The sequence below is a fragment of the Fukomys damarensis genome, unplaced genomic scaffold (genome assembly GCF_012274545.1).
Source record: "Fukomys damarensis isolate Sample0158 unplaced genomic scaffold, DMR_v1.0_HiC HiC_scaffold_5, whole genome shotgun sequence".
NCBI lineage: Eukaryota > Metazoa > Chordata > Mammalia > Rodentia > Bathyergidae > Fukomys > Fukomys damarensis.
Genome location: NW_022900917.1, coordinates 18,592,504 through 18,654,345, shown reverse-complemented (window position 1 = coordinate 18,654,345; position 61,842 = coordinate 18,592,504). Strand labels below are relative to the sequence as shown.

At 45.8% G+C, this 61,842-nt stretch overlaps 1 protein-coding gene across 1 annotated transcript; it reads left to right on the top strand.

The window, feature by feature from the left end:
• Window positions 1-11,026: 11,026 nt before the first annotated feature.
• Window positions 11,027-49,170, top strand: Ptdss1 (phosphatidylserine synthase 1). Its single transcript, XM_033760032.1, has 12 exons — window positions 11,027-11,172; window positions 15,702-15,746; window positions 18,845-18,969; window positions 24,295-24,453; window positions 26,167-26,318; window positions 27,749-27,890; window positions 29,867-29,979; window positions 32,765-32,830; window positions 39,593-39,692; window positions 45,841-45,909; window positions 46,505-46,574; window positions 48,093-49,170. The coding sequence occupies exons 1-12, from the start codon at window positions 11,085-11,087 to the stop codon at window positions 48,200-48,202; spliced, it is 1,239 nt and encodes a 412-aa protein (XP_033615923.1). The 5' UTR covers window positions 11,027-11,084; the 3' UTR covers window positions 48,203-49,170.
• Window positions 49,171-61,842: the final 12,672 nt, after the last annotated feature.

Genomic DNA, 61,842 nt, shown 5'->3' with positions numbered 1-61,842 from the left:
TATATATATATATATTTTTTTTAAAATTTTTAAATTTTTTTAATTTTTTGGTATCAGGGATCAAACTTAGGACCTTGTGCTTGCAAGGCAAGCAGCAGAATCACTAAGCTAAATCTCCAGCCCAAGAATGATAAATTCTTGAAATCTCAGTTATTGCTTGAAATCTCAGGTTTTTCAAAGAATATGCAGTGAACAGTCTCCTCATTTCTCCTCTTTGTAGAAAATCATAGGTAGATTCCCAGAGATGTTCTATGTTTGAATTATAACATATTCCCATATCTATATATGCACAAATGGTTGCATATTATACTTACTGTTATGGAGTTTTATTTCATTCATACTACCTGAAGCTATTCTAAAACAATTCATTTTTAAAAAGCTTTCATTCTTTTTTATAGCAGCCTAGTTTTCCACTGTGAGACTGGACCATAGTTTAATCAGTCTTCTTTTGGTGAGTGTTTAGCTTGTTTCTAGTCTTTTGTGAATATGAACAGTTTCACAATGGACAAGTTGGTACCTGTGTCATTTTTGTGCTGTGTCATTTATGCTGAAGCATAAATTCCCAGAGATAGACTTGATAAGTCATAGGGTGTATGCATTTATAACTCTAATATTATATTGCTAAATTGCCCTCCGTAAGAGGTTCGAATTTGTTACTACCACCAGCAATGTGGAAGGGTGTCCATTTGTCTTCGTGTCCTTCCGCACCAGCTGGGTCATTAAATTTGAGTCTTTGGAGAGGACTCAGATTTCTTCCTCAAATTACCCACTTATTCCCTAATCTTTAGCTGGAGAAGTTTGATCTGCCTGTACTGTATATTTTCAGTTAATCAAAAGACCTCATTGTTCATAGTTGATTTTTTTTTTTGTTGGACTCTTTAGAATTGTTTCATCACCCTTTTTCTTTCCTGAAACTAGACCACAATGGACTTTGTAAATTTACCTTTGTAAATTACCTACTAGTCAAAACACCTGAAAACGTAAATCAATTTACAGCTTACCTTTGTAAATAAGGGACATAAGAAGAAAGTTTCTTGGTGGTATTTTAATCTGTCCTCTTTGAAAGTGACTATCTTCTCATTTGATTTCCCACCATGTGAATAGTCAGTCATTTTGTATCCTTTGGTGTGAGGTGCAAATTGTTTCTGAGTTTATCGTTTTTCCTTTCAGTTATGTTACTGTTCTTTTTTGTCATGTAGATGAATGTTTGTTTCCTTATAAATTTTGGGTTTTGAACCATACTTGAGAAAATTTTTCTCCACTCGGAGACTGTTGACTTTTATTTAATTCTCCCATTGATTCTTCTAGTTTTGTTGATGTTTGATTCTTCCAATCATCCAGAGTATATTTTGGTGTAAAATATGAATTATGGAATCCTCCTTTTCCCACACTCTGGTTATTTATTTTATTGCTTTTAGTTTGCAACTTATGCATGGTGTCTTGTCAAAGTCTCTCCTACCAATCCTTTGCCTTTGACATGACTCAAATTGCGTTCAAATGACAGGTGATCTTCTCACTTGGCAGCTTAGCCCCAAGGCAAGATCATCATCCCCAGGATCTAGCAGACCTGGTTTTGAAATGCCAGCTCTGCAGTTTCTTAACATGTACAGACTTCGGCATCTTACTTCACCCTTCTGGGCTGTTGTTTCATTTTTAAAATGAAATTTTAGCAGTTGGTTGTGACAAAGGTGACATTGATTGCCTTTTAGGTGCCTGGTACATAGTAGATTCTGCTAAACAGGAGCTGTTGTTACTGTCATCATCACTACTGGTACCAGGAATGTGATGCTGGTCTGAGTGAAGACTTTATGTTCCTTTCTTGTGCAGCCATTCTTCAAAGCTAATGTCTCTGGAAATTGGATGTGGAGCTTCCCTGCTTAGGCCAAAGGGCATCTTAGGTGCCCAGATAATTAATGGGGTGTGTCCATGACCTCTGGGCTGATGGGCTGTTCATTAGGGTACACGTTAAAATAAAATTGAAGACAAAGTCTGATTCTGTAGTTCAGTTTTGAAATCTGACCTATCAGGGTAACAGCATTTGCTTGCTAGTGCTATTTTATGGGTATATGATGATCTAAGAAATGTGTCATGGTCTCTTATTTTAGAATCCATGTTCAAGCCTATCATAGCTCTGGAAATTAACCTGGATGCAGAAACTTAGCTGCCAAAATAGAATCTGATATCTAAACCCACTTCTGTTTGTAAGCCAGTGTCCTTGAACTTAGTTCTTTATAAGGTAATCATTATTTTAATGCCTCTTTATTATATATTTTGAAGATCTAGATTTGCTTGACCTAGATTCCCACTCCCAGTCCTAGGGGTTGAATCCAGGACCTTTGCACTGAGCTAAATCTCCAGCTGCTGTTTTTCCTTTCTTTCATTCTTTCCTTCCCTAACCCTTCCCTTCCTTTTGCTTTCTTCCTTTCCCTCTCCTCCCCTTCCCTTCCCTTCCCCTTTCCTTCTTGCTAAGTTACTAAATTGCCCAGGCTGGGATCCAAATTGGTTGTGGTTTTGATTTTTCAAAACGGTCTTGCTGTGTAGTCTGGGATGGCCTTGAACTCATAGTGATCCTCTGGCCTCACCCTCTGGAATACTGAGATTAGGGGCTCCTACCACTCATGGTGCCAGGTTTAGATTTGCCTTTTTTTATAGAAATAGGATTGCTTTGTGGGTTTGGTTTGGTTTGGTTTGGTTGATTTAGAGAGGGTCTGGGGAGGGGAGGGGAAGAGTGACCAGACATGAGAATAAAGATGCTCATCTCCTTTCTTTACAGTTCTTTGGTTTGTGGTTTGATTTTAAATCTTGTATTTTTTCCTCTTGATTTTCTTTAACTCTTTTTCTTACTGGTGCTTTCATATTACCCAATACATTCTTCCCCTTTGTGCTACCCTTCTGTACCCATCTGCCCATTTTTAAGAATAGATTGTGTGATCTCATTGCACTGCCGGTTTTTTAATAATCTTAAGCTTCCTCTCTGATTTCTGAAAATTTTCTTTGCCATATCCTGTATTGTGAAGGTCATCTTTTGTTATTCTTAAAACCAAAGCCATTTTTCAAAAATATAAACCTTATGTTTTGACATCCTGGGGTTTTGTTTTTGTTTTAAAGAGCAGTTATTCTCAAGTGCTTCTCAGAGTAGAATAGTGTTGGTATGTATGGTTGCTAAGTGCACTTTCTTTTCTCTCTTTCCCTTCCTCCCTCCCTCTCTTCCTTTCTCTGTTTTTGTGCTGAGGTTTGAACCCAGGGCCTCCTGCACACATTCACCAAACTAGGAGCCATACCCACCCAATAATTTTTCTTTTAAGAACTGAACTTTATGAGTTTTATGATTATAGTTAATGAGTAGTGAATGATGTGTGTGATGACTTTTGCAACAAAATAAAGTTAACGGCCTCTCCCAGGTTTTAGAACAGGAAAGATGTACTCCTTTTAAGTTTACTGTTTAAACTTGAAAATGAATTCTCAGTGTTCTTTTTCTCTTTCCAGGGATGACTCTGTTCCAGAGGACAACATCTGGAGAGGCATCCTCTCTGTTGTTTTCTTCTTTCTTATCATCAGTGTGTTAGCTTTCCCCAATGGTAAGTGATGTCATGATTACTGTATTTCTGCTGTGCATCATTTATTTCTGACATTTTTGAGATGCAAGTCATCGAGAAGGTGAAACTAGAAGATGGTATAAAAAATAATCTTGAGTTTTGTGTAGTATCCAGAGCACAGGCTCTTGAAGCGGACTGCCTATTCTGTACTTCTTGGTCATGGAATGGAGATAGCAGGAGGTATAGTTGTGAGGGTTAGCTGAACTACTTCATATTAAACACTGTGTATTAGTTTGTTCTCCACTGCTATCACAAAACACCCGAGGATATATGCTTTATAACAAAAAGAGATTTGTGTTCCTCACAGTTTTGGAAGCTGAAAGTCCAAACAGTATGGAGCTGTCTGTCAAGTGCACCTTTGGCTTCACCTCATGGATGGTAGCACTGTGTGATGGGCAGCGTTGTGGTGGGGATGCATGCCAGTGGGAAGGATCACAGGGCGGGACAGGAAGTCCAATGGGACGGACCAGATTTGTTCTCACCAGGATCCCAAGAGAAGCATATTGATTGTTGTTGAGGGCAGCACACATGGTGACCTACCCTGAGGCCCTACTTGTTAATGGTTCTGCCACCTCTTCACGTCACCACGCTGAGGACCAAGCTCCCAGTGCCTGAGCCCTCGGAGGACCAGCCACATCCAAGGCATAGCTTGCTGTGAACAGTGACTGACTGACTAAGCTCTCAACAAATGTCACCTGTTGTTTTTGTTGCTGTTTTCATTATCGTCAGTTGAGTTGGTCCTTTTAGCTAACAATGGGGTCAGTGCCGTAATGAATAGTACCTAAATAATTTGTTGTACCAAATGACCTTTCACCAGAATTAACTTTGCTGTTTATGCATTTGGGATATGAATTCTTATCTTGAGGAAAAAATAGTACTGTGCATTTTAACCCCCACCTCTGGTCATGATTACAGACAGAATGAAGCGAAGCCTGTGTTTAAAAACAAATTTGATATTCCTATTTCCAATTGATTCATGCCTTTTCTCTAAATTGTAACTTATAAATTTGCTTTATTTTTCTTAGTCCCTTTCTATGCCTGCTCTCTAGACTATTGTATACTTGCTCTCTGAAGCAATTTCTAAATGCTCACTCTTATGATTTATATCTTACTTTCTTACACCTCTAATAATTTGAAGTTATTGTTTTTTTTTAATGGGTTGTGCTCCATGGTCCTATTTATGCTTAAAGATTTTTTTTTTAATGTCCTATGCTTTCCAGGAGACTGTAATATGTAATAGAGGAAGCTCATTATGCCTGTCACAGAACGCCACCTGGAAATGTCTCAGGGCAAGTTCTTAAGGTTTCCCAAGATGGTGGCAGGGGAATTTTGTTCTGCAGTTTTGCTTCTTTTATGTAGCACTATGTTTATGAGAACACAGTGGTTTTTGCTGGTAGCATAGTAATTGAGCCCAGCCTGGGTTTCTAAAAGAATGAATTGTTCTGGATGGCCATGTTTTGGGGGAGCTGAGTTTAACTTTCCAACCACTCAAGCTTTTAAATTTTACTTTTAATGAAAACCTTTCACTGTGTGAAAGTCTATGTCCCTGATGTAGATATGACAGTATGGGTTTGGCTTTTCCACGATGATTGATGTTTCTGGTAATGCACAATTACTGGGATACGGAGACAAGATGTGCACTGTTGCCCTTGCTGTAGAATTCGCTAAGTATATCCTCACTGTCAAAAGCTCCTCGGCAATTCGCCAGCTTTCTTTTCCCTCCCATCTCTAACATAAAGGATCTTAGAATTGTGGGTTTCAGAGGAAATCTTGGACACTGTGCAGCCCCTCCTCTCCTTCAGGGTCACCGTGTTGCAGCGTGGCTTGCTTCCATGGCCACCTGTGAGGGGCTCTCCAAGCCCGAAGCCTTACACCATGAAGGTGGTGTCAGAATACAAGTCCAGGTGAGGACATGGTGAGCGCCACCTCGGGTCAGATGCCAGGTCAACACTAATGACCTCCAAAGCCTCCAGGGCAGCTTTATTTATTTTTTATGCTTTCTTTTTATTTTATTTATTGTTTTTATCAGTGTATGTTTACAGCACATAAAGATCACATTATCGTGGGGAGTTTGTCCGTGTACATAACACATCTTAATTCTTTTATGTCCCTTTCCTCTCTTGGCCCTCTCTGCTCCTTCCAACTCTTACTCCTCTTCCCATTTAAAATGCTGTTTCTGTTTTTTTCTTTAATTATTTTTTACTCCCTTTCCCTTCCTTCCCTTCTCCCCCATGTCATAATCCCCTTTCCATTTGAAACAAAGATCTCTCTGCTTCCTATTATCTATCTTTTATTTTACCCTTTAATTATTCTCATGTAAGAGAAACCATGTAATATTTAAACTTATGTGTCAACTTGTTTCACTTAACACTGTGGTCTCTAGCATCCATTAACCTACAAATGCCTCAAGTTTATTTGTCTTTATGGCAAAGTGGTCCTCCATTGTACATAAATCCACATTTCCTGTCTCCATTCATCTCTCTTTCTCCATACATCAGAATGTATGCTGTTTTCAAGATTTAGCTACTGAAAATTGCTGCTATAAAAATGGGTATGCATTTTGCAACATGATGTCTTTAACTCTTTTGGGACGATTTCTAGAAGAGGAATAAGTATGTCTAGTGGAATTTCTGTTTTTAGTTTTTGGTTTTTTGCTTGTACCGGAGATCAAACTCCGGTCCTTATGCTTGTGAGGCAGGCGGTGGAACCACTGAGCTAAATCCTGGCCCTCTGTTTTTAGTTTTTAGTTTTTAGTTTTTTTGAGGAATCTCCTTACTGATCTCCATAGTGGTTGAACTACTTTACGTTCCCAAGAACAATGTAGGAGGGCTTCTTTTTCCCTTGCAGCCTGACCAGCACTTATTATTACTTATTTCTTAATGATGGCCATTCTTTCTAGAGTGAGGTACTGTCTCAGTGTTGTTTTAATTTACATTTTTCTAATGGCTAGTGATGTTAAAAATGTTTTCATGTATTTATTTACTATCTGTGCTTCTTCTGAGAAGTGTCTATTCATTTCAATGGTCAATTTTTTAATTGGTGTTTTATTTTGGGGAGTCTAATGTTGTTTTACTTCTTTGCATATTCTAGGTGTTCATCTTCTGTCCAAGGAATAGCTGGCAAATTTTTTGCCCATTCTGCGGGTGGTCTCTTCACTCTGTTGGTTGTTTCTTTTGATGTGTGGAAGCTTTTTAATTTGATACAGTGCCATTTGTTGATTCTCTTACGTTATTTCTTATGTCATTGGGGTTCTTGCCTATGCCTTTGTCTTCAAGAGTTTTACCTATTTACCTTCCAGCAGACTGTTTCTGTAGGTCTTTGATTCATTTTGATTTTAGTGTGGTACCTGGTGAGATATGTGAATCTAGACTCAGTTTTTCTGCCTGTAGGTATCCAGTGTTCCCAGCACCATTTATTAAAGAAGCTGTCTTTCCTCCAGTCTATAATTTTAGCCATTTTTGTTGAAGATCAAATAGTTGGATGTGCCTGGGGTTGTTTCTGCCTCCTCTGTTTTGTTCCAGTAATTCATGTTTCTGTGGTTTTGCTAATACCATGCTGTTTTTATCACTGTAGCTTTGTAATATAACTTCACATCTGAACTTGCGATGCCTCCCACTTTGCTTCTGTTACCCAGAATTGCTTTTGCTTTTTTGGGTCTCTTTTGGTTCCATATGAATTTTTGGATTGTTTTTTCCCAGATCTGTGAGGTATGCTGTTGGTATTTTGATTGGAGTTGAACCAAATCTATCAGTTTTAGAAGTACAGCTATTTTGATTATATTGGTTCTGCCTATCCACGAATATGGGATATCTTGCCATTTTCTTACGACTTCTTCAGTCTACTTTTTCAGAGCAATGTAATTTTTATTGTAGAAGTCTTTCACTTCAAAAGTGAATGTAATTTTTCTTGTAGAAGTAGTAATTTTATTGTAGAAGCAATGTAATTTTTATTGTAGAAGTCTTTTCACATTCAAAAACGTGAGCAGGTTACTATTCAGGTATTGGTGAGTTCCCTCCGCCATTCTGCCCTCTGTATCCTGGGAAGACTTGCTTATTTCTACCTGTATCACTTCAGTATTCCTACTGTTTTCATATTTCCTCTGTCTGTCAGTCTGTCAGTCTTGTCTCCATCAAGCTATCAGAGCACAGACCTTTCAAAATTGTTCAGGGAACAGATCAATACAAATCCAGAGATATCAAGTCTGTTGTTTTGGCCTTTGATTTCCTTGGCTGTGTTATCTGTTGCTTACTTCTCAATGGCTTCTTCTGAAGATTTTGTTTTGTTTTTCCTTTGTAAATTTTTTAGTTCTGGGTCTGGATCCAGTTTGGAAAGTTAAGAATTCTAAATGAAAACTCCCTCAATAGCCCTGATTTTACAGCCATCCCTTTAGTGAAACTTCAGCAGAGGTTGAGAAACTTCATTTACAAATATTTTTCTCAAGGTGTGAAAGACACTGAAGGTTAGGAGATTAGATCTCTCTGAAGTAATGGTTTACATGATTTCTGCTGATTTTTCTTCCATTGCCTGATGAAGTCCTGTAATCTTCAAAGCTTTCTTGTTTAATATCTCATCATGGTTTGGTTTTGATCTTGGGCTGATTAAAACTGTACATTTGCCTTATGGTTTTTGTACTGTGCTTGTCCTAGCCATGTGGGCTCTGTGACACATACAAAGAGGGACAAGGAGGGACTCAGAGCTCATCTTGTTCAGCCTGCTCAATTTACACATGAGAGAGCTGAAACCTGTGGCTGCCACTCATCCACTGAGGTCAGCTGGCCATTCGTGTCAGCCTGGTGTTAGGGCCCTGCTCTACATTTTCCTCCCTCAGGGTTGCGTGGTCCTATCTCATTTTGCATGCATTATGAAATGTTTTACCTTTGTCTTCCTCTGTATGTTCCTCTCTCAGTTTCCTTTCTTTTGGCTGCTGTTGGCTTTGCTTGTTCTCCAGAGTGAGGTCCTACTGACCTGTACCTAGCATGCTATCAATGCTGCAGAAGACGAGTGACAGCTCGTTCCATATTGTGTGTTTCCCATGTTGTCTGTGATTGGTGGAAACTAGCAAATCTGTGCTTTCTCACTTTCCCTTTTTCCCCCTCTAGTCCTGCCTTATCCTTACCCCTCACCCACTCATCAGTGGGCAAAACATGTAAAAAAATAAAAGTTTAGAGAGCTATAGCAAAAGGATAATGACAATGCACTATCCTATATGGTAGGAGTTGGGACGTTGTTCAGGTGTCTTAGTCTTTTTGTGTTGCTGTGACAAAACTCCCGTGACCAAGTAATTTACAAGGAAAAGAGATGTGGGGGGTTATAGTTCTGGAGGCTAGAAGTCCACAGTGGGGTAGCCACATCTGTGAGGGCCTGGTGTTGCTGCCTAATGTAAACGTCAGAAGGGCCAGAAGATACATACAGAGAGCACAGAGTGGGAGAGGTGACCCTACTTTGTAGCAGTCCACTCTCCAGTAACCAATCCAGCCCTGAGAGCAAGAGCTCACTCATTCCTGTGATAAGTAAGCGGGCCCTCAAGAGCTGCATTAATGATCCAGACACCTCTTTTTTTATTGCTTTTGTTAGTATATGTTTGCAGTGCAGAGTGATCATGTGGGGTTGATGCATGTACCGAACACATCTTAATTTTTCTATATCCCTTTCTCCTCCCCCTTAAGTGAATTTTTTATCAGTATATGTTTACCGTCCATAATGATTATATTTGTTGTGGGGAGTTGGTATGCTTATATAACACATCTTAATTCTTTTTCTGTCCTGTTCCCTGTTCTTCCCCTCCCTCCCCACCACCTCTCTTTCTTGGTCTCCTTCCCTTTTGTAAAAGTTGTATCTCCCTGTTTCCTCTTATCTATCTTTTATTTTTCTCTTTGTTTATACTCTGGTTTCCCATATAAGAGAAACCACTCAATATTTAAGCTTGTATGATGTGTCTGATTCATTTCACTTAACATTCTGGTCTTGAGGTGCATCCTCAAACACCTCTTTTAGCCCCCCCCACACCACCACAGAGGCAATCAAATTTCATCGTCAGTTTCAAGGGGACAAACTATTCAAACCTTACCTCCAAGCCAGGGAGGACTCAGAGGGATTTTCTTGATGCCAAACATACGTGGTGCCTGGCATGATCAGGCACATGGCTGCAATCCCAGCATTTTGGAGGCTGAAACAGTAAAATTGCTGTGGGTTTGAGGCTATCCTGGGCTACATAGTGAATTCAGGGCCAGCCTGAAGTACATAAGGAGACCCTATCTCAATCCCTTGCCCCCCCGCAAAATGTACATAGCATGCAGATTGTTTACCTAGTTCATTTTCTAAAGATCCATTTATTTGTGTGTTATATAAGATTAGTATTATAGGTTTAGATCTAAAATGTCCCCAAGTCTCATATTTGAAAAGTATTTGGATTATGGAGCACTGTACTCATCTGGGGATTCATCCATTGATGGTTCAGTAGCTAAGTATACTGCAGTGCTGAGGCCTGGGTGGTGGTGGGTCATTGGGATGTGACCTGGAAGGGTACAGTCTTATTCCTAGCTCTTGCCTTCTATTCTTCCTGGCTGCCATGAGTTGAGCAGCCTCCTGTGCCATGCCCTCCCACCATGCCATTTCTGCCTTGGAGCCAGGAAGCCATGGACTGAACCCACTGCTTCCTTGAGTCGTGAGTGTCCAGTATTTTGTCCCAGAGACAGGAAAGTGCCTAAATCAGTTAGTCAAAGTACAAGTTCCTACATAAATGTTGTCAACTGTTTTTACCTTAGGAATAGCTTTGGGAGGGCCCGCAGAGGTCCTGGGTTGCTGGCAGGGCCACTGAGGACAGTGTTCCTAGGCTGTGTGGCTGTGTGGCCAGACTTCTGGCCATTCCAAGAGACGTGATGCTGAATGGCCGCTTCTCCAAGTGGCATACACATGCTGCCTCTTGCTCCAGTCTTGTTACCTTATTTCCCCTTCTCTCCATCTTGGCAAATAGGCCCAAGTTAAGTAATGAAAATGAATGGGGAAAGCAGCCCAGAGCCTGCCTTCTCCTTCAGAGTAGATGGCATGCCCAGAATGATTCTGTCTTGGCAACTTCCAAGGGATTTATCCTTGACCTAGTAAAGGCTGCCCTGCATGTCTGTGTAAAGGCCTAAATTTAATTGTGACTACGTGTCTCTCAGCTCATATGTGTGAGTTCAGATATGCCATCTGTGTGGTAGTGTTGATCAGTTTCATGGGGGCTGGGGGGGACGTACCTGCAGTTCTTTTTAGAGTATAACAAAGAAGGTCCTTGCCTCTCTAAGCATCTACTCAGGATGCTTTTGGCTCCGAGTAATAGGAAAGCCACGTGAAACTGTCTTCAGCAAATGCAGACAGGGTGGCTCCAAGCCTGGCCATTTCAGCAGCTCAGTGGCATTCAGAGACCCAGCCTGTCCCTCTTTCACTTCAGCCATCGTCAGCAGGTGGTCCTGGCCTGGGCTTCTCTGCCCTAATGGTCTTGGCGTGGACATGCAGTGGTGGGCAGTGAGCACTGCAGGGATCACAGGTGTGTGCCACCACAGCCAGTTTCAGTACTTCTTCAAGAGGCCCCTCACAGGTAAAATACCCGTATTTCCTGATTTTCCTGTATTTATCACCCTTTGTATCCTCTATCTCTGACTTCTTTGAGCTAAGATCATGTTAATCACGTTTTCTTGACAGCTGCAAATGATCCAGAAGATCCACCATCTTTTAAAGTAAAAGAATAAAGAAATCCCCTTCTCCCTTCCCATTCTCTTGCCTTCTGCTTCCATACATTGTTTTTTTGAAAGTAATTCTGAACTGAGTCTGGTGGCACACACCTGTAATCTCACACTCGGAGTCTGAGGTGAGGGGTTGGCAAGTTTAAGCCTGGCCTGGGCAATGCAGCAACAAGACCTCGTCTCAAACAGGAGGAGGGAGACTGGGGCTATGTGGCTCAGTGCAAAGGCCTGGGGTCAATCCCCAGTATGGCCGGGGACAGGGGTAATTATGCCTTAGGTTTGAAATTTGCTTAGAGATAATTTCATTCTAGATTTTCCTAAGAGAATTTAAACAACAATCAAGAGAAGCAGTAGCTAAGAGGGATTCTCAGGGGCCCTGTGACCTGAGGAGATATAAATGTGCTGCTGTTAGACGACTTCTGGGCTTTGTTCAAAGAATTATACTTCCCTAAGGTTCTATCTCTTGCACTAATTACTCAGTTCCGACTGTTTCTGGTGAGTAAGCGGTGATCTTATATGATAGTTTCTGAGGTAGCGTCTTAAATGCCAGCTCTCCTCCCAACAAAGACCTTCTGACTATTTCTTTTTTTTCCCCCTTATTTCTTTTGAAATCAAGCTTGCTCTTAATGTCTGATTCAAAATTATGGCTCCTAGATGGAAGGTTTAATAAAGAAAATAGAACATGCAATTTTTAAATATGTCTCTTAAAACTGCAACACAGAAGAGAAACAGTATTGGTTTCTGCGTTGCTGCTTACAGAGCCCAAGGTCTCCATTGGAAGCCCACCAGGAGGGGTGCCGTCTGCAATTCTGGAAACCTGAAGGGCAGGCCGAGGGAGAGTGGACAGAAGGGAAAGCTGTCTTGCAGGCCCGCTGAGCTGCCTGTCTGTAGGTCGGTTGTGTGGGTGAGGCTTGGGGATGAACTCAGTGTTCTCAGGCTGTGATAGCAGTACCCGCGTGCTACCCAGCATGGCTCCTCCATCGCGTACCCCTGGTAGTTGGGATCTTCAGTGGGGACTTGACAGAAATACCTGAGGGTAGATTGGCCCAAGTGAGTAAAGGTATCAGGGTTCACAGTACAGAAAAGTGGCCAATTCCATACTTCACTCTTTTCCTTAACCACTGTTAACTGTCTTTGACAGAAATGGTATTTTAGTGAGTATTTCTATTAGAATGCACTTGAAATACTACATTTAAAAGTCTCAAGGTTGTAGCTAGGTGTGGTGGTACACACCTGTAATCCCAGATACTCAGGAAGCTGAAGGAGGAGGGTTGCTACAAGTTTGAGTTTGAAGCCACTGTGGACTACATATAGTGAGTTCAAGGCCAGCCTGAACTACAAAATAAAATAGGGCCAGGATTTAGCTCAGTGGTACCTCGCACCTACCTGGCAAGTGCAGGGTCCTGCATTTGATCCCCAGTATCAAAAAAGAAAAAAAAAATAATAAAATCAAGGCTTCTTTCCAGAAGTCAACAGACAGTTGTCACAAGCCTCTTAACCCTAAAGGAGGCAGATATGATATGTGAAAAAAAGCCTGGATGGGGTTTGTCATTACCTCCTGGAAGGGCCACCTGTATACCTTCTCTCACCTTTTGTAGGCAAAGACCCCAGGGCAGTAGTGGGTTTGTACCTCTTGAGGTGCTCCTGCCCTTTCCCTGCTCCCCCAAAGGATCCTGATCCTCATTAGAGCAAGGCCATGAGAGGCCCTCCCCACTCCTGCCCTGCAGTGTCACCAGCCTCAGCAGCCCTGCTCCTCTCTGTCCTTTTGCTTGCCGGCCAGTCCAGCTCCAGCCCCAGGACTCCCTGCCTGCTGTCCCTCCTGAGTGACCCAGCTCTGTGGAGCCCTCAGGAGATGCACAGGAGCTCCTTCCCCCAACACACACTGACAGTGTATTCCCTGAGCGCGGAGGGGAAGGGGGGCCAGGAGCTGCATGACCCTGGGCAGGTTCCCCAGGCCTCAGTTCCCCATCTGCACAGTGGAGTAACGGTAGGGTCCTCACCCCCAAGGGGCCAGGAGGACTCAGAGGTCACAGGCTAGGGGTATCTTAGTCCACAGCCTGGAGCACACACACGCGTGCTCCAGTGAATTGATTACCGCTGCTCTGGACAGTGACACCATCCATGTAGGTGATTGTAAAGGTCGATCGGGCCAGGAGTTCTGATGCAGGCCAAATCATAGGTCATAAAATTTTAGAGTTGGACCTAAGAGGAAACCATAGAGAAAGCTGTGGTCCCATGTCATGCCCTGAAGGTAAATTTAATGGTACTGCAAACCAGGCAGCCACCATCACACAGAAGCCATTCAACAGCCATCTGCTAACCTCAGCGGGGAAGAGCATTTGCAAGAGGAGATTGCATTGAAGACGGCAGTGTTAGCCAGCAGTTAGTTCCCCAGCGACTTCTGATGGACCTGTTACTTTACCTGGAAATGGACTCTGATTTATGTGCTTCTCTGTAACTTTCCGAGAAAGAAGCAGCTGATTAGAAAAACCACAAGTGTCCTCTTCTCCAAACCTTCACTGTCAGAGTTTAGAAATAGAACAGATTCAGATATGGTTTTGGATACGTCCCTTTCTGAGCACGCCTCGCCCTTCCAGATATCCAAAATACAGGCATCAGATGCATTTAGAGAAAGTAGGGACCTGGCCGTCACTCTGAGCTGTCATTGGCTAAACTCAGGAATGGAATAGGTGTGGGTAGTTGGCGCCCCTCAGAACTGATTTTTATGAGTTAAACTTGATTAATCAAAAGAAAGTAGATAAAGTAGTGTTCATCCTTTTTTTACACTGAATTCCAGAGCAGAATAAAAATTACAGTGTAACCTTTCTTCCAGCAAGGTTCCAGGTTGGCTGGGCACTGTGGCACATACCTGTAATCTCAGAACTTGGGAGGCTGAGGCAGGAGGATCGCCATGAGTTGGAAGCCAGTCATAGGGAGTTGAAGGCCAGCCTGAACTACATAGTAAGACTATCTCAAAAGAAAAAAAAGAGAGGGAGCTCTGAGGATTTAGCTCTGGTGCCACCACCTGCCTGGCAAGTGCATGGTCCCAAGTTTGATCCCCAGAACCATCGCCACCGTCCCCACCCCTGGAAAAAAAAAAAGAAAAAGAAAAAAACGTGGACAGGCTTACAGAGGTAGGAGGGCTTGGTGACCAGATCTCACTTCTAGGGAGAGGTATGACACCCAGAACTGGTCTAAGGAGGAAACTCCAGCCAGCCTGTTAGCCACATTGCCTACCTGCTGTCACTTCTGCAGTGGACTCTAATGGAATTGTCACTGCCATGGTCCCCAGGGGATCCCAGGAGGTGCGCACTGCCCTGCTCTGTCCCTGCGTCCCGGCCTGAGTTCCTCCTTGCTGCTGAGTTCCAGTCCACACCACACAGGCACAACCTTAGGCCCAGACCCAGCCAGTGAGATGCCCGTTTCTCCTCTGGGCATTTGAGATTCGAGGACAGGCAGGCTCTTCAGAGGGCACGGGAGCCCCAGACATTCTCAGTGCCACCCAGGCAGTGTCTTTCTCTGAGTCGTGACCTGCTGAGAGTGGTAAATTGATTTAGTAGGTCAAGGCCCCTTCCTCTTCTACTCCCGCTCTCCTTCTATAAAAGAGGAAGGAGTTGTGTGTCGCTTGTGTCCGGGTTCCATCATGTGGAATCTGTCTGAACTGGCTGCCGTCTCTGTCTGCTGTGTTCCCAGTGTGTTTTGTTTCCATGTGTCAGACAGAAGCCACTGTGCTGCAGAGTTCACCGCATCTCACTTGTTTTCAAGGCACAGTGTTTGCCCTCTTTCTCTCGCTCTGTGACCCCCTGGCTTTCCCACTCACTGGCCCCACTCTTTGAAGAGTCTTTTTTTTTTTTTAGGGTCTTACTAAGTTGTCAAGGCTGAACTCAAACTTGTAATCTTCCTGCCTCTGCCTCCTAGCGGGCTGATTACAGGTGTCAGTGTCCAACTCCCCCACCCATACACAGGCACACTTGGGCTGCCCTGAACACTTTACCTGCCTCTGGGACAGCTAGGGGATTTCACTTGTGAAGTTACAATATGTATTTTCACTCACACACACACACACACACACATACACACACCAAAGAAGCAAAACAAAGGTCAGTTTGGTGACCTACTTACTACTACAACATTGTTTCCATGGGAAGTGCTTTTCCACTTGTGCAGAGGAAGTTCAGGACTCTGGGTTGTGGAGATAATGCCTGAGATGTTGCAGTGCCTGTTGCTACAATGTGGGTAAAGGATTTCAGCCTCAAAATGTTCTGTAGTCTAGAGGAAACAATGGAGAGCTGTTTCTTACTATCTATATGTGGATGTTCTGCCCTGTCTAGTTTTTGTCTCCCTTTTCAAACCAGTTCATTCTAACTTTGGTTTCTGTCTACAGGTCCATTTACCCGACCTCATCCAGCCATATGGCGAATGGTTTTTGGTGAGTTACTATTAGTAGATGTAAAAAGGTATTGTTTTTCAAAAATTGTTTTTGAAATTGTAGCAGTTTTTTTTTTTATTTACACAACTCCACCATGAAAATTTTTAGTTTTTTACTTTTTGGTATTCCTAGCATAATTTCCTCTACTAAGCTTCTTTAGCATAAAGTACTGAAGAAAGTTTAAATTCTCTAGAGTGGGAGCTGTTCTTGCTCCACCTGCCCCCCCTCCTGATGTGCTCAGGATTATATTTAGGCAGGTATTGCTGGTTAGCATCATGGAGCCGTAGGGACATCCTGTGAACACATCTGTCCTCTCGGCATCCAGGAGGGAACGAAAACCCAGCAACCCCATGTCTTGGGAATGGGAAAGAACTTGGAAACAGGAGGTCTTTTGACAAAGAGCCCTCATTTGAACTCAAGTTTGTTGATAAGCATATAAACACAGGGTATCGTATTTTTACCTCATTTCGTGGTACTTAAAGTCCAAATCATCTGAGGAGACTTAAAATAAATCTTGCAAACTTTATTTAGCTTTGTCTTGTCTAAATAAGATATCAAAGAAATTATTTTAGGTTTTGGAAAATGTAATCTTGTGTGCAAATGTAAAAAGACTCTAATGGATAACTTGTCAAAGTCTGCCTGTTTTGCTTTCAGCTTTCAGAGATCATAGGTAACTCAGCTGTTAGCTAACGGGTTGTGACAGGCACTGCGCAGGCCCAGAGGCCACCAGGGAGAACCAGACTGACAAGGCCCTGCCCTTGCAGTAAGGGAAGGGAGGCCAGCTATTGAGAACAAACTATGAAGTCAGTAATCAAAAATTATCACTTGTCACTAAGTGCCAGGAAGTTGGTTAAAACTGGGTGAGGTGACTTTATCTTGTGATGAAAGGAGGCCCAAGGGACTTACACTTAATCTAAAAACCTGGATGCAAAGAAGGATCTAAGTGTACAGGGATTTGGGGGAGGGGACATTCCAGGGGAAGAGAAAGGCTGCTAAAATAGCCACTGGTTCAGAAAGAATGTGGCACCCCAGCCAGCCCGGCCTAGGAGGGGAGAGGAAGAGGGCAGTCCTGGAGCTGGACAGAGGTGGGAGGGAGCGTGAGGCTGTGGGCCAGGGCTTACCCGTGTGTGGGTGCAGAGGACATCCGGACCACTGACAGTTTAAAAAACATAATCCTGACTGTATCCTGCTTGCCTCCTGCCTCTCAGGGACTTAATCAAGTGGTGCTTGAAGTTGTAAGTGACTTTCAGCTAGTTGGACACATCTGATTTTTGTCCTATTCGGTGATCATTGTAGGTAATGAGCATTTTTATTTCTTATCTGAGAGCTTTTATGGGGCTCTTTGATAAACTGACGAGATTTTTAGTGAAATGGCATTCACAGGGCCGGCAGAAGAGATCGATACTCAAATATATTCACCAGCTAACAAGCCCACCCAGCAGAAGTCACCTTCTGAGCCTCGGCCCCATTTCTAAATTTGTTCTCCTGTTTATCTATTCTTTAGCCAGGGTGGGGGAGCAAGCAGAATTTTACAGAAGCAGAATTTAGCAAAGGGTAGGGAGGTGGAGGTAAATGTTTTTATACCTTATCTTTAAGACACAGGGAGGTTGGCAGGCGTAGTGACCTTCCTGGGTGTCACAGGGGGGCAAGCCTTAGACAGGAACTGTCAGTCTCTGCCAAGCTTTGAGACCATTAAGTCTCTGCTCTGACTTTTGTTTTTTCCATTTCAGTAGACCCTTCCCCAGCACACAGGCATACACTCACATCTACATAATTCTGCTTAAAGTCACCAAGGCTTCACAGGCCTCACAGCCCAACCCTGAAGTCTAGTTTTAAAAAAACCTCTGTATCCTGCCTGCCTGTAATCCCTGCATTCTGGGAGGATGAGGCAGGAGGATCGTAAGTTTAAACCAAGCCAGTGCAATTTAGCAAGCCCCCATCTCAATAAATAAATAAATAAATAAGGGCTGGGGATACAACTCAGAGTGAAGACTCTGGGTTCAGTCCCCAGTACCACAAACAAAAAAACACCACCTTCACCACAGGCAATTTCTGTCTTGCAAGAGTCATTTCAACACGACCCTAATTTGAGAAAGGACTAGTTTGATTTAAGGTGAAAATGTGGAAGGACAGCAGATGCAAAAGTGCACAGCTGAGGTAATTCGCACACCGGAGAGGTGCTCCTTCCCCCAGGACCTACCTGAACACTGGCCCAGGAAGCCGCTGAGCTGCGGCATGCACCTACGCTGCGTTTCCTGTCCAGCGCAGACCCTGGACATTCCCTTCTCCTCTGCAGCTCGGTGGAGATTAGCACTGAGCCAAGTTTGGATGGGGAACTGTGATCCAAGGTCACTGGTCTCAGTGTTGAGATGCCCCCCATCAACATTTTAAATGCAGGGATTCAGCAGAAATAAATGACCGCGCTCCAGTTTGTTTCACATCTTTCTGAAATGTAATATACAGGCCTTCTTGAAATGTGTCACTAGCTTTTCTTTTTTAAACGACACGGTGTGGTTATTGGGATAGCAATTATGATACAATGTGACAATAAACAAGGCCTGCAAGGGCTGATCTGGAGGGTGAGTCTCACTCAGATGAGTGGCCCTGAGCCCCGTGGTACCCCAAACCTGGAACACAGAAGTGGCCTCCAGATGAGTAGCCCCACGCAGCCTCAGCCTGGCTCTCCTCTCGCCTTCTCACTCAGCTTCCTGAAATGGCACGTAGATATCTTACTGGCTTCCTGCAGAGAAAGTCGGAATCTTTGCTGTGGCCCCCAAGCCCGTCTGTCACTTAGTAGCCCTTTCTCGAACACTGCAGCCACTTGTAGGTCCTGGACGTTTCTGTCTTGCAGTGCCTGCTTTCAGGGCCTTCAGGCTTCAGCTCCAGCATTGTTTCCTCAGAGACAGTTGTACCGACCCCCTCAGGCTAAATTGGGGCTGGGCCGGGCCTCCCTCATTAAAGAAAATACCAGGTGGGTGATTGTGTTAGGGCCTCAACGGGCTGTGTGGCAGTGTTTGTGCAAGTAGTGTCAGTAAGCACTGGTATCTAATGTATGTTGTGCGTCTTTCTAAACTTGAGCCTGTTTGTGTTTCTTTCAGGTCTCAGTGTGCTCTATTTCCTGTTCCTGGTCTTTCTCCTCTTCCTGAATTTCGAGCAGGTTAAATCCCTAATGTATTGGCTAGACCCAAATCTTCGATACGCCACCCGGGAAGCGGATGTCATGGTAGGTACTGGTCTATGGTCTCATAGAGAAACAGGTGGACTCTCAGGTGTAGGAGGTAGTAGACTTTGCATCCTTTCAGGTTGCTCCTCCGTATTGCCTGTGCAGACCGCTAAAAACCACAACTCTGTGTGGACGTTGAATGACATGGTTTTCCAGAAGCGAGGCAGTCCTAGGAAATGAAATCTCATGAAGCAGAGGTGTATGTGGGGGTGGGAATCAGCATTGTCACCAGACAGCTTGGGCCTAAATTTTGCCTCTGTCGCTTGTCCACTGTTGGACTTTAGGTGAAGTATTCACTAGCCTGTCCCTTTTAAGAAATAAAAACAGTAATATATATTTTGAGGGCTCATTATAAGTGAAGCCAAGTGACGACATCCATGTGGCCCAGCAGGAAGCCAACACAGGATTTATCTGCTTCTGCCCCTCGGCCCCAGTGGCGCAAGTCCCCACTATAATGACTCGTTTGTAATTAAACCACATGAGACATTTTTTATGCTTGGCTAAGACTCTCTATTTTGACTTACCGAAGAGACTACTCATATGCAAAAAATCAGCTTTTTCTTCTTATGCTCTCTGTCTTATTAGTGCCTCTTGCTACTGACACACAGTAGCCAACACCTATAAATTAAAGGAGGAAAGGTTTATTTTGGCTCACAATTTGTAAAGGTTTCAGTCTGTAGTTGGCTGGTTCCGAGGCAGGACAGAAGCTGCTCACATCTGGGTAGAGAAGCAGGGAGCAAAGGAAGGAGCCACACCATGACCACCTCTTCCGACCAGGCCCTGCCTCCTTCAGCAAGCCAGGGAAGGGCCCTGTAAACCCATCACCTTCCCAAACCCTTGCCTATGCACCAAGGCTCTTGCAGGACATCTAGGTCCGGCCACATCCCTCATCCTAAACACCTCTGTGACCAGTTAGTTGTGTGGGAGTTTCCCACACCAGTTAATTCTCGAGCTGTCCTGACGTCAGCTGAAGGATGGAGGGTTTCATTCCTGTCTGGTGCTACCTGGAGTCCATGTCAAATCCCACAAATGTAGGGCTCAGTCCGATAGGACTACCCACATTTTAGATCTGTTCTGACCAGCCAGCCGCAAACCAGAAATTCCCAGAATATTCACTTGTTATGATGGCTCACAGAAGGCAGGGAAATACTGAGGTTTCCCAGGTTATCCCAAAGGATGCGATACAGGACACAGATGAGCAGCCACATGCTGAGATGCACAGAAAGAAGCCCGGAGGCTCCCACACTCCCCATGGAGTTCGGGTACACTATGTGACCACCACCTTCCTCAAAGCTCTCCAGATGCTGCAGATCAGGGGCTTACATAGAGAGATCATTGCATGGACATGAACTGTTACTGACATCTCCGGTCCTCTCCCCTCTCTCAGGATGAGGGTGGGTCTGAAGGCTTTAAGCCTGTGCGTAGGCTTGGTTTTCTGGTGCCAAGAGTTACCTCACAAGAACAGAGAATGCTCGTCACTAGTGATTAGGGCTTAAAACCAATAGCAGAACAAAAGATGCTTCCGGTAACACCCTTACACTTAGGAAATCACAAGGGCTTTTAAAAGCTTCGTGCCAGGAACCAGAGCCAGAGAGAAAGACTAAAATCAAATCACACTATTTTATACTGTAATGTCTGTTTTGTTTGTAATGTCTAATATTTGGTACAGGTTGAAGAAAACCTGGTGATGCTCAAGGGAATTTCAATGACATACAATACTTGCTTTGACAAACAAGAAATACCATGAAGGGACTTAATAAAAGGTCCAAGAAGTGATCATTTCACCATAGCTGATGCTGGACAGGTCTTTCTTGGGAGGGTGTTTCTAAATTTTTAGCCTTCTTAAGAGACACTGTTAAACAAAAATAAGATTGCAGAATTTGTAAGTCAGAGGAAGAAAAGTCCGGGGATTCCTGAGTCTAAGGAAAAGAATGGCAAAGGATGACCAACAGCTCATAATGATGACAATATTTGTATTAATCAGTCTAATATTGATGTAACAAATTACCTGAGCTAACCATTTATAAAGAGGAAAGATTTATTTTGGTTCATAGTTGTGGTGTAGTTGATGATTGTTTGGGCCTGTTGCTTTGGGGCCTGTGGCAGGGCGGCACATCTTGGTGCGAGCCTGTGGCAGTCACCTCTTATCAGCTGGGAAGCAGGAGATGAGACTGGCTTCCCACAGTCCTCAGAGGATACAGCCCCAAACCCTGGAGCCTCCTACCAAGTCCACCACGCACGGATTCCCCCTTCTTCAAATACACCCAGCCTTTACTACAAGGCCCCCTGGGGATATTCCAGACCCAAAGTATAGCAGTGGTGAAACTGAAAACAGTAGGGGTAAGAGCAATTCCTGAGACTGCTGGGCGCTTGATATATGTTCTGTATAAGCCTGGTGCGTGCATATAGGTATTCATACCATGTCTTACAGAGGAGGAAAAAGCAGCTTAAAATGCTGTTTGTCCTGCTCAGAGCACGAGCTGATAGCCCTCACCAGCCCCCAAACTGGCTCCTTTCTTTTCAGCTGTGCTTTAAGTATATAGTTTTACGTACAAAGTATTTCCATGCTGACAGGAATCTTAACAGTGATTGTCCCAGTACAGTATTTTCCAAAACAACTTTTGTAAGCTTTTTGAGCAAAGTGAACCAGCATGCAGGGAGTCTGCTGCTGTCTCCCTTGATCTGGTGTGATGTGAAGAAGCCTTATGGAATAGTGCTCTTTCCATGTAGCATTCCTAGGGATTTGACAATGCAGGGACACCTGAATGTCACCGCCGTAGCTCCAAGATGGCTGCAACTGTCCTTTAAAAGCTCCTTTTCCTGTATTGGCTAATTTTTTCTTGCCATGCCAAAGCTTGAGGCCTCTAGAGTTCTGGCCGACGACTGAAATGCCCCATCTTTACCGTCCCTCCTCACTTTCCACTTCCTTAAAACAGTTTTGCGCGATTCTGAGGACCTATTCATTGGTGGCTGTGGAGAAATACCTCTTTTATAGGATCTGTGGAAAGGGACAATTTATTTCATATGAGACAGAAAGTCTGTGATTCACTGGTTCCTGAGTTCATCCAGTTTCCCCACTTCACCCTGCCACCCATTCCTAACCCCGATAGATTCTGGCCAGTGAAACTCAGGCTCCTTTTTACCCTTAGAATTTCTGTTATAAATTCAGTTGAGGTAAGAGACATTACTGAAATCCTATTAGAAGCGAAGTTTTAACCAAATGTGATGGTTCATGCTGCCTGTAATCCCAGGACTCGGGAAGGCTTCTTGAAGCAGAGGGATTCCGAGTTTGACATGAGCTTGGACAATTTAGCAATTTAGATCCTATCTTGAAATTTAGGAAAGGGCTGGGAATGCAGCTCAGCAGGAAGGAAGTGGGTTCAATTCCACAATACTACAAAAAAGTTTTTTTTTCTTACTGTCTAGATGTTTTGCTTCTCTTTCAAATATTGATTCTGGGCTGAGGGTATATAGCTGAGTGGTGGCATGTGTGTTTAGTATTCACAAGGCCCTGGGTTCAGTCCTTAGCTCCAAAATAAAATAAATATTGATTCTGTGTAAAAATATGTGTCCTAAGGCTCTGCCACACTCTGAGAGCAAACATCATCTGTAAGTGTTTGTCTGCAGCAGCGGCCTTTTGTGTAGTAGATACAACAGAACCTCTTCCAGAGGGGCGCAGGCGAGCTCATGTACCCTGGACTCTTGGAGTGTGGGGTCCACACAAGGCAGACTGAAAGGAATCATTGTTGGCTATTGAACCCTAAGACAATTTCAACATTTAGAAAAATTTAAACACGTGCAAGAGTGGAAAGACTCCTCAGTCCCCATGCGCCTAATTTTGCCTGTACTGAACATAAACTTTTTTCTTGTCAGTTATTCCCTAAACAGTTACTCCCTAAAGTTATTTACACAGCAGTTACAAGACATCAGGTATTATCAGTAGTCTAGAGATTATTTAAAGTGAATGGGAGACTACATGTTATGTACCAAGTTGACACTATTTTGTATAAGGGACTGGAGAATCCAGATTTTAGCATCCTCAGGGTATCCCGGAACCACTGTAGACTGGGGTGCCCCAGGGCCTTCCCAGGACCAGAGGACTTCAGAGGGCTCTCACTAGTAATTCTAATGCTAATGTGTGCACTTTGCTTTTTATGATTTTTTAATGTGCCCGACTATAATTGAAGCTGAGAAGTACAAAGGCCTCCACTTGTGATTCCACTTTGAAAGCAGACCTGCTCCTTTTCTAGCCCTAAGCAGCCTGTTCCAGAGGAAAGGAAGGGTAGTGAGATGGAATTTGGGGCTGGAGGAATCTTGTCCTTCTCCTCAGCCTGATACATCCATCACCCCTTCAGCCTCAGGGTGTTGCCCTGTCAGCTGAGGGCAGACTGTTCTCCTCATGGAGCCTCATTTGTACTGGTCCCTAGTGGATTTTGTCCTCCTTTCTCCACATTTCCCACTCACACTTTGTAATATATTTTATAGGAATTTTTTCTATTTAGTTGATAATAGATATTTTCCAACTCTTACTGCTTCCTATCAGATTAGTTTGGGGGAGAAAAAGGATATGGAATGTAGGGATTGCTGAGAAATTTACCGTCGTACTGGGGAGAAAAAGGATATGGAATGTAGGGATTGCTGAGAAATGTACCGTCGTACAACCATAACTGCTTTGCTTCAATAAAGGATGTATTCAAAACAAACAGATACTGAAAACGGAGTCCAAATTCCTCAATGTGTTACGATGTTTTTGCACTTAAATTATGTAGCATCTGATATATTTTGAGATGGGAGATTATTCCACTTTTTCTTTTCATTTCTGAAGCTGAGTGATTCAGTTCTTTTCTAGGACAAGCATTTAAGGCTTTATGTTTTCCTTAAACTTCCACTTAGCTAAAGCACTGCAGTTTTCATATGTGGTATTTTTAGTATTACTGATACTTAGTTTTTTAAAATTTAAAAAAAATACGGTTTTCTGTTTAACGTATGATTTCTAGAATTTCCAAACCTATTGAGATTCTTGAAGTTTCTGTTACTGCTCTCTGGTCAGGTGACGTGATCTGTGAGATCCCACTTATTTAAGACAATGTAAAACTTTGGAAAATTAGTTTGCTTTCATTTTAACCCCATGTTTGCAATTCAGAGCAAGGCATGTCTTGCCTCTAAACTCTTAATATTTGTCCAGAAATTCTGTTTTTAAAACTTTTTATATTGAACATGACATACATCATCTGACCAGATCATATTTGTTCATTTGCTGTTTGAATCCTGGAAGCAGCTTGGTTTCCGGAGTTCCATCAGTAAGTCCCTTTCTGTATGACATAGGAGTACGCCGTGAACTGCCATGTGATCACCTGGGAGAGGATCGTCAGCCACTTTGACATATTTGCATTTGGGCACTTCTGGGGCTGGGCCATGAAGGCCTTGTTGATCCGGAGTTATGGGCTGTGCTGGACCATCAGTATTACTTGGGAGTTAACGGAGGTAAGACGGGGCTGGGGGGCCACCAGGACTACACATCTGCACATCTGTGTCTGAAGAAGAGACTTAATCAGGCTACAGTCTCATCGCCAACTTCAAGTTCAAAAGTGTGTTTACACTGCCTCCTGAGAATATTCTATACCCTTGTTTAAAAAATAAAGCATATTCTCATTTATTTAATAAAGTATGCTCTATCTCCCAAGTCTTAAGGTGACACAGATAAAAATCAAACTGAAGAAGGAAGTTAAAATCACAAGTGAGACAAATGGCCATGAGGAGATCTGCTTAGAAATAAATCTGCTTCCCCATGCAGTGCTTTCCAGTCCAAGAGAAGTAGAATTAGGTGTCCAGCCATTCCAAGGGTATCCAAAGATATAGCTGAAAAATGGATTTGTAGTAGAGCTCTGTGTTTCAATGATCAAGTTTGTCAAATTGAGAAGAGAGTATACTCTTAAAAACTTATTAGCAAAGTTGAAATGTGGAGAACTAATTCATCATTGTGCAGGCTTATATTGTTACTAGTCATTCCTCGAGAAGAAAACTTGGCTCCATCCACAGTCTACTTCCCCTTCCCGAGGCCATTTAGGTCTTCACGCAGCAGAGTTTGGCTGTTCTGGACGCTGGCCACACCTTATGTTTTGGACGAAACAGTTTCCGTGCCACCCTTGATCTTCCTGTGGCCCCATCTGGAGCATTCCCATCATGGAAGGCCTCTTGAAATCAGCCGTCCCTGTTCTTACTGTCCCCACTCCGACATGTCCTTCTAGACCACTCCTGCAGTTGTCCCTAGAAGGGATCTGCTTTGTGCCCTCCGTACTTCATTTATGTCTCCACGGTAACACTTGCCACTTCCTTGGTGGTTCCGGTTGGGCTGCTTCCCCTTGAGGCCCACGGCCTTGTTTTCCTTTGCTCTTCGCACACAGTGCGATAAGAGCAGCACCACTGTGACTTGGGGAGGGTGAGACGGCCTTTGCAGCTGTCACCAGAGCTAACCCTTGGCTTTCACAGCTCATCACTGATTTACCCACAGAAATGGAGTATTTCTGACCTTTAATTTTTTTTTCACATTAAGTTTATTGGTACATTTTAGGTGTACAGTATGGTTACATTCATCATTGGGATCTTGAACCTTACCTTTACGTGATGTATCTTGGTTCTTTCTATTTCCCCATTCCCCTACCCTCCCTTCACCCCTCCACCCTTCCCTATTTAAAAGGACTTTGTTTCTTCCATTTTTTCCTTTTCTTGTATTGTTTTCTTTTCCCTTCTTTCCTTTCCCTTACCCTTCCCACTTCTCCTCCTTTAGACCTTTTCTTCCTATTTCACATTAACTGAGCTTAAATTCTTAGGTCAACAATTTTGAGGATTGATGGCGATACTTTGTGGTTGGGAATGAAAACTTTATTCCTTTCTCCCTCCTGGATCCTTGTGTCATCATTGGCCAAGGTGATCCCTTGGTAATGTATTTTAAAAGAGGTGCCGTCTTGTCTGTAAAGCCCAGTGTTTAAAAAGAAGCACTATTTGGATAAAGTTTCCAAATCCTCTGCAATATAAATACAAGAATCAGATTACAGGCTGTAGTACTGTTTTTCTATACATTAGGAAGAAATGAAACAACTCTCTGGAACAGTGTGCTATAAAATACAAAAGAGAGTGTATCTTTCTGCATGATACTCCAGTTTTGTCATTGTCCTAGTCATGGTCTGTGCTCCCCAGCTTTTCTTCATGCATCTCCTGCCCAATTTCGCTGAGTGCTGGTGGGACCAAGTCATCCTAGACATCCTGCTCTGCAATGGTGGTGGCATCTGGCTGGGCATGGTCGTCTGCCGGTTTTTAGAGATGAGAACCTACCACTGGGCAAGCTTCAAGTAAGTCCTCCCCTCCAACACTAGTTACAGTGTCGCCTAAGGTATGCTTAAGTGCTGTACTAGAAATCATCTTGAGTACAGTCCTTTGGTTTTGTTTTGTTTTTGAAATAGGATCTCGTTGGGTACTTCAGGCTGGCCTTGAACTCTGTGTAGTCTAGGGTGGCCTTGAACTGATAATCCTCATGCCTCAGCCTCCCAAGTGCTGGTATCACAGGCATGTGCCACCACACAGCCTTGAGTATAGTCTTTAATGACGAGGAAGAAATTCCACATGAGCAGTTGAAACTCATAAATGATTATAAACCTAATTTTAAGCATTCACCCTGAAAATGCTAAATCGTTTGTGATTTTCTCTTTTTCAGTTTGTTTATTTAGAGAATTCTAATACCTCACCCACCACCCTTTTTTTTTTGGTGGTGGTACTGGGTTGTGAGTTGAGGGCCTTCACACAGAACTATATTCCTGGCACCCCCTCCACCTTTTTTTCTTTTCAGATAGGATCTTGCTATGTTGCATGGGTTCAAACTCGTGATCCTCCTGCTTCAGCCTCCGAGAGTGCTGAAATTACAGAGCTCTAGTCCAGTTTCAACTAGAGTCTTCGTTTCTAACCAAAATCTCCTTGAGCCTAGCATTTGAGGTCCACCTTCTTAGCAGCATTCTGCTCTTCTGCCCTAACCAGAATCTTTCATCCAGCTTTGCTTACGTACTCTAAGGCTTTTCTAGCCATAATGTCCAAAACTGTCCAAACTCCTCCTGAAAACCAGTTCCAAAGGCTTTGGAACCGCATGGTCAGGTACAGGCACAGCAGTGAGTACCAAAGTCAGTGTTAGCCATTTCCCGTGTCGGAGATGAAATCGATGTTTATTTTGATTCGGTGTCAGTGGGTTCAGTCCGTGGTAGAGATGTGTGGCGGGATGGCATGGCAGAGGGAAGCTGTTTACCAGTTGGAGGCTAGGAAATGGAGAAAGGAGGAGGAGGAGGGGGCAAGAATCCAACCCCAGCAACTTGCCTTTTCCAACCAGGCCCCACATCCGAATGTGGGACATTTTAGATCTAAAGCATAACAGCCCCCTTGGGGGACAGACATGGTGGGGAGAGTGTCCTTGCTGACATCCACATTCTTCCTGGGATGACTCCTGGTTGTCTTTAATGCCTTTCTAGTTTTTTGTCACCAGCTCCCATCTTAAGAAGCCCCCTGGGTCAGCAACACCCTGACCGAGACAGGAGCTCTCTATGGTGCCTTTCCCTATCCAGTGTTCCTCTGCTACCTGCCTGCCTTCTCATACCCATACCTTTGATCAGGACTAATCAAGTGGAAAGAAATCTGAGCATGTTATATAAAATCAGTGAAGGGTTTTTTTCTCATGCTCTTGTTCATCTGTCCCCTCTTATCCTTTTGGATATTCACTGCAGCCATTGTCTTCTTACAGGGACATTCATACCACCACTGGGAAGATCAAACGGGCCGTTCTGCAGTTCACCCCTGCTAGCTGGACCTACGTCAGATGGTTTGACCCCAAATCTTCTTTTCAGAGAGTGGCCGGGATATACCTTTTCATGATCATCTGGCAGGTATTTGCAGATGCCCATAACTGATGAACAATGAAAACAGAGGCTTTCTAGGAATTTAGGATTAGTGTTAGCTTATGTGTTGTAGCAGTCTAGAAGATAAGATATTCTGCATCTGATGTATAGAATAATTAAGCAAAATGCTCTTGTTATACCTAAGATCTAGCTTCATCATGAAGACATTTTTAAAAAGGGATCCTTCAATTACAAGCTTAAGACAGATTAGATTCCCTAGAAAAGGCCATGTGTAGTATCTATCACTCAGTGAGTTAGGCACTGGATTGCTTTTGTGATTGATTATTCATTCTCAAGACTAAACCAATGAGAAGGCTTTGCTCACGTTCCTTATTCAGTCTTTAGTGGTCAGAATTATACCAACTTGGCTATCACAACTTTGGGTAGTGCTCTGAGAGCTAGATCGGCCTGTGGGAGTGGAGCCTTTGGTGGGTGGGTCCTGCACAGTGTTGTCTGAGGGCAGAGAAGCTGTGATTCCAGGTGGACCATTACCTAACTGAAGCGGTACAGGCAGCTGGGGTCCTGGCAGTGGGTTCTTAAACGCCTTTCTCTAGAGGCAGCTTCTTTACTGAGCTTTCCATCCCCAGGAAGCTTCACCAGGGCAACTGGCTTTTGCCTAAAGGATCATTACGAATCATGAGAAATGTAGTTTTAGACACATAAACACAAAATAAAAGAAACGAAAACAACATTACCTGTTTTTAATGATGATTTTCCTTGTGCATACATGGAAAATAATAATGCCTGTCTCGGTAAATGAGTCCATTTATACAGAAGTATATGTGAATAGGTGAATAATCACCATGGTCTGCAGAAGTCAGAATGATCATCCCCTCATACCTGTGCTTTCTGCCTCTGTGGATTCATCCAAATGCAGACTGAACGTATTTGAAAGAAAATATTGCATCTGTCTAGAACTTGTACAGACTTTTTCTTGTTACTCGCTATAAACAACGCAGTATAATAATTATTTACACAGTATAATAATTATTTACATCACATTCATTATTAGTAACCTAGGGATGATAATTTTACATATATGAGAAGATGAACATAGGTGATAACGCACATACTATGCAATTTTATACAAAAGACTTGAGCTTCTGTGGATTTTGGTATCTGGGTGTCCTGGTACCATTCTCCAAAGATAGCAAAGGATAACTCTATAAAACTGTAAATAGCTGTAAATAGATTAGGATCAAGCTTTGCCTTATCAGGGCAAATGTCATACAAGGTTTAGGTTTTCTTTTCTATGGAGGGATGTTTGCATTTGTGGCGGAGAGATAATATGGTTCCTCTGGAAGACACACTTTTCCTGTGGCTGTGATCCCTGTCCCTGCAGTCAGCGCTATGGGAAAACAGTATATGCTCTGTTTAACTGAAGTACACCGTGTGATGTGTTCTCCAAGCGCAGTGACCTTTCTGTCGTCCCTGCCTCTGGATAGCGACATGGAACCAGGCTGTGAGCGGAAAGCACAGGCGTCCTGGGTGTAGTCTGGTGCTTCCGCCAGGTGCTCCTTGTAGTGCTGGCCTCAGGGAAGAGAGCCACTGCCTCTGGGTGACCCTTGGATCAGCCTCTCATACACAACTTACAGAGCTGCCTTTGGCTGCGCAAGTGTTCCACAGCACCTGCGTCACGCCTCCTGCTCTAAGCTTTTCTCTCCCAGCTGTCCCAGCGGATCACAGGAGCCACGTGCCAGTCACGTGAAGCAGGAAACGCGAGGAGTAGATGATGCCTCGAGGCCCTGTGTGTTCTTCCCACCCCCAGCTCCTCTCCTGGACCTGCACTTGGCCAGCATTTCCATGGTTCTGGCTGTTACTAGTTTGAATAGCAGCCCCAGGGAGACCCTGTGTATTTTCTGAAAATGCTAAGGACAGAACCAGTCATTTCTAACTGGAACGTCTGCATGAGGAATGCTGGCCTGTGATGTACCAGGAGACTCATCTTTTCTCTTTCTTTTCAGTTGACTGAATTGAACACCTTCTTCTTGAAGCATATCTTTGTGTTCCAAGCCAGTCATCCATTAAGTTGGTGTAGAATTCTCTTCATTGGGTGCATCACGGCTCCCACAGTGAGGTAATTCTGTGCAAACCTGGCTGTCGTTTGCAGATGCTAACTAACCTGCTCTATCTTCTGCCTAGCATGATGTTCCACAAAAATGTCTTTTCAAGGAATTAAACATCTAGTGTGCAAAGTACATGTTTTGCTGTCAGACCTTAGTACATTTCCCAAGGCCTTAAAGAAAGAAAATATTGAATAATCAATGAAGGCCACACCAGTAATGCTGTTCATTATTTCAGATGCTTTCATAATCTTTCACTGCTTTTCTTTTTTCTCCTTCTATAGCCTATTTAAAAAAATAGTAGCAGTGATACTGAGGTTTCTTAAATTGAGATTATTGGAAAGTACAGAAGTGCTTATAGTAGAATTGAAGTTGTAAATGACATTTTCAGAATGAGACTTTATTAGCTTTTTTAGATCCAATTAAGCTATTGTCCTTGTAGTCTTGCAGGACAGCTGTGGTGCGTGTGGGTGTTATGTATTCATGGGGCTTGGAGGGAGATGTCATTCACAGACTGTCCCTCATGGACAGAGTGCCCCAGTAAAGTTCAAAGCCAGACATTTTCATGTTTCATTTTTCCTATTTGGAAGCGGCATTTGGGTTTCATAACTTACATATAATAGTGGCCTTGATCAGTAGCCACACTGAAGGTCTTCTAGAGCTGTTAATATACTAAGCATTAAAAAGAGTTGGCTTTTCAGAAACGGTAGGGTTACTTGTGTCATCATTTTTAATATGCATACAAGCTGTCCAAGTAGAGGGGTTCACTTCCCAGCCAGCATCTCTTCTTATCCTAAAATCTGTTTGCCCACATCTGGAATTGAACAGACCAAGTAAGACATGTCTGAGTCCTGTGGAATTAAAGCCACAATGTCCATTTCTCCTTTTCATTATGAGCCAAACAGGACAGTAGCAAGTGTCCCTTTGAAACTTTGTAGGGTAGTGGCCTGCTGAAGTCCTTAATCTCATAAATGCTGTTGCTCCTTCATGCTTTGGAGCCCTGCATCCCCACACACACTTAAAACAATTTAATTAGAGACTTCACAATTGTTTTCAGGAAGGTTTGGAACAGTTCTTATATAAAACTAGGAACAATAAAGCCAATAAGAGGAGAAAGAAATCTCTTCTTATAAAACAAAATAGCATATCACAACTGATTTGCTATAAAATTCCAATATGGTTAACATTACAATGCAAAAACTAAACATTTAAAAATTCAGTGTTTCATACTTTTGAGAGCACCTCAAAATTTTTGCCAAAACACAATTTCTATATACTTCTTTAAAAACAAACAGACAACCCACTTTCTGTGCCCTATCACTACTTGATGTGGTTCTCATCCAAGTGGATGCGTTGACAGTGTGTTGCACTGAGAAGCACTGTAGAGAATTTTAGAGCCACCATCTGCTTAACAGAGGCCAAGGTCTCATGGGAGAGGTAGCTTTGTAGGCTTCCAGACAAATCACACGCACTGCATCGCCCTTTTCTTTCCTTTTCGTTAGACTCACGTGACTCTGCTTTGAGAAGACTTTGAGTAAAAACTTTTAACTTGATAGCACAAAATCCAGTCTAAGGGCAATGTTGCAAGTAGAAGAATGGAGCTGGGTAATAGATTGGGTAATAGATGTTGAGTGAGAGGAAAACCTGCTCTTCACAATTAGAATTCACTGGGGTCTCTGGAGTAAAGAGGCGGTATTTCATAGATGTGCTTTAGGCACCTGAAGTTTAATGCAGAATTCTTTATTTTTGTTTTCGCCTCTCATCCATTTTATTGTTATTTTACTGTGCCGCACATGTGTGCAGTCAGCGTCTCCGCTCCTCGTGGGACATGGGCACGTGCACGTAACACGTCTTAATTCCATTTTCATCCCTTCCCTTCCCTGTCGCCCCACCCAATGCAAAATTTTGTGGGCACGTTTTATGTGTCTTTATCGTAGCTTTCATCAAATCCTTCAGGGAGTCTGTAACCCCAAAAGATGAGGTGATTCAGATGCTGCCCCTGGAAGGAGGGTGGGCTGCGTGTCAGGGCTACTTTTGAGACTCCAAGTCATCAGTCCTATCAGCAGCCACTTAGCACGTGTGGCTGCTGAGCGCTACAGACGTGGCCGGTCCACAGTGAAAAGCACTGGAGAGCCAACACTATTTCAGAGTGAGTACAAGCAGTGCACAGTGCTCCATTGTAACGATTTAATGTCCGCTTAAATACTGGTTTAAAGAACATATCTTTCTGTGGTGAGTTTTATGTGTACTCTTGAATGTGGCAACTGGCAAGTTTAAAGGGTGTCTATGGCTCATATTTCAATTGTTCTGAGCATTTCAGCCTTCAGAGGCCCTGGCATTCAGTGATGTGAGTTGCGGCTGGGGTTCCAGTCCAGTTTCCCAAGGCCAATTTCCCAAAAATGTTCCTGTTTCTTGCCCAGTTGTGATCAGAAACCTTTGTCCTAAGAATACCAGAGGAGACAGCGAGTGTACCGTAGAGCTGACCCTGTGCAGTCACCTCCTTAGATAGGCTTTGGCTCCGGCTGTAGAGGTCTCGCTGAACCAAGACTGCCTCTGCCAACAGTGGTGGTTCAAGTGATGTTCCCCTCCCTCCAGCCTCACCCGAATTCTGAGTCTCACAGGAATATTTGACGAGGCCCAAGCTGCTGTTTTCTTCAGTAAAACTAGACCAGGCAGCTGGAGTATGTGGGACAAGGCGGGACATTTTTTTCTTCTGTAAAAGCGATTCCTGATTTGTTGACATACTGGTCTTTCAGAAGCTCTCTGTGAATTCCAACTTTGCCGATTTTGTTCTTTCAGACAGTACTATGCTTACCTCACCGACACACAGTGCAAACGTGTGGGAACACAGTGCTGGGTGTTTGGGTGAGTATACGGCTTTCAAAGCCACCCACGCTCCTGAATGTCTTTGGGTGTTTCCTGATGCTGTCAGGTGCCTTTCGGTGTCATTCCCTATGAAGGCAAGTGAACAGGTTTTGCTCTTATTTTTATTTATATACATTTAGTCCCAGCTTACAAACATTCGGGCTGTGAACTTTCCCAGATGTATTGTGTCAGACTCACTTTGTCAATTTGCAAATAAATCCAACTTACAGTTCTCCCAGAAAAGAACTCTGGTCTTATGTAATAAATGAGAGAATGGCTCAGGTGCATTTCCTCTGAATGCACGTTGAGTTTGGAACATGATTGTGTTGTGGGCTTTACCCACACTTCGTGTCACTGTGGCATCAGAAAGGCACCTTGAAATGGCTATGTACCAGGGCACAATTTCATTGTTCAAAGAATTAACACAACTGCATGGTTATAATTTATTGTTTTATTACAGGTATAAATGCTTTATCTTAGTTTAATATTTAATTGGTATGGGATTACACATTGTCTAGTTTAACACCTGTTAAATGTCCGGCCTCTCCCTTCAGTATTTCAGGTAAGTAATTTTTGCTACTTAAGCATCAATAATTTACCACCTCATTTAGTAAAGGAAGTTCTAAATGTGTCCAGCAAATCTGTACCAGAAGTTTGGTCCCTTAACCAGTGTAGATTCAAGACCTAATCTAGGTTTTAAAGTGAGTATGATGGTATAAAGACAGTTTCAGGAAAACCTATAATAGAAAAGAAATGACTGCTTTCACAGGGTTTAACCAGAATAGCCTTATTTCAATGTGAAAAGTGATGCAAAGCCAGGCATGTAATCCTAGCACTCTGGAGGTTGAGGCAGAAAGATTTTAGTGAGTGAAGGCCAGTTTGGGATGAGTTCAAGGGCAGCCTAAACGTCCTAGTAAGACTGTCTCAAAAAAACAAACACAAATAAGTGATACACACATATGGATAAAACTTCAGAAAAGAATATAGAAGAAACTAAAGATTACCTTAAAAAAAGTCAGCTTTTCAGAGATAATGGCCAAAAGTTTCATTGTTGCAAAACATTTTTCTCTGTGTGTGTTTGTGTGTGCATGTGTGAGCTCTCACTCCCAAGTTCTAGGGGGTTACTGTATGAGCTTTTTATCCCTGGGACGTAATACCCAACACTCACAGCTTAAAGAAGGAGATGTTTAATCTGGCTCAAGGTTTCAGAGGATTCAGTCCATGGTCATCTGGTTCTAAGTCAGGAACATCCATGATGGAAGAGTATGGTGGAGCAAAACTGCCTACTTCATGGTGGTCAGGAAACCGAGTAGGGAATAGCACCAGAGAGGACAGGCCAGTACCATATGCAGTGCCCAGGGTCACACCTTCATGACCCCCCAGACTACCCAGGAGTGTGCTTCACTGGTCCCCTGGGTGGCTCCCAAACCAACCAAATTGACACAATCAGGCTTAACTGTCAGTCACATTACCTATAATTTTAGAGAATAAAAAAGTATTGACACTCAAGTTAGATTTAGGCAAGGCCCTCCTGCACCCAGGAGACAGAAGGCCATTGGTCATTTGTTTCTCTTAAAATCTGTGGTATAAGCTGATTTCCTACCCCAGAGTCTGCAGCTTCAAAGGTCATAAGGTGGATTAAGCATCCTTTGTTTACTGATGTGTGGCAAGAAGGAGAATTCACACATCTTTGGGATTTCTGATGGGCTGAGCAGAAGAGGTCCCCACTTCTCCGGGTGAGGTGTCCTAGAAGGATGTAGGTTGGAGGTGCTTCCTCTTCATGTCTTGTGTAAGGCAGAAGTGATTTCTGGCATCTGACTTCTTTTCCGGTTACATGATCCTTCCACGTGCATTTCTGCCTTCATGTTTAAAGTCTCTGGCGAGGACTTACCTGACAGCATTACTGACTGACCTGTGAAAGACAAGGAGACATGGGTCAGAGAAGGGGTAGTGGTGGGGCAGAGTTTCTTTCTAACTGGCAGCCCAGTCTCCCCATGTATGAGGAATGTCAAAGGTGGATGGACTAACGTGTGGTAGACGGCCCTGTGAAAGAAAGTTATCCCGTGTCGGCAGTGATGAAAATGAAAACTCAAAAGATAGATACTGGTTTTTTAGTGTCTTCTGAGACCTCCTAGAACAGATGAATCTTGGGAGAACAAGTGGTCCATGCTGATGGAGAACAAACCCCTCTTCATATAACACATGGGGACTGGGCTGCATGTGTGATCTCTGGCCAGGGCCACCCTGTGTGCAGCCGAACCTGTCAGCCACACCGGGAAGGTGACACAGCAGGCGGAGTCTCTAGGCTCTTCCCTTTGCCTGTCCTCCATGGCTGTGTCCTCTATACCCCATCCCTCCCTCTTGGCCTCATTTTACTTCTTCTCCATCAAAACAGGAAACACTGAGCTCTGATTTCCTTTAATGACTGGTAGCTGCTTTGTGTTTTTTTTTTTTTTTTACTGTGTTAGCAGTGGTCCTAGGCTTTAGGCAAGTGTGGCCATAGGAGAACAGTAGTCCTACATATAGTGACAGTTTTTCTTTTGAGAAGTGGGAGTGAGTAGACAAAGGTCAGGCAGGACCACTCACCTGAGGATTCATTCGTACCACTCCACATTTTTCTCCCGATGGGCATTTTCACTTCTAAAGATACTACATCCCACGAATGTTTGTGTGAATTACTTGTTTAAATATAGACTTGCCCCATCATCCCCCAGGTCTGAGCTATTCAGTCTTTTAACTAATTTGCCCAAGCTGGGCTAGAACTTGTAATCCTCCTGCCTCAGCTTCTCTGAGTACAGGGATTACAGGCCTGTGTCACTAGTCCACTCTTGGTATCGGGAATCAAACTCAGGTCCTTGCACTTTCAAGGCAGGCAGTGGAACCACTGAGGTAAATCCCTGGCCCAGTCTGGCCTTTTCTATTTAACATTTTTAACCAGCTGGGAAATGGAAACCCTACAGGAGAGACGGTGCTGTGGGCAGTGGGGCCCTCTCCATCAGGAAGTCGCATTACATTCCCTCAGCTCCGAGAGTTCGGGGCCAGACTGATGTGAACTCCTGTGATGCGCTTCCTAGTTTTGTCTGATTTTTCCTGCTCCACTTCAACTGTAAGAATCTGTGCCCTCAAAGGAGGTTTTCTCACCTGATCCTGGCAGGTGGCTGGGACGGAAGGAGAAGCCCTGGCCTCTGGGGAGGACGGGCCCCTGAGGCGGCAGAGCTACCCACCCACTGGTGCCCTCACGGGCTGCCTCCTCCCGCCCAGCCTTTCCATCCCGTCGGCGCACTCCGCCCACTGCTGCAGCCTGCAAGCCAGGTTCAGTTCCGTGTGCAGCACCTCCCCCACCTCCAGCTCTGTCTTTCCTCTGCTGCTGCCACCTCCCCAGCTCCCACAACAGCCCACTGACCTCTCAAGGCCTCTCAGTGTCTCACAGACTGCAGGAGCAGCTGGTTCCCTTCCCTCAGGTGACACCCTGTCTAGCCCCTCATAGATGCATAAACAACTGGGCAGCGCAGGCTCCTCTGCTGCCTCCCTCCTGGCCCCGGGGCTCTGAAAGTCAGAAGAACAGAATCTCAGCTCACCCTCTGAGAACCAGAGCCACACTCTCCTGAGCTGCAGGGCACTGCCTGGCTTCCTGTGCTCTGTGGTGGTTGGATTTCATGGGTGCACATCCTGTTTCCATTTTTGGAGTGAACTCCTGCCTGGCCACCAGGTGACTTGCCCACCCACTGTGCAAACTTGGAGGGATACTTTGAGACTCAGGCAGGCGGCCGCTGTGGCCATGGCATCGCTGTGGTGTCCCCAATCGCCCAGGACAGGCTCTGCTTACAAACCGAACACCATTCCTCTGGCTCAGGGTTGGCCTGTGCACCCCAGTCACACAGAGACCTTTTGGGGTGCAGTTTCCATCGTGACCCCTGCCTGCAGCCCTGGTCCATTCGCTAAGGAGCTCCCCATTTTGGCTCTGCTCGCAGCATCTTTTTTTCCACCCTGTGGAGTCGGCAGCGAAGACAGGCAGAGTGAGAGTGTGCAGGTCAGCAGAACGTCCAGGTGGGGTCTCCAGGCTGCCAAGCATCCCCTCGGGTGGCCCAGTGTTTCTTGGCCTTTCATCCTTGCTCATTGAGACAAGGATGGGAACCACATCAATAGGGGAGCTGGCTGTACGTTTGGCCCCTTCAGCCTGGGAAAGACCACTGGTTTAAATTTGAACCGAGTAGAGGGGCGTGCTGGAGAGCTGGGCAGAGGGAGTGGGTGATGGGCTCTCAGGTGGCAGGTTCGGTGCCAGGCCTTGGGCTCCAGCCCAGACAAGCTGCCCACTGAGTCCCGGTGTGAACACAGCAGACCTTGTTGACCACCCTCTGCTGGTGGCTGGCAGACCTGGCTGGCAGCTGAAGGAGCCCTGACATTGTTGGGGTGCAGTGCACCCCAATGTCCCCACTTCTCTCCACCCCAGTGGCTCCTGTCCTCTCTTGCCTTCTCACTGCAGTTCTGTGCAGTTCAGAGTGAGCCTGTTAACATGTAAATCCTGCTGTGTTAAAACCTCAGCACCAAACTCTCTGCAGTTCTCTCTGAGTAAAAGCCAAGCCCTGGGGTGGACCCCAGACCCAGGTCACTCAATGTCCACTTAGTACCTTCTACTCACTCCTGGCCCAGCCTGAGACCCTTCACCCGGGTCAACCGCAGCTGGCTCCCTCGCCTCCACTCCTACTTAGCAGTCAACTTCTCCCCCCGAGCTGCGGAAACCTGTACAGACCACAGCGTGGCTGATTCCTCAGCACCTAGGAGCAGGTCAGAGCCTAAAGTTACTGACTCAGGAATAGGGTTTTAGAGGAAACCAAAGGTGGTTGTGAGGTCAGTTGAGTGAGTCTTGATCAGTTTAAAATGAAATGGAATCAAAACATACCAGAGTAAAATGTCAAAGGACAAAGTTACAGTCTAGTTAAAGTCATTGGCTTTACTTTCAGTTCTAGAGTCAGACAACCCTTCATTCTGTCGAAGAGAGTAAGTCTCCCACCGAGCTAAGCAGAGGAGCTTGATTTTTACAGACAGAAAGGGGATGAAAGCAAAGAATAGGCCAGGTGTGATGGCGCACGCCTCTAATCTCAGCACTTGGGAGGCTGAGGCAGGAGGATTGCTATGAGTTCGAGACTAGCCTGGACTGTATAGTGAGTTTCAGGTCAGTCTCAACTACATAGTGAGACCCTGTCTCAAAAAACAAAAAAAAAAACCAAACAAAGAACAGAAAGGGGATTGGTCATTTTAAAGTTACTTTCCTTGTCAGGCTGGGACAGGGAGACAGGAATAGAAAAATGAGTAATTGGTTAACATCAGGTTACGTCAGGTTACCTTCTTCACGTAAGGGTGAAGGCAGAGGAGGCTTATCAATCATCATGCCAGTTGGAGCTGCCTTATTGGGAAATTTTGCTGTTTTCTAATCCTTATTTCTCAGGTCACAGGAACAGCCTGGTTGTTGATGTGGACCTTCAGCATGAGTGACTCCATTTTGATTTTTTAGCCAGCTCTCTTGTTCCTGGTGCAGGAGCTTAAGTAAAAACAGTGGCCTCCCATGATTTATTTGGTACCAGGAATCAAACTCAGGACCTTGCGCTTTTGAGGCAGGCAGTTTTTGAAGCAGGCAGTGGCACCTCTGAGCTACATCCCCGGTCCCCATAATTTATATTTAACAAAGGATACGGATTGTTCTGTGAAAGTTTTGTTTCAGAGTTTGTGTGTGTGTGTGTGTGTGTGTATGTGTGTGTACTGGGTCACAGTGGAAGCTGTGGCTTTTGCCAGCTCTAGATTGCTGGTCACCATGCTTTCTGCACAGGAATCCAAGTCTAGGTGAATGTCCAGAAACCTTTCCTAATAAACTCAGGACATTCTGTTCAGCCTAAGGGTACGTGGCCATGCTGTGTCCTGCACTCAGTACCCCACCTTGGGAGTTCTATAGGACGTCCAGCTGCAGAGTTACTTTTCTCATTGCTGCCCACTGAAATCACAAGAGTCTAATAACCAGCTAGTGTTAAATTCCCTATGTGTCCTTCATCTAAAATAATGCTTTCTCACGTGTGACAGCATTGCTGGAGAACAGAGGGACAATGGTCTTTAAAGATTCGAGCCATCTACCCTTAAGCTTTGCTTAGTTGGGGCTAGGGGGAAAGATAGTATGGAGTCTCAGAAATAACATTAAGCAGACTTCTGGTGATTTCCCTGCTTTGCCAGAGTGGTTCCCAGGCAGGCCGTTGTTCAGAGCCAGCCGTACTTCAGGTGACGACAGTGGCTCTTGGGTCTGCCAGTGGTCGGGGGACCCAGGCCTTCTTGGGACCTCTCGCCTTTTTGGAGAATTCCTGCGTGAGCCCGCCAGTCCATCTGTCCAAGCTGGGACCTGAAAAGCAGGGCCATCTGAGATCTGTTCTTTTGCCATTGTTGGGAGCTCATGGCCAACTGTACATACGGCCGTGGCTCTTGTGGCGGCTATGGGTCCAACCCTCCTGGAAAAAGAGGCTCTCAGTTAATGTAATTCCTGGAGCCCTTCACATCTGTGGGTCAAAATTTTGGAAGGAAAGAAGAAGAGGGGGAAAAAAACAGTTTCTACAGAAAATGCAGGGCCCTAGAAGAGCATCATTTTCTAGGGTTCCTGCCTCCAGTGTCTGGGAAAGAAACTCTGTGACCATTTAACTTTTTGATTCAGTCGTGCATATTTTGATAATGTATATGCTCTAATAGGTTGGATTAATTAATATTTAACCTCTTGTTCTCTGTTAGGGCCATTGGTTTCCTGGAAGCGATCGTTTGCATAAAATTTGGACAAGATCTCTTCTCTAAGACCCAGATACTCTATGTTGTGCTTTGGCTTCTTTGCGTGGTAAGTCATTACTTGTTCACCCAAAAGTGTTAGCCGGGCTCCTGTGATGTCTGCTGAAAGGACAGAAAGCAAAAACCTGCGCTCTTGTGCGCCATGTGTCCTTGAAAGTTCACAGAAAGATGTTAGCACCACCGCCCAAGGCATCGCTCTGCAGTTCAAGAACAAAGCACGGGTGGCCCTGAGCGTCTGAAATGGGCACTTTGGCAGGTGGCAGAGGCCCGGAACAGGTGTGCGCTGTGTACTTAGTTCACCTACAGGAATTTGTCTACACGTGCTGAGCAGTTAAGGACCAGCCTGAAGGGACCAGAATAAGTATGGTGTCCTTTCCTCCATCTCATCATCCTACTTTTCTTTGAAGTGCTGGACATTGAGCCCAGGGCCCCACATGGAGCTAATCCTCCGCCTTTTTAAATTTTGAGACCCGATCTCACCAGATTGCTGAGTTGCCCAGTCTGAGCTTGAACCTGTAGTCCTCCTGCCTCAGCCTCCCAGAGCACTAGCACCACCGTGCCTGGTACCTTACACAGTTTAACACACATAGCACCATATGTGGGTTTATGCACAAAATGATGCTGATACGCAGTGTAAGGTGTTTTTGAAGGAAGATTATGGGATTTCTGTCCTGGGCTCATTTGCTGGCCTCGGCCTGAGTGACCTGAGCTTCTGCACTGAGGGGCCAGAGCCCAGTGGGGACTTGGGCCCAGGCCTCCAGTCTTTACCTTCACCTTGAAAATGACACCAGCTCTTCCAGCAGGAATATCAAGCAACTGCTGGTCTTAATTGATTTGTAGTTAACTGTTTGAGAGAAAAGTTATTTCACAATTAAGCTTAAGTCTTTATTTTAGTTGGTCTAGATCATGAATCAGGGCTTTTTTACGATCAGGGGAGGGAAGGGAAGATCAGGTGACCCTCTGGTACCCTGTCATCCGGTTTCAGCAGCAGTAACCCTCTCAGCCAGTCCTACTTCATTTATGCCCCATCCCAAAATACTCTGAAGCAAATCTATCTTTAATATTTTGCAGTGTATCTGAAAGAAGACAAGAATGCTTTTTTTGTTGCTTAATGCAATCACGATTCCATTATCACATCTGAAAAAGAATTAGCACTGATTCATATTATCAGCTGTCTAATCAATTTTGCTTACTAATTTTCTTTTCGAGTTCATATTTTAAAAATTTATTTGAGCCACCAGACCACTTGTCCTGGGTAATTTGTGCTTTTTACGTCTCCTTTGTTTTATAAGTTTTCCTTCTGTCTTCCCTGGCAGCTTGTTTATGAAGAAACCAGCTCTTTGTCCTGTAGATTCTCCCACAGTCTGGGTTTTACAGATTTCAGCGTGTCCTGAAACTGAGCATGTTTGTTTGTCTCCTGTATTACCTACAAATAGGTTGTTGGACCTAGGAGCATAATCAGATTCAGGTCTTTCTTTGTGGCCAGACTGAAATTTGTATTTCTTAAGATATCTTCTGTGCTGCTCATGATGTCTGTTTTTAAGGTTGTTAGAAACCTTGCCTGTCCCAGGGCACCTTGAGCCGGTTTCTTCTTGAGCAGGGAACAGTGATCTTGTTTGTATTTAGAGCACGGACTGCTCCTGCACGCATCCCGTCCTAGTGAGACAGAGGTGCTTAGGGGAGTGGCCGGTGTGCATGGAGATTTTTGCTGCTCTCCTCAGATTTCTCTGTGGCGTGGTAACTTATTCTGGACCTGAACGTGGCCTGGCTGCATGGGCAGAGGTGCCCACAGGGCTGGGCAGGCAGGGCCTGAGACATGAGAGGACCTGTCTCATCCCGTCATGTCACAGGCCGTGGATGCATGAGGATCATAACCCCAGTGCCAGGGCCTTTTCAGAGTGGTACTTCCTGTTCTTGAGTGAGTTTCCATCCCCCTTCTCTCTGTTTGAGCACAGGGCCGTTCACACAGGAAACACTCGGCAGGCGTGTGGTGAGGAAAGGGCTGGGCTGGAGAGACAGGTCTAGGAGCCGTCCGGGTGCTGAGACATTGCTTGTACGGAGCCGTGACGTGGTGACAGGCCCTTCAGCTCAGGAGCATGGTGGGCTGTTTGGGGAGCAAGAGTGGAAGGGGCAGTTGACCGGGCTCACCCGGAGGGTAGGAAGGGCTGTGCATGCCTGTCTGAGCCCCAGGATTTGTAAGGAGAAGACTTGAGTTCTCATCTGTGTCCCAGAGAAATACCATGAAGAGCGGGGGCTGGGAGGAAAATGGAAGAGGACGGGGTGGAATCACAGGGCGTTGCGAGGTCCTCGGGACAAATGACTGACGTGGGACCAAGATAAGGGCATTGAAGTGCAGAGAAAGAACCGGGTTTGAGTTACTAAGATGCTCGAGGTCACCAGCTTATACAGAAAAAAGTTATTCTGGCTCACAGTTTGAAGTTGCAGTCTGTGGTCATTTGTCCCTGTGGCTTTTGGGGTGAGTCAACACATCATGGCCAGAGCCTGTGGTGGAACAAAGTCTGTTCACCTCATGGCCAGCAAGAATGAAAGAAAGAGCAAGGGACTGGGTCCTGTTGTCCAGGAGGACCTCCCACTAGGTCCCCTATCTTTTTTTTGTTCTTTTTGAATGGTAGTAGAAATTAGGCCTAAGGCCTTCACATGGAGCTATATCCTGAGCACATTTTTTATTTTTAACAGGGTCTCCTCAGCTCCCTAAGTTGCCTAGGCTGAACTCAAACTTGAGATCCTCCTGCCTCAGCCTCCCAGAGGGCTGGATTACAGGCATTCACCCTGCCCTGTCTTAGGCCCCACTCTTAAAGGTTATGCCACCTCCCAACAGTTGCTAAGCTGGGGCCTAAGTTTGTAACACACAGGCCTTTGTGAGGTATGCAAGATACAAACTGTAGCAATCCCTGTTGCGTATTTACCAGTGGAGAGTGGAAACAAGATCCTGGCCTTCACGCCCTCGGCCTTTGTTAAGAGTGAGGCTGCTCCCCAGCGCACGTGCCAGTGCTGTACGTCCAGGGAGGGAGCATCAAGGCTCAGAGCTGCGTGTTCCCTCGCTCGCGTCCATGATGAACGTGGGAGCAGAGTCCTCAGCTGGTTACAGTGGTTGTCTGTCCAGGCGTCACAGACTGCAGGGCTCACCGCCACATGGGGCAGCCAAGCCACACCCGGCGGCCCCACACACACCCATGACGGCCCGGCTGTCCTCCCACAGCTCCCTGTTCTCCCGCCGCCACCTCTCCGTTGTGTGGGGTTGCTGTCAGACCTGCGCCGTGATGTTTGAAGTGGGTACCTGCCTGGGTTTCACAGGTGTGATTACAAACCCAGAGATTACAAGCTTCTGTCTCCAGGGACCACTCTCAAGAGGGCCTGTTGTACCCAGGCGGCCACAGCAGGCCCTTTGTGTGGCAGTCACGATGATCAGCACCTGCCCCTAACTGCCGGCCCTGTTTGCCTGGCCCCTCTGCAAAGCCAGCTCTTTGCTGCTGGAGGGAGTCCCCACCACCTGCTGTCCTCCCAAACTGCAGCTGGGAAGGCACAAGCCCTGTGCGCCTGCCCTCTGATGGCCAGAAGTTGCAATGACAGGCTAGTGGAGTGACCTGCCTCCCACTGTGGGCCATGGCCAGTGACTGGTTGGGCAGGATACTGTGTCTGTCTGTCTGTCTGTCTGTCTCACACACACGCACAAAGCCCAGAACAACCTGTTACCCTCTCTTTAAAGGACCCAATATACATAGGCTTACAGACCACAAACCTCTATTTTTTGCTACTACTACTAATAATGGCTGGGGTCTACAAGAAATATGGACAAGTATTCAAATATGCTAAAGGTTAAAAGTCATTTTCACTTTATAATTTTTATACATAATATATAATTTTAATATATAATTTTTGATGTTTGAACTGTGTATATTTTCTGGATGGGTGAGTATGAGCTTCTTTTTTTAAAAAAATTTAAAAGTCCTGATCTGTAATGTATGTTAGCTTGCATGTAGATTTAATATAAAATGAACGAGTGGTTGTATTTCCACCGTCAGGAATGCCAGCTGGAGACTGGGACTCCTTTCTCTTTGGGAATTTAAAGGAGACTGTAGTAGCCAAGCAGGGGGCAGCACACACCTGCAATCCCAGAACTGTGGAAGGCTGAGGCAGGAGGATTGGGCCCAGCTGGACAGTTTAGGGGCTTAATGAGACACTGTCTTAAAATAAAGAGCGCTGAGGGTGCAGCTCAGTGCGAAGGCTCAGGGATCGATCTCCAGTACCAAGGGGGAGAGAGGGGGCGGGGAAAGAGAGATTGCGCCCAGAAGACGCTTAGCGGACATGGACATGCAGACTGAAAAGAACTCGGCCAAAGCTGGACCTGAGCTGCAGAGCTTGAGAATCCCCAGCCCCACCTTCCCTTCCTGTTTTTGCCCTGTGTACCAGCCTCTGCAGAGTGGCATTGGCTTGTCCTGTGATGCTTTTCTTTCTCAGGAGGAGTGAGTTGGATGGCCAGATGGAAGTGTAAAGATGCGGAGCAAGTATTTGTTTATATCAGTAGCAAGCCCTAAAACTGTGCTGCAGGAGGCCGAGACACCTGTGTTCTGTGCCCAGTTTTGCCACACACCTGCTGTGCATCCGTAGAAGCCCACGTCCCTCTCTGAGACTTCATCCTCTTTGCCTTAAAAGGGAAGGGTGTGATCTTAAAGGGGGCCTTTAGGATTCTAGGGAAGAAGTAAAAATATTTCCTTAAGAAGAGAAGATCCTTCACAGGGGAAGGAGATCAAGAGAGAGAGGGAAAGGAGCTCAGTGGGTAAGGGAGGACGGAAGGAACTGGAATGTCAGTGTACGTGTGCCAGCTCTACACAGGGAGTGTGAACATTTTATGCTACACAATGTACTAATAACCAGAATCTTAAAAAACAAGACACAGAAGGTCCCATCATGATTTCAGCTGTTCCAGTGATTGGGTTGGGTGACAGGTGGCCACAGGAGACCCAGTTGGAGGGACAGCACCTGGAATACAGCACAGCCTGGTATGACTGGCTCCTAAGGGCCAGATGATGCAGGACAGGCCGTCCCTGGTCCTGTTCTGGGTCGATTTCTGTGTATCCTGGGAGGTGGGGCCTGCCATACGCTGTCTTCCCTTTTCCACCCCCTCCCTCTGTCCTTTGCTGTCCGTCTCAGCAACCAGAGACTTATCCAGATTTCATGCGTCTTGACACATTCGGAGATTCTGGATTCTCATGCAGCTGGGATTGTTTGCAAGACCCCTGGGATGCCCAGGTCGACCCACGCTCCAGGCCCTCCCGTAAAATGGCACGGTGTTCGCACATAACGTTGCTTATAATACCTAATACAATGTAATTGCTGTGACTCACTGCCAGACTGAAGTTGTAGGAAATGACAGTGAGGGGAGTTCTGTACATGTGTGGTACAGACACTCTCCGAAAAGCAGTTTTAATCCAAGGGTGGGCGAATCTCAGAGACATGGACCCCGTGGGTGCGGTGGGCTGGCTGTGAAATGGGGCACCACTTAGGGCGCGGTGCAGGCCGGTCAGGCAGGTGAAGACAGGTGTCACCTGCCTGTGCTTTGGGACCAGGAATGCCTTCCTCCGTCCACTCAGGGCTTTAAAAACATTTGTTTCCTCTTTATTTTCCTACCTGCTTAAACAAGAAAAAAGAACTGGGGTCAAAGTGGGGTTGCTGGCATTAAAAAGCTATGACAAGCAAGGGTGGCACTGTCCCACTGAGCTGTACCCGGACACAAGGGATATCTGTCCCCTTCTTTCTCTTTAGAAGTCCTCCTCCGGCCCAGCCCTGACACCCTCTGTGCTGGGGGCAGAGTGGAGTGGATGGGCTGGGAACCCTAACATGAGACTCCTGTGCCCTCTTCAGCAGCACCCACAGAGCTGCTAAGGAACTGCATTCCACGGCCCCTCACCGCTCTTGCATCCCGACAGTAGGGTCACAAGCAGTCACTGGTGTCCTCATAACCTCTGGTCACAAGCTTTGGGTCTGCACCTTTCGCCCCAAGCCCCATTTGTCCTCTGGGGCCCCATCTCTGCCACACCCAGCCATTCTGTTAGCAGCGTCCCTAGCACACGTGGCAGAAAGGCACTGAGCCATCATCCGACTCAGAAGCTCTGAGACCTCGGGTGCTTCTAAGTCGTCATTTATCAAGCAGCATCATGCATGTTTCTGTCTTCCAGGCCTTCACCACATTCCTGTGCCTGTACGGCATGGTTTGGTACGCGGAGCACTATGGTCACCAGGAAAAGGTACGAGACAGGCAGCGATGGCACTGTGTAAAACACCTGCTGGTGCTGGGAGGGCTCTTCGTGGGTGCAACTCATTCTGTCACCTGCCTGCCACGCTTGGGATCGAGTACCCTTATCTCCCTTTTGTTAGGGATTTAAATTTTCATTATATTTTGTTTTAATGGGAAAGCCCTGGACCTACCCTTGGAAGGCTGTCTTTATCCTGGTTCTTCCATGTGCTCAGGCCTCTCCGTGTGTCCCAGCCCAAGTTCCCCATCTTGAAACCTCCTGTCCTGCTTCCCTCTAGGATGCGAGGCTCAGGGTGTAGAGTATAGTTGAGAACAGGCTTGTACACTGTAGCAGTCCATCTACTGAGCTGTTTTGAGTAAAAGTAGTGCTTTTGTCTTTTATCTGCACCTTTAGTTTTAGGGACTACAGGTACTTTCTAGAAGGCTGATTGTGTGGTGTAGGAGCCCTATTTTCTAGCTGAGAAACACTGGCACGAGGAAGGTTTGTTGCTCTCCAAGGAGGATCTCAGCCTAGGATCACTTTTTTGCCCTGCCCCTCCTCCCAGGGGGTCCCCCACATTCCCCCCTGAGCCTGTCTCTCTCCCTAGACCTACTCAGAGTGTGAAGATGGCACCTACAGTCCAGACATCTCCTGGCATCATGGGAAAGGTACAAAAGGTATTGTCTTTTGTTGTTTAAAACTGTATGGACCCCCTACCCCCTGTGCTGCCTGAGGAGATTTGGGATCAGTGTTGAGGCCTTGAAGGGTCTGAGCCCTACCTGCCAGATGTCTCCTGTCACTTCTGAGTTACTCGCAGACTCCACTTAGTCAAGAGAGGCTCTCCCCTTCCCAAGCAGAGGAAACGGCAGGAGGCCCGCTCCTCTCGAGTACCCTGACTGGAATCACCCTCTAGGCTTTCTCTGTAAGTGGAAAGGGTTAGAAAAAGTCGTGTACCAGGAGGAAAAGCCTTTCAGAAGAGAAGGATATGTTTAATTGCATTTATTCCGGAAGCAGAGCTCGGTAAGAGGAATTTCCATAGTGTGGTTAGGGGCCGCTATTGGCCTCTCCGGGGAACATTTCTGAGGCCACTTGGCTGTTCGAAAGAATTAGACTTGTGGAATAATGACACTGAGGAGGCTCCACTGGCCAGTAATTCGTGCCAGTACCTAGGTGCTGATGGAGAAGTGTGGCTGAGGGGGGAAGTTGTAGGTGTGGGACACTGGGGAAACCAAGGCCTATAGGAAAAGCAGCTATCCTGAGTTCTCCGGGGCCAGGCCTACTAGAGATCACCTTGGGGAGATACTTGAGGGCACTCTGCTGAGTTGCTGGCCACCCGGTGTGGGGGGCAGTTTCTCCTGGACCAAGGAGTCATTCAGCACCCCATTGTGGAGTACTGGTACAGGGAAGCAGAGGGATCCCCCAGCTACCAGATCCATTGCCTCACAGATCGGCCCTGGTGCTTCTGGGTCTTCTGTGGAAAGAATTAAGCAGCGATAGAGATGTATTTATTATGTGGGGGAAGTGAAAAAACAAGTGTCGAGAGTGCTGAAAGAATATAAGACAAATGGTGCTGACTGTGGATGCCAAATCTGGGGCCTTTGCTGGCCTAAGGTGGTGATTTTGCCCAGGGCTGAGGAGCCTTGGGTTTGGCTGATAGGTTGGGAATCAGTCACAGCTGCCATTGGACGGCAGAGGCAAGTCATTGTGACCTTGTGACCAGGACTGGCCGTCATGGGCAGCAGGGGCCTGACTTATAAAGCTGTCAGCAGCTTGGATTCTACAGAGTTAAGAATCATTTCCATCTGAAGGATTAGAAACCCTGGTGTGTAGCAACTCAGAGAGTGGAAAGTCAGCTGATCTGTTCTTTGGTTACGAGGGTAAGGTGGTTATAGTTTTAACTGTGCTGTGCTTTGGTTTCATTTGGACGTCACTTAGGGGCCTCATCACCGTGCCCACGTGTCTCTTACCCAGTGCAGGTGTAAGAACTCTTAGCAACCCCCCAGGTTTGGCTGGGCTCTGGCCTTACAAACCCAAACACCGGGTTTGTGTCCTGGCCTTAATTTATTAATGAGGCCACTAGAGGGAGAGCAAGTCTCAGAGAAGAGCCTGCTCCTGACAGGGAAAAGGAAAGCCACAGAGAACAGGAGACCCAGCAGCCCCAGGTGATGGTGTGTGTGCTCGATTCCTTTGGTCAGGTTCAGAAGACAGCCCACCCAAGCATCCAGGCAACAATGAAAGCCATTCTTCCAGAAGAAGAAACCGACATTCCAAGTCAAAAGTCACCAATGGAGTTGGAAAGAAATGAAAGACCCTTGTTGATCAAAGATGTTCCAGAGAGTGCCTAGAACTGAGGGGGAAACAGAACTCCTTTGGACCTCCCTGTTAGGAGAGACAAAATGTGCAGAGCAAATGGGACAAGGAGGGGAACTTCGAGGGGTCACTGTCTGAGAGTCTAAGTTTTGTTTCCCATAGACCTGGCCACATCAAGCAGACCATGGTGTGGGGTCCTTCACCATTTGGGGCCTCACCTCACTTCAGCACGTGGCGTGCAGTAGTGGTGCAGTATGTTGGGAGGAAAACAGCTATTTGCTCACGGTCGGCAAGAGCAGCTGTGCTGGGGGGTCTTGTGGACACTGGGTAAACATCTTCGTTCAGACATGGCCTTAACCAAGTGGTTAACGGACTGGTCACCAGATTTTATTTTTGTGAATCAGCCTTTTCATTTGACTGATTTAGGTTTAGGCCACTCTCTGTCTTATTTTGTTGTTTTCCAATTAGGATACTTTTTAAAAGCCTTCAGAATTCACTGCTGAGACTGAAATTCGGGAAGGGTTCCCTTTCCCTCTTTAGGAAAAGTGGGGAGCTTTTATGTTGCTGTGAAGCACCCCGACTCACCCTTTCAGACCATCAGCCGCGTGGCAGGCCAACAGCAGCCTGAGGAAGGGTTAGCTGCCTGCTAGGAAGCCCGATTCCGAAGGGAACCTTTTAGTTTTGTTCCAGATGTCCCGGTCCAGGCTCACCCTTTGCGCGAGTGCCAGCCTGCTGCGGGGTAAACTCCCAGCTCCTCCCCGCCAGGTGCCTTTCGGTCGTGCTTGGCCTCCTTCCGCCGCGTGTGGCCCACGTTGTCTCAGTCCCGTGTGAGGTGCTGGTGAGTATTACCTTTCATCCGTGCCATGCTCTAGAACATTCTCCTGATAGGCACCGCCTCTGATGGATTCCTGTTTGAAATAAAACAATTCACATGAAAGCCCTTCGATGGCCTGTCTGTAAAACGCTCATTTCTTTGTATCGTACTAATATTTCCATTGTTTGTGAGCAGTGTCTGTATTTTTCAAGTGACTGTAGGATTTCGTGAGTGTTCATGTGGGAGTGGGCATATTGTAGATAGTGAGGGGAGAAAAATGATGCATTTGAAAGGGATTGCAGATTTTTTGTGGGGGGGTTAGGTACTGAGGATCAAATTCAGGACCTTGTGCTTGTGAGGCAGGCAGCAGCACCATTGAGCTAAATCCCCGACCTCCTCTGGCCTGTTTCTTAGCCTCCGTGACCCACGGGAGGGGCAGCACAGCCATCGTTCCTCTCTGGTCACCAGTGCCCAGGTGCATCTTTCATCCCTAATTAAAGTGGCCACTACCCAGTTGATTAGTTTTCAGTCATAAACTTGCCAAAAGCAACCTTTTCCCTCATTTCACAAGGCACACGTGTTTCAGTGTCTTTCCTCTGTTTAAGGAAATTGTTTTAACTCTAGAAATGTCGCGTTTTTGTTTTTGTTTTTCTGTGAAACAATTCCAAGGGGAAGGGCACGAGTTGTGCCAAGCCGGGGTCACACCCTGTGCTCTGGTGACCACTCAATTCAGAGCCACCACGCAGACCTGTCCCAGAGAGGAGCATCGTGGCTGCTGGCCCACAGTGACAAAGGAAACCTGTTGGCATGGGTCACCCGCCAAGCTTCCTGTACCGCCCCTGCAGCAGCCACAGCCTTCCCAGGAAGAGGTGCACTGTGTGTGGATGGAACCCAGCACCTGGCACGTGCTGGGCAGATGCTCTACCCCCCCCCAATACTGGGGGGACTATCCAGGGCCTTTGCACTTAACTACGTTCCTGGCCCCCTTTTGTTTTGGTACCAGGGATCGAACTCGGGTCCTGGGTCCTTGCACTTGCGAGGAAGGCAGCAGCACCACTGAGCTAAATCCCTGGCCCGTTCTGGCCCTTTTTTCTTATTTTTGAGTTAAGTGTCTTGCTAAGTTGCCCAGACTGGGCTCAATTTTGTGATCTTCCTGCCTCAGCCTCCCTCCCAGAATACTGAGACTACAAGTGTGCTCTACAATGCCAGGCTGCCTGCACTTTTAAAATCCATCCGAGTTGCCTTTCTTTAAAAACCATTACAGTTTCTAAACATGTCTTTACTCAGCGAGTAGGGGAGTCTGTTCCGTTTTCTCTGCATTTTGCTTTTCTGAGCCCCAAGGGCTCATGTGTCTCTTGCCTCGGCTGTGACTCTCCAAGCTCATTTTGTGGGAGAGCCAGGCCTGGTGCTGAAGCCCCTGCCGGTGCCTGGTCCCCCAAAGGATGTGTGTGAACTTGGCATGTCCTGGTGTATGTCAGGAGTGAAAATGCATATGGGACAGTTTAGCCTCTGTGGCTTTGTAGGAAACAGGCAGGAAAGCCCTCAGCTACTCTCCGGGCACTTTGAGTTCTGACCTTTTCCCCTCAGTAAGAGCTCTTGCCTAGAGCCGGGGCTGAGACTTTTTCCCCTTCCAGACCGGCCTACTTCCCACTGTCTCTGCGGAAATGAGCCTTCCACCGATGGAAATAGAATACCTGCCTTGGTGTCATCCTTTGGGACCTGAAATGATTATAAATTACCTCAAGTTCCCCATCTGCACATTGCCGCCTTTTAAGAGCATAAAAGCATGACAGTTGTCTTAGGTATTTTTTTCCTTTCAGTCACACTGCATTGGTCACTCTTCTCCTTCCCTTTTTGTCATTCTTGGTCTAAGGCCTGTCCCCCGCACCCTTTCCTTGTGTCTTTTTACCATCTGTAGATGTCTTGGTCCAACAGCCATGCTAGGATGATACAAGTACAGTATTCTACAAATGCCAACCTAATTTTTATTAAGACCACTTTTTTTTTTAAACTGAAGGAACCCAGGAGTTCTTCCACTGAGCTGCATTCCCATCCCCCACCCCACACCCCCTTTTTTTGAGATAGAATCTGGCTGAGTTGCCCAGACTAGCCTCAGACTTGAAATCCACCTGCCTCAGCTTCCCAAGTTCCTGGGATTACTATGGGGCCAACACACACAGCATAGGACTGATTGTAAGGTCAGCTCACAAGTCAAGGTCTTACCCTGGAGATAGAAAATCCATTGCTAAATCCTGTTCTGTTTTATTGGCCTGCCCTCAGCAGCTGCTCGCTGTGTATCACTGACACAACATCTGTGTTTGTGACAGCCTGTCCCTTGGAACTGGATTTCTAGAGTGTTTTCATAGAATGGTGCATTTTGAGAGGCCCACGAGGGGTCGCAGGGAGGGAGAGGGCTTGGACACTGAAGGGAAGACTTAACACGGGATAGGAAAGGAAGATACGTAACCACCAGAAGCGAGCCTTTTAAACAGGGTGCCTCCGTGCAGTTTGGGTCCTGCTCAGTGATTGCTGTGGGATTCCTGGGCCCATCGTGAAGTTTACCAGGTGGGTGTGTTTTGTATCAGTTTTGTCACCGCAACTAGAAACCCCACAGAGGGACCATTCCAGTGGTCTATGTGCTGGACAAGCTGAACAGAGAGCCAAGACCTCTGTCACCTAAGGGAACCCTCTGTCCTCAGTGTGGAGTGCGTGTCTCCAGGATTATATTTGAGCTTCAGTTTTTTTCACCAGCGTCAGTGCTACAGTAGCTGAGGCCTATGGATGGGCTGCATTCGTACTGCTAACCCACAATCATTAGATTTCTCCTTACCACATTTGTTCTAAGCCTGGTGACAGGACTGTCACAGGTGAAGGTTGCAATATTTTTTAATCCGACTTTGGAACATAACGCAATAAATAAATAACCACTTTTAAACTTCGCTATCTTCTGTGAATTTAAAAGTTATCGAATTCTACAAAAGTAAATATTTGTAAGCAAGTTGATTTGTAAAAAATCTTATCTGATGTTCACTAAAACTGCATTTAGGGCATTTCAGAAATTTCACCTGTGACTTTTTCTTCTTGCCTGATCCACCCTTCCTTGTGACTTCCTGGGTGGAATGTTGAAGCTGCCCCTCCTATGAGATGTTTGTTGCCACAGCCTAAGGCCATTCAGGGGTCTGCAGTGGGCCTGGCTCCCTCTGGTGTTGCACCTGGCGGGTGGTGGTTGATAGTCTGGCAGAAAGCCAGTGTCACTGTGCAACACATCTGGCTCGCTCGGGAGGTGTGTGACAGGTCGCTTGGCGCCTGAGGTCCTCTTAAGGACCCCAGCACAGTTGTCCTGTTGGAGCAGAAGGGGTGTCGGCAGATCCATTCTCTCCTCACAATGCCCAGTGTGGCAGTAGTAACTCAGAAAATAGAATTTGCCTGGAGCTTTGCCTTCTTGCAGATTCAACCATTCTCAGCCTCTTCAACTGAACTGGGCTCATTCTTGTGCTTTTTGTGCCAGGGTGCTAATGACTTTTTCTTGTTAGGGGAATGTTCCGAAGATACCGAGCTGCCAGGGCCTGCAGACTGTGGGCACTGATGGTGGCAAGAAGGTTGCTCAGGGCTTCTGACCTCCTGTTCTAGCAGTCCTGTTCCTGGGTAGGGCACGTTCCCCTTCTCTGGATGCTGAGTAAAGGGAGCTCAGCTTTGCAAACCTCAGGAAGTAAGATTTTTCCAGCTTTAAAAGAAAAACAATTCTTTAAAAATGAAAACCAAAATTTTGCATTTGAAGTACACGATAGCCTCAACCATTGAGTCAGTTTGAAGTTGGGGGTGATGGGAGACTTCACACCAGAAATCTCTGCTCTAAACCTGGCTGGCCCTGCTGCCCGTTTGCTCTTCTGACCACGCATATCCTGTACCAGTGAGTCACATCTTACACATGCAACCCTGGAGAGGGTTTCGAAAGATCCACAGCTCCTCTCAGAGTAGATGAAACCCAGACCAATAAACTCTAGGGCCCCAGACAAAGGCAGTTTAGGAGACTACAGCCTCCAAAAGCAGACGGGCTCTCAGAACCCCTTGCTCACCCCCCAGTCTTTGTAGCAGCCACCACAGCACAAGGCTCGTTTTGCTAGTGAACCAGGTCCCAGAGTAGCATCTCGGGCTTCAGGGCAGGAATGTCCCAGATCCCTGAATGTGTGTTCTTTTTGAGCACTGGGAAATGGGCACTGGTCTGCAGTTTGCAGGAACACAAGGCAGAGGGAGGTGGTGTTTTTGCCTCAGGAGCAAGCAGAGCCATTCAGAGCCCAAGACCTATTGCCCCCTTCAGGTTCCTCGCCTTGATGCTTGTCCACACCTCTTACTCCCCAGGGCTCCCCACCAACCTCTCTCTTCCCATCCAGCTCAGCGATGGGTAAGTGGGTGGTGAGCAGCCAGCTCCTCGAGGACATGGCACGTCTGTCTTCCCTCCCACTTTCATGGGGACTCAGATCTCGCGCTCTCTTCATTAGAGATGACCCAACTACCAGGCCACTCCAGGTGTCAGCTGCAGGAGCGATAGGCTGGTTGCCTGCTTGGATGCAGGAACAACTGGCACCAGCCTCAGTGTCTCTCATGTGAGAAGAGGTGGGCGCCAGGCTTGACCTCCACTATGTCTGTGGCCTGAAATGAGCCAAGACGCCATCCCTGGAAGCAGGGCCCCTCTCCCCGCGGGCTCTCTGTAGTGTTGCCCTGTGTGCTGCAAACTTGGAGGGCCAATCCTCCCCTGCAGCAGCTCCTCCTGTTCCCAGGAATGTGATTTACAGAATGGTGGTCCCGTAAAGCTGTACTCTTCACTTCTGAAAAACAGCAAGTATGGGAAAGAATGTAAATTATAAATACTGAATTCCAATGGTCAGCACTAATGTAATGGTGTGGGTAGGTTATTTTTTTAAAATATGGAATGCATATGGCTTTAATTTCTGAGGGGCTGTCCCCCCATGGCCATATTTGTAGGGAAAACAGATAACCAGATAACAGCAAAATGTCCTGCTGAGATAGTGTTTTTCCAAAATGAAAAACAGCATTTCTCTGATGACTCATTGGCCAAATTCTTGGAATTGCCACTCTTGGAGGGAGGGCAGTGGGTGACAGCAACTTTCTCATACTCATCAGCCTGGTGATCTGGTGTCCCTCCAGCCTCAAACTAACCCCCAGTGATCTCACTTAGCCACCCCCAAAGTTTTAAAAACTTCGTTGGCGAAGGCTTTCCTATAAGACTTTAGAAGTTTTTCTACTGTCTCCCCTATCAAGATTCTGCTCTCGCCCTGGGAGCAGACATTGCTGCCGCCAGCAGTAAGGAGAACCACAGTTGTCCTGTAGTTTTCATTCCAGCTGTGGGTCAGCCCCTGGCTTAGGCCCCACAGCTGGGCAGCAGAGACCTGCGGCCATGCTGGGGAGGAGGGAGCCAATGGTCAAAATGTGAATTCCTGCTGCTGGAGGCCTCAGACCACAGAAGCCGATGCTTAGTGCTGGAGTTCAGCACTTTATCTCTTAAACCCAGCCTCATCCTGCTTCAAAATGATGAGTGAAAGCTGAAAAAACATTCAGGGCTCAGAGTTCCCAAGCCAGCGTTCTAACAGCCTGAATCTGCCAGGCCACCCATTAAAGTGACGTCCAGGCTCGCGTTCCGGTGTGGTCAGGAAGCATGCTGACAAGGTAGCAGCATGCAGAGAGTGCATGAGAATCTGATGCTTACAGTCACAGTCACAATTCCACAGAAACTTTGCACTCACCCGCTCACCCTCTCTGCCTTCCTGTCACTTTCTGTGGTCCACATTTGATTCTCAAAATGCCACTCTCAGCCTATGTGGGGTAGCAAGACCCACACAGAGGACGAAGGAGAGGACCAACCGTGATATCCACAGAAATGTACGCGTGTCCCTCGTATCTGTGCATTAAGTGAGCAGAAGTAGATCTCTGACAGAATCGGAGGTCTGGAGTAATGGCTGCTCCCAATGGTTGGCGTATGGATCAACCTGTATTGCCACTACATTGCTATGAGCAGCGAACTGCCTTTTAAGTTTAGAACAACGATGTAAACACAACTTTTGGTGTCTGCTTCAGAGCTGGCCGGCATCACAAAATCTCACTCAATATGGGTATCGTAGACTTGGCCCCAAAACAAAACCAGAAATTTGCATCATATGTGACATTCATTCCCTCCACTTTTCCCGTTCCAGCCATTGATTTTTAAAATAAATGTTGCAGACAGCTGTACCTTGTTTAGGAAAAAACTCTAATCTCCAGCTGCTCGGGCCAGGGAGAGAGCAGGCATGTTTAAATGTCTCAAATAAATTGCTTCATATTTCATGTTTGCGTCACACTTCTGTTACTGAGTTGCTAATGTGGCTGGCAAGTGACACTGTTGGCCTTATTTAGCATCACAGTGAATATTAAAATGTAACAGGCCAACTACTTGCCAGGTACCAGACTTGGTGACTTCCATGAATTGCCTGGGACTTGCTCACAAGGTCCCCGTTGGTGCTGCCCCATTTTACAGATGGAGAAATGAGAGGTTTGAAAACATTGATTCGGTAATTTAACTCCAGGATGCGAGACTTGATCCTTCTACTTGAGAAGCAATAGTGTAAGATTTCTGGCTCTCGCACCAAGCTTCCTGGTTCAAATCCTGTTCCTGCCTACTCACAAGCTAGAGGCCTTTGGGCAAGTTATTTCATTTCTGTGTCTCAGTTTCCTCTTCTATACACTGGAAGTGACAACACCTACCGGGTGGGGTTAAGAAGAAATAATAAACTCATTCTCATAAGAGCACATAGGACGGTGTCCAGCCTGTCACGCTCAGTAAATAAGCACAATCACCACAGTTGTGCAGACACCTGTCTTTTGGGGCAAAGGACCATGAGAGAGGCAATTACAATAACCGAGGCAGAAACAAGTGAGGAGCCGAACACAGGCAGCATCAGGGTGGGGAGCAGGGGACGCACGAGAGATCTGTGAAGCAGAGAAGCAGTGGGATTTGATATCCCTTGGCTTCTCAGGGGTCGCCACTTTCCCACCTAGCGAGCTCCTCGCAGCCGCAGGGCAGAGGCAGTGAGACTCCCCTTGCCCCCCCCCACGGGGACGTTCTCCCATCCATCCTGTGGTTCTTGTCTCTGACAGTGGTTATGATACAGACGTCTGACTAGACCGCGGCTCCCTGCAGTGTTCGTCCCCAGAACCTGGCTGGCGGCAGCGGGTTCAACTCAGATCCTGGAGTCGGAAGGGCACAGCCTAACCTTTCCGAGATGCAGCGGTTCTCATAACCCAACGTTGTTTTGCTTCTCCGTGGTCCTGAGATCCTCGTCTGTGCTCGTCCAGCTGCCTCTGCTTCCTCAGCAGGCGCGGTCACCTGCGTCTGCCACCTGGAGCGCTCCTCCTCACAGTCACTGCACCCTCTGTTTCCACAGACTTCCGCCGGCTGTGGAGACTCAGCCCCCTTTGGAGGATAAATCAGAAAATATCTCATTTCTATGTCTCTTAAATTAACTGTTCCTTGAAGGCAGTAACTTTGGACCACTTTTGGTCCTTACCAATTGGGCCGGGGCAGGTACCAAAGGCATCCTCTGCTCTTTTCGAATATGGGTTTTGATATTGCCTATCCCCAAAGAAGCCTCTGACTTTCTCTCTGGGATGCTGGGTCTTGGCCCTAATTCAGAACTTCAGGTTTTGTGGGGCCCTCCATTGGGGATCACAATCCTAGAGGTCCTTTCTTTAAACAAAAATAAGAGAGAAAAGAAAACATAATATAAAAAGGTCTTACTCTTGAATTTTTACAAAAGCAAATGCCAGGAGGCCTCTTTGCCAGGCTACCTCTGGAGTCTTGGAAGAAGTCCATGTAAAAGAAAGGGACTTAAAAGTGTTAGATTCATTAACTTTATATTAAAACCCCTCTACAATAACCAGTGTAACTCACTTCACCTGCTTGGAGTTAAGTAAGCGACATCTTGTATTTTTCTAATTAATTGCTCAAATCCCAAGATGCCATTATTGGCAGGAAGTGTAGCATTCCCCAGAAGGCCTTCCATCCCACCCAAATGCTCTGAAGAACTTCAGGTCTTTGTCTGTCCACGAGGCCAGCAGACTGGGGAGCCTTCCAACCCAGGACACTGGGATTCAGGCACTAGCCCTGCCAGCTCGGCTCGGCCAGTGAACATCCGCTCTGCCATGTCTCTGTGCCACCTCTTGCCAGTCCCACCCCACAGTGGTAGTCTCCCAGCTTCGCTAGCTAGGTAACACCACACCTGCAAGAAATTTCCAAAGCAGGGAGGTTAGAAGTTCAAGCCTGAAACACAGCCTGCTGCAAACCTAAATGGGCCAGGAACCCTATTCCCTTACCACAAGCCTCATTTGGGGCCTTAGTACCCTCCCTTCCAGGACCAACTAATCCAGCCAAGAGATTTCCATATAGGCTTCCACAAAAGCAAAGCAGTGGAGCCCTTGGTCTTTTTCCTTCCCTTTGGGCTCTGCAGACTTGTCACCTCCTGAAGCCTTCTACTGCTGCTGACGCCACCGCCGCCACCGCCACTGCCCTGCCCGTTTTATGGTTCTTTCCCCACTATGAGCTTGCCAGGCCTGCTTCGTCAGATCTGACAATTCACAGAGAAGTTCCTGCTCGCGTATAAGCCTCCTTCCTGGAGAAGCCCCTCTGGCTTTCAGATGGGGACAGTGTGGGGATTTCCTGGAGCTTTGCTGAGCTGCAGGTCTGGGCATCTGCTGCGTGTCTAGGAAGATGTTCTGCATCTTGCAAAGCCCGCGCTTTGCTTTAATGAGGAAAGAGCTCAAAAGAAAGGCACTCCCACTGGTGGCTGTCCCCAAACTGAACTAATTATCTTTCATCCTGCTAACTCCATCCTGCTGTGACCAGTTGAGTTTGGGGAACTATTTTTGCTTTTTGAACACAAACGTTCTTCCTCTTGCATCTGCTCACCACAAGCTTTCCCGACAGGCGATGATGGACCAATGAGTAAGCTATTTCCTTGTGAATAAATACACTTACCAGGTTTTTTTTTTTTTGGGGGGGGAATGCATTTTCTCAAGAAAGCCTCTCCCATGTGCAAATCCCCTTTTCTGAGCAAGTGTCTGTGTTATTCTGACTTCCTTCTGGGGTTAACTGAACTAAGCCTGCATTGTCCCTCTGGCCACAAGGAGGGGCCGGCCTTCCGTTCTGCAAGGTTACGATCCTATAGTCGTCTTCCAGTCCTGCCACTGATGGAAGCCGGAAGGCTAGGCTGTAGTAAAAGATGGCTCAGGAAATGAAACAGGATCACACATTGTCACCCCCTTTGGCACCCAAAGAAAGTGGCTCCCAGATGCTGTGTGCCATCCAGCTTCCCCTTGCAAATGGTTCAGAGAATAGGTAGATGGCAAAAGGTCTGCAAGACATAGCTGTCACAGCGCAACACCGCGTGTGCAGACGGGAAAAGGGTAGAAGAGGCAGAGGAGAAGCTTCAGGATGGGGGTCGGGTCAGTCTATGTGAAACCTCAAGTTTGAGAAGGTTACTGTGCTGGCATAGCTCCTCTTGGAGTCACAGGGCACATCAGAGCATTAAAGGCTCTGAGAAACATACTTAACAGGACCCTACTGAAAAACTTCCACTCCTGAAAAAAGGACGTTTGCGGTAATTTTCAGCAAGGTGTTTCACAAAGCCTTTTATTTCATAAACTGTGAAGGAGGCAGAAAAACATGGAGTTACATAATATCTCATTGGAATCACAGCTGGATAAGCAACTGTATCCGGAGGGCATGAACTAATCAATTAATAGCTACCCCCTGGAATGGTTCTGATGTGATATCACAAAGTTGACCCTAGCAGGTTCAACATGCTTATCACTGACATAGCACAACACTGGACGCCTATTGTTTACATTTTCAGGTAATCTCAGGGCCATAAAGGCAGCTAATTTACCATATAACAAGTTGAAATCAAGAGATGGATCTGAGATGACTTCGAATGACTGGTGCAAGTAAAGGACTGATGGAATCTGAGTTGAAACCAGCTCATATGAAAAAGACCTGGAGCTGCAGCTACCCAAAGTTGAGCCCAGGCCAAACACAGAATGGCCACTGTGTTCTAACATCAGAGAAGCCACACTGGGCAGCCAAGGGGACTTTCAGGTCAGGCAAGACAGTCTGGACTCACTGAGTCTGGTCTTCAGGTCCCATGTTGCACTTTGAGAGGGACACTGGCAAACTGGCAAACATGTTCAAAGAATGACCAGCATCTGGAGTGTGCCGAAGAACATGCCCTTGAGGAGGGAAGCTGGAAGAAATCAGAGCGATTTATGTGATCTGTGGAAGAGCAGATAAGGGGTATATCGATGGGGTAGCTGGGAGGCAGTTTGGTACGGCAAAGAAGTGCATTTGTGCTTTAATTTCTGTTCTGTATTCTAGACAAGGTGACCTTGAGCATATTTCTTAACATCTCCTAAATACAGTGTTCTTAGGTGAACTGCTATCATCCTACTTAGGGGGCTTACTGGGACAGCCAGGAGCAGAGTCTGTGGGCAGCATGTGCGCTCTTCGCTTCCTCTCTCTGTGAAGAGAGGCGACCCTGGCAATGGGAAAGATGATCCATTTGGGGAGTCTCAGGGGCAAAATGGACCAGTGGGGAGATTCCTCCAAGGAAGACCTCTCTGGCTGATGGAATGTAGAAACTATAATAAACCAAAGGTAGAAAATGACAGAACTTACCCGCCTTTAGGGTGGCGATGGAAATTGCGCAATTCTATAGGAGGGATCTCTTCTCTGAGTGGGAGATGGAATTCAACCCCTTCCACCTCCAATTAAATCCCTTCCATGATTCAGAGTTAGCTGGACTGTTTATTGTTTATTTTTTATGTAGCCAACTTATATAATCAACCTCCATTCGTATATATTGGAGCAATACCAGATATACTTATCTAAGGTTATTCTTGGCCATCCCCTATGTATACGTTCTTTCTCTCCTAGTTTGGGATTCCCATTACAGCTCATTTCAAGGATATGCCCACAGCGGGCACTTGATAAATGTTGGTGGACAGAAAAGGTCCATGCGGACCTCTCTGTGCAGGAGAAGAATAATGGCTACATACTCTCACTGTGAGTTCATACGCCATTTGTTTGAGTCTTGCACGGAGTCTTGGTCTTCTTTCTCTGGAATTCCATTTCTTTATCTGTAAACTGCAGATAGTAATTGCAGCTTTATGAGATAGAGTTGAGTAGGGTATTTGAAGTCCTCGAGAAAATAGTAAATATACAATAAATTACAGGTATCATTGTTTTGTAGTTGCTATCAGAACGAACACAAATCTACCTAGTACTTATGTAGGGGTTTTCTAACTACGGAGTAAGAGGCTTAGGAGCCTGCTGTTTTTTCCTCCCTTCCTTCCTTCCTGTCTCTTTCTTTCTTTCTTTTGTTGTTTGTTTGTTTGAAACAGACTCACAGGCTGGTTTTGAACATGTGGTCCTTTTTTTTTTTTGAGTGCACGTTTACACTACATAATGTTTACATTCCTTGTGTAGAGTTGCACATGTACTTAACACATCTGAACTCCCTTTTCTCATCACCTTTTCTTTCCCTTTTCCCCTCCCTCCATCTCTTGATCCCTTTCCCATTTGAGAAAAATCTATCTCCCTACTTCCTATTATCTTTTTTTCTCTTTATTTATATGTTGGGGTTCTCATATAAGAGAAACCATGAAATATTTAAGCTTGTGTGTCTTACTTATTTCACTTAACATTATAGTCACAAGATGCTTTTTGAGTAACTGGGATGACAGGCCCGAAACACCTGACTTGTTTTTGTTTTTTGTTTTTCAACATCACAATTCCACTCATGTGAAGTTCTGCTTTAGGTAAAACTAATCTACAGTCGCTGAAACATCAGTGGTAAATTGGTTTCTCCTGCACTTCCTTATTTCAAACTATTTTCACCTGAACAGTGTTCTTGGTCATATCTGAAAGGTTACTTAAGTCTCTCCCAGCATTTGTGATTGAGGTAAAGCAGAATTTAAAATGAGCAAAAATAAACAGGTTGACATGGGCCAGCCAGAAAGTCTGTGACCAGGCCGGAAGTGGTCTGAGGCCATTACAGGGGAGCGACTGGCACGCAGTCGCTCAGAGTGGTTTGCAAGGGAGACTCCAGCTGTGGCTATGTGGTGACTGTCCCTGCGCTGGCTTTTCAGTGCTTACAGGACAAAGAGCACGTCCAGTAGCAATGCCCTTGGGGGCAGGAGATACCCAGGCCCTGAACCTTCCTTAGTGCCTTGCCCTGCAAGGGCACATCCTGGATTTTTCAGGTACTTAACCAGGAAAGGAAGAACAAAACAGAGATATTTTTCAAAATTTTTATTTGTGGTAAAAAAAATAACAGTAACATAAAATTTACCACCTTAACAATTTTAAGTCTATCATGCCATAGAGTTAAGAATATTCATACTATTGTACAACTAATCTCCAAACACTTTTCATCTTGCAGATAAAAAAATCTATATTCACTAAGCAATAATTACCCATTCTCTCTTCCCTGGGCCCCTTGTACCCATCATTCTGCTTTCTGTTTCTGTGAATTCAACTATTTTATATACTTCATATCAATGCTACCATAGAGCTTTTGTCTTTTTTGTGACTTATTTCACTCAGTACAGTGTCTGCAATGTTCTCTGTTCTAAACCTCATGCAGCACTATTAACAATAGCCAAAAGGTAGCAGCAACCCAGGTGTCTTATTCACAGATGAACAGAGAAGCAAACTGTAATTAGCTATGTAATATATTCATTCATATATTCATATACACACATTCAGTATCTTTATT

Coding starts and splice junctions, on each gene's coding strand:
- Ptdss1 (XM_033760032.1), top strand. CDS start 11,085: ATGCAGTGGTGGGCAGTGAGCACTGCAGGGATCACAGGTGTGTGCCAC. Junction 26,319..27,748: donor TACCACTGGGCAAGCTTCAA/GTAAGTCCTCCC, acceptor GTCTTCTTACAG/GGACATTCATACCACCACTG. Junction 29,980..32,764: donor ATCACGGCTCCCACAGTGAG/GTAATTCTGTGC, acceptor TTGTTCTTTCAG/ACAGTACTATGCTTACCTCA.